The 72,089-nt window shown below is 42.7% G+C and overlaps 3 long non-coding RNA genes and 1 pseudogene across 3 annotated transcripts; 2 read left to right on the top strand and 2 right to left on the bottom strand.

Moving 5' to 3' along the window:
• Nucleotides 1-17,097: 17,097 nt before the first annotated feature.
• Nucleotides 17,098-26,718, top strand: LOC116216694. Its single transcript, XR_004159973.1, has 3 exons — nt 17,098-17,951; nt 22,702-22,773; nt 24,589-26,718. It is a non-coding gene; the product is annotated as an uncharacterized LOC116216694 (long non-coding RNA).
• On the bottom strand, nt 22,012-35,125 carry LOC109366332. Its single transcript, XR_004159974.1, has 4 exons — nt 34,933-35,125; nt 34,020-34,141; nt 33,208-33,350; nt 22,012-22,381 (listed from the first exon to the last, which is right to left on the bottom strand). It is a non-coding gene; the product is annotated as an uncharacterized LOC109366332 (long non-coding RNA).
• A 17,803-nt stretch (nt 35,126-52,928) lies between these two features.
• Nucleotides 52,929-54,785, bottom strand: LOC109366331. Its single transcript, XR_002112620.2, has 2 exons — nt 54,300-54,785; nt 52,929-53,610 (listed from the first exon to the last, which is right to left on the bottom strand). It is a non-coding gene; the product is annotated as an uncharacterized LOC109366331 (long non-coding RNA).
• Nucleotides 54,786-54,884: 99 nt separating this feature from the next.
• LOC100538506 lies at nt 54,885-56,500 on the top strand (annotated as a pseudogene).
• Nucleotides 56,501-72,089: the final 15,589 nt, after the last annotated feature.

Raw genomic sequence — 72,089 nt, forward strand, 5'->3', positions numbered from 1 at the left:
GTTGAGGATGCAGGGGCAGTCTGATCTGAGACAGATTGTATGGAGCAGTCCCAATTTCTGCTCCAGGCAGCTACAGCAGAGTTCAGATGGAGTTCTGGGTGCTGAACACTTCCTACAATTGTCACTATGTCCCAAATCAGAACATTTGTGGAAAAGACAAACTAATGGCTAATACAAAAAGGAAATTGCAGGCTGAAATGGATCAGCATTGGGATGCTTTAAGAAAAACCACAGAAGCTAACTACCTGTGCTGAGCAGAATAAAAATCCAGACTACAATCTAATTAGTGCCTTGAAATGGGATTCCTACATCAGCACAGGAATACACAGTAAGCCACATGGTTATTTGTGAACAACAGGAGGTCTGTCTGGAGCTTCGCATGCACTTATCATGTACACATTATGCAAAGGGAGGGAGCCAAGGGGGTTGGGGTCTCCCCTGCTTGCAGTAGCATTCTACTGCTGCCTGCACAGCCCCTGCTGCACAGTGTAGTTGTGGACATTCAGTCACACAGCTCACCCCATTTCTCCTTTCCCTCTTTCTTCCATCCACAGCCGAATATGGCCTCTATGAGGAGAATTAGGTTCTTCCAGTCTGATAGGGATGTTTCATGTTGAACAACAACATTATTTTGTTATGTGAATAAAATACAAGAAAGATTCACTGATAACCAAAATCTCCCTGTTACCGTCAGCGCACTTGAAAATGTCTGTGCTGCAATGGGAAGAAGTGCTTTATTTAGATTGAATCCACAGCCTAAAAGGAAACAGTAAGCTTTTCAAATTAGTGCTGTTCTTTAAAAGCTTCTCTTTGATAGTGTTAGAAAAAGACTTCTTCCATAAAAGGAAATTTTCTATATTAATTCTCCAGCTGGTAGTACTTCGCTGTCCTCATAAAGATGCTGCTTACATTGAGGAAAGAAAGATTAGAGCAACCCCCCCTACCCCCACACCCAGAGCTGCTTTTATTTTGTTTGAAGAGATGAAATTATTCTGGAGAAGTTGAGCTCCATGGCAGAGAGGGGCTGGAGGCACTTACTGCTGAGCACATTGCCAGCAAGACTCCATTGGAGACCAGCGGGTGCACATGGATGGCATGAGCAGCTGTTCAGCCACTCTAAGTGAAAATGCAGGCTGTGAGCTGGGGCAAATCACTCTTCCCAGCAACTATGGAAGAAAGTGGATGTGGAGGGGGTAGGGATATAAGATCTGGTTGGAGTGAGCAACGAGAAGAGCTGCTAATAAATTGACATATTCTCACAATTATTCTAGGCGCCTGACCAGATGTGCTAATTCCAAATAAAGCGGGCGAGATCACAGAACTGCAGAAAAAAGACATGAAAAGGCCTTGTTATTAGAAATTCCAGTGATTAAAGAACTTTGTCCTCTTGAGGTACTCTGCTGATCTGCTGCCCTTGCGGCCTGAACATCAACACTGTATTTCCTCTACTGTAATTTAATTTCCTTGCTCCTTGTTCACCTCTGGCAGGACATGCGTGAGGGGAGGAAATTAACCACCACTTTTTTTGTGATGAGCTTTTATGTATTTGCAGACTACACCCTCTGTCTCCTTCAGATTTTCCTACTCTGGACTATGCACTCCTAGTTCTTTCCAATTTTCTCATATTTCATATATTATGGGACATTTTGTCACTTTCCTTTTAGGCTTCCTCCATCCTTCTTTAAGATGATATCCACCACAGCACTATAGCTGAGAAGCTGGAATAAAGCTAGGTGAATAATTATATCATCGAAGTGAAGGAAAATAACTGTATTAACTATTCTATATTAAAGAACTCAAATATCTAAGCATCCTCATCTGATGATTGCTTTTATTTTCCACATTGGTATAGAACTTATTGCAGTTTGTGCAGTGTGCACCTCCTCCCACTGGTGCCTACATACTTTTTTTTCCATCCAGCAACAGATTGTTGCTAAGCCTATGTTTTCACAGAACAACATATTAGTTAAGACTATTTCTCCAATTTGTCACTATCCCTTGAAACTGTACTCATCTCACCAGCATGGTTATAACCCTTTCTAGGCTTTCATCACAACACAGTTATCAATATACAGCCTATTCTGTCACCCAGATTACTGCAGAAACTAAAGGACAGCAAAGTCAGGATAAACTTTTGCCAAGTCTTTAGTCCTTAGTTAGACAACAAACCAGTGGTTGACTACCATCTGACTTCCCCTTCCAATGTATTCTGGTGCCAAGAGTGGGACTTGCTCTCACTTAATTTTAGCCACATAAAAATTGACACATAGTCTATTCCAGTCAAGCAGGCTCTTCTTCCCTGCCAGTGCCGAGATACAAACACCAATCTTCAACTTTGGTCAGAACTTGCAAGCAAGAATAAATTGCCAAGAAAAAAAGTGAGTTTCTTTGAGTAGCTAAATTAAGCAGCACACATGAGGTGAATGTAATTCCCTCCTCTGAAGGTTTCAGTTTCTCCTTTCTGCAGAATTTCAATAATAGCATCCCCTCTCTCACTGTCTGTCAACTGGGGCTCTTTGCAAGATGGATAGTTTTTCACTACGTATTTATATGGTGGCTTTTTCATAAGAGGTCTCTGAATACCATTGCAATACAAAGAATGAAAAAAAAAAAGTTGAATCTGTTCTCTGCACCTACACAACAACTCAGATTTTATAACTTGTGAAGAGAATCAAGCTGATCATTTTTTTCTATAGACCAACCCATCTAGGCCTAGATAAAGACTTGGATTATAATTTCAAAGAATAGAGTGAACGTTTCTTACATTTCTATTTAACACAAAAGTTTTCTTCAGAGCACACAGAACTTCGAGGCTCTTCCATCAGGCCTTTAGGTCATAACAGAGCAATCCAAATGACAGTCACAAGGGTTGTTACACCAAGAGAAACATCTTCACTAAGGATGGTGAAGTGGAGCACCCTCTTCAGCCTCTGCTGAACTTCACTCCTGGTTTCATGTTGGCCTGCAAGCAATGGCAGATGGAGCAAGGTCATCAAATATATTCTCGAAGGCTTCAGCATAAAGAGATGTAAGGGATGTGAATCAGCTCTTAAGCAGCTGTAGTTTACAGTATGGCTTAAAAGCATGACCCCAGGTCAGCAGCAGCTTCCCATAACATGCTGGGCTGTGAGCTCTGAAGGTTGAGGAGCTGAATCATGAGCCTTCCTGTTACCCCTGTTTTGGGGACAAATCTCCCTCAAGAAAGATGGAGCAAACAGCTACCATGATCAATCTTAACCTGTTGTCATAGTGTGTCAACACCTCTGAGTCATCCAACGAGCTGCACTTGTGCTCTCCAAATCTGCACAGAGAATGATTTCATCCACATATTTGCCAAGCACAGGGCACTCTGCACCTTTCAGGAGTTACTCAGCTGCAGCAAAGGAAGCCTCTTCCAGGAGACCTGGCACACAGTTATGTTGGGAGGGCTGATGGTGGGTGACTCCGAGGTGGCTGAGACTGATACTTCTGCAACCCTGGTGAAAAGCAGCCTGGGTTCCGTACTGAATTAGAATTCCCCAGGAATTTATTACTGTGCTCACACTGCGCAGCCATGTGTAAGATGCCGTGTGGTATGAATGTCCCTGCTCAAGGCCTTCCTCTTTTTGAACAAGCAGTGTAACTTACACCTGCCAAATCTCAGGCAGTATGGCATCCAAGTATTAAACATCAATATGCTTAGCCTCTCTAGATGTATTTATTTCAGTAAATCACCACAAAAGCACAGATAACCAAGAGAGATCATCCAATGCGCTTCTGGTACTTGGTTCTCTCTCTCATTCTCCATCCCTGTCCTTGTCTATTGCCTCGTCACTTTCTGCACATGACATGAGACTGGAAGCATTCTCCCGAGTTACTGAGTCCCATTCTCCCCCAGACACTGTTCAGAAAGATCTACAATAGAGGTGTGTCTTCAAAAACATTGCAATACACAAAAATTGAATTCAGAAGACCCAAATAACAGATTTTCATGTAACAAATGGCCCCAGACTGTGTGGGACTCATCCAACAACATCTCCTTTGTTGCCAGCTGAGTGAGGAGCACTTACCAAAATCTGTCTAGGAAACTAGTGCCTTTAAAGGCTGTCACACCTTACCTGAGGTCCTGCAGCACATGATTACTCCAGCCAGAGGGATGAGTGCCCGGCTATTTGCCACTTTCAGTTCTCAGACCTTGTATGTTAAGAATAGTTTGTGCCAAGCCACTGCTTGGCTAAGACTTCCTCATATAGGATGATGGAGCAGGGGGAAAAGGGAGGAAAGGAGGAAGCTGAAGAGTAGCAAAGATTTACAAGGTCATCCTAGTTCCAGAATATGGCAAAAACTGTCTTGAATCTAGGAAGAAACTAGTGTGATGAGCAAATTTTCATTTTATCTAAATTATATCTGGATCCTTAGCTGGTCCTTTCTTTTTCTTCTTCTATTTTTAATATTTCTCATAGAAGCAGAAAACTGTCTACGACTACTACTATCATGCAGACTAGTCACGCAGACAGTGCCGGGAAGATTTGGTCATGATGAAGACCACATCTCTTTCAACATTTGAATGATTTAGCTGAACATCTGCAGAATGATGCCACAGAATGATGACAAATAGTAATTTCTGACTTCCTTTCTTCTCACTCAGGATAATATTAAATAGAGTAATATATTAACAAACTTAGCTTTTCTATGAAAGAAAGGGATGCTGTATGCCTCCCAAATAGATTTTGCATGACTTTTATGCATGGAGAGGTAATGCATCCCATATCTATCTCAGACCCAATACTTAGTGCAGGTCCCAATACAGACCTTCTGTGTATCATCTTACGCTTTTAGGCTTTTGTGACATGAAATAATGAAAGAAAACCAGTCAAAAACTGAATAGCTACCATCCTCTTTGCATAAAACCGGGTGGGAAAATGTAGATCTGTTCTCTCACATCGTATAACTTAGCTAAGATTACAAAGAAATGAAAAGCAATGTATCCAGTGACCAGAGCAAGTCTTTTCAGGATGGCACATTTTATTAGTAATCCCTCTTCCCATATAAACTGCCCTTCCTCTCCCTCACACGCTTTCTCTCTCCTCACACCTGTTATTTTCAAGGTTAGGATAATGGATTTTACATCCCCAAGGAACCAACAGAATGGGTACAGAGCATTTGTCTTGCCAGAAAAAACAAGCTCAACCCAGACATTGTTTACACAAACAGACCTCCCAAAACACTCGTAGTCTGCATTACGTTTTTTTAAATACAAACTCTCACAAACTCACCTACAGATTTATTGGATGAGATGAGTGATTTCATCTTATTGTAATGTATCAGCCTAACAGAACGTACCCCTTGTAGATCCTTTCTGAGAGTGTGCATCACTCTTCCACAAAAAATACCGATAACGATGTCAGTGATGGTCAGCAGGACAAGCATTTGCATTCTGTCCCAGTTTTAAGTAACAGAGGCCCATTTTCAAAATGAGTCAACTCATTTTATGCCAAGAACAGTTGGCAGCAAAGCTACAAAAGCATGTATGTTGCCACATTGTGTTCAGTCATTTTAGTTTTGCAATCATAGAGCCAAACAACAGGATGTGAGCTAATGCACCTTTCAGTAAAACTCAGGCTGGTTTTGGCTATTAATGAGCATCAGAGTTTATTGGCTATCAAACAACGCAGTGAACTTGAAACAGAGTTCAGATTATTTTAGTAAAAGAATATCCAATAACAGCAATCAGTCCCTCAATGAAAAGGTTCTAAATAATTCAGTAATGATGGTGTGGCTACAGGCATAAGGATGGGATTAGTAGCCTATGCACTTTCTTTAAAAAACCTTATACTTCCTTTATATCTGAGCATCAATGATCTAAGCTAAGGACAATAATAAAGTAGGGCCTAGCAATTCATCTCCCAAGGTTATACCTATACTGGGCTCTATGCTGCCTGTTTAGGAGGCAGAATGGCGTAGATACCCTTCAATAAGGACCTATCAGCTCTTCTTACAATAGGACTGGCTCCTAAACATTCTCCATCATGTCCCCCCACTACTAAGCCATACTGCTACTCAGAATAGTTGGCCAATATTGACAAAGAAATGCTTTGCTCTGAAATACAACAGGACTTCTTCCAGACAGGCATCACATTACTCTGCGTGTAGACATAAACCTTTACTCCTATTCTGTACTCTAGGGGCTGTTCACTTTTTAGTCTGGACGTTTTACCTGGCTGAAACCTTGTGTCTGAGTAGTTGGAGCTGAGGATGGTAAGCTTCAGTGGAAACAGTATTCACTTTCCTAAAGAAGCTGCAGCCAATGCTCTCCTTAAATCTCTACTGTTGTCCTTTAACAGGCTAAATAAAAATTTCCTGGATTTGACCTTGTTTTGCTTTTGTTGCTCTAGAAGAAAGAGTTTTGCTTCCCTATCTCAAAACTGTTTAAGTCACAGTCTTAACCTCTCCTTGACTTCACTTGTATCAATGGGTTTGCTTCAGTATAGCTAGAGTGGTCAGAAATTGCTATGATTCAGCTCTTGTTGTTCCCTGCTATAAACTGGATCCTCAAGGCTGTGCTGAACATACAGGGAAAGAGAGGACTTTCAAGCAGCTTTTGGATTTTTGGATGTTTATTTTTGGTTGGTTTGTTTTTTGTTCTATTTACATTTCCCCTCCATTCTCCCTAGAACGGTGCTGCAAGGAAACACGAAAACCAGTCACATTTAATCAGCGAAATACGAACAGTAGAACTATCTCTTGTACAGGTGTTCTTTACACTAGGGGACTCCAAATGCTGCTTCCGCAGCAGTCCAGGCTACCTGGCAGCAATAGCTTGACTGCAGAGCACTCTCAGTGCCACACATCATGGGGTGCAGGAATGCCCCTAAGCAGCCTGGTGTCAGATATGTTTCATGGATAATGAAAACAGCCTGATACATTTCCTTAGAGAATGAAGCAGCCATAAGCAGAAGCAGGCTCTCTCCTGCCCAAAATTCACTGAAATCATGCAAAGAACTCATCACTTTGAAATATAAAAGAAACTCTGTCCTTTTCAGCAGGACAAACTCAATTAGACAGAAAAAATAGAACAGCTGCTTTTTCAAAGAGACAGACGACCTTATGGTGTAATTTTCACACTCGGTCGATCAAAGCTTGTGGTGTGATTCATTGACCATGAGAATGAAACTAGACAAGAGTCATTGTTGAAAGGTCATTCCCTCCTATTGATACAAGAGACTTAAGTCAAATATTACAGGAGCCTCCTTCAAGAGATTCTGGCTGCACCTCCACCTGCATTAAAAATAAATAAATAAATAAAAGAGATAAAAGAGAAGATAAAAGAACAAATATTGTGCAGTGGCATGAAACATTATGGTCAAACTTTAAAGTTTTCCCCTGCCTCCATCGTCAGTGATGCAGTATTCCCACCCCCGAGCTTTTGCTAGAGAGACTTGACCTGGCCAATGAAGCCAATGAGAATTTGTGTTGATTACAACAGACAGGCCTGTTGTGAAGGAAGATGGAGAACAGCTGAACAGAGATGACAGCTACAGCTTATGAGAGCAGGTGTTGGGATTTAGCTTCAACTGTTACCATTAGCCTCATTTAAGCCAATATTCTCAAGCCTGGGGACCTATAAATACAATAAAGGAATGAAAGTCCCTCTGGATGAATGTGCAGATGCAAGCCAGAAAACTTACTCAGTGTATAATGATGCCTCTTTCTTCTTTGCTGCTTGCAACAAGGGGAGGATCAGAGCAGTTCCTTCCCCTACACCATTGACTTTGAGTCCAGATTGGGGTTTTCATCTCTCCTAGACAAAGCACAAGGAAATGGCATCTCCAGTGACAATTCCTAAAGGAGAAGGGGATCTCTCTTCAGACAGTATTTCATTCAGAAATGTGATGCATCATTGGTGGTGTTGGTAGTCCTTTTTTGAAATGAACACCCCACTGCAGTGCAGCAGCATGACAGCCTTAGCAGTGGTAGATAGCCACATGCCTGGCTACCTAACCAATGCTGAAAACTGTCCGCCCTCTGCAATGCTGAGTAACAGGTGGCTAACTCCAAGGAAGGCTGCTCAGCTCTTGCATTCACCTACAGGAAACAGATGGGCCAAAAGTTCCTAATCCTACCCTCTATTGTTGTTTGTTTGCATCCTTCTCTTGCCCATGTTGGGTCACTGCTCTCAATGAGCTATTGAGAAACCTCCCTCCGCTGTCTCCATCCTGTACCTTAATGAGTCTCTTTCATAAGTTCCAGCCAGGCTACAAACACTCCTATCTATAAACCATCAGTTGGCTTGGGGAGAAGTTTTAATTGAAACTTCTTCCCTGCACAAGACCCATCAGTTTGCGTATGCACATACACTTAATGGTTTTGTTTTTATCAAATTGTTTTGGTTTGGAAAAGTAAAACAGCAACACAATTGCCCCTCTAAACTCTCCTCAGCTTCTTTTATTTTCAGACTTTAAGAAAAGTTTTTTTTCATCTTTGGAAAAAAAAATGTCATTTCATTGAAAAATATATAGTTAAAAATAAAGATATTAAAGCTTAAAAGCAAAATTAAGTTCTTTTTTTTTTTCCAGTTTTTTGGGACTGTTTCCCAGCTTTTCTGGTTATCCAGACATCCCTTCCTTCCTTTAAACTATCTCTGTAAGCCCAAAGCACAATGCTTACAACCAGGAAGGAAGACAGACTGTTTCTCCAGCCAGAATACTCATATATTACTGTGTCTTGATTCATCTGGAATTACCCTTGTTTGACTCTTCTACAAGACTGTTGACTTTGACTGAACAGAGATTTACATAATTTACTCTTGGGAATCTTGAAGGCTGATAACACGTTGCCCTGAGAGTGTCATTTCCCTATTTCATTTCAACAGCAAAATAAATCAGAATACACTACTGCATATTACTGTGCATGATGATTTTTTATATTCATTTTTGAATCAGACGAAAAACACAAGACAGAATTTATACCTACAATCCTTACTTGGGTGTGGTAAAAACAAACAAACAAAGAAATGGCTCCTCACCTACTTTTCATATCTGCACTAGAGACAAAGGAAACATTAATCAAACTATTTAATGAAATCTTCCTATGTGGGGCCAGAAAAAATGCAAGCAAGCTTGCATGTGGCTGGAGGCAGCAGTGTATCTACCACAGGCTGCAGTGCTAGCGCAGTACATTACTTACTCTCCTTTCTGCTTCCGACAGATGTAGTGTTCTGTATTATACATGCTCCATATATCCCATAGAGATGCCAGTGGTGGGGATCCTATTCATGAGAGGATGATGATGCAGGAAGATGAAATGATTTCTTGCTTGGTGAAGGCAGGTGATAGAGTAACTATGGATCATCATTCATGACTTACGTGGGCTTGGGAAAAGAAGGTGAGCTTTCTGTTTCTAAAACCTTGTTAAAAGTCCTTTTGAAGTGACCTTGTTTAAGTAAATAACAGCACAGAGTGGGAAGCACTTCTGTAGGCACAGAAGCATGAGGACAGGAGCCCACCATTAGGCATCTGCATTTCTCAGTGCTTGGCCCACCCTCTATTTTTCCCAGCTGTAAGATGGAACAGAAGGGTGCAAGGGTGCCACAGTGCCTTGTGCAAGAACTAGGAACTGCTGCTTGATGAGGCTTTGTGGAAGTTAACATGCCTGAAGGTGCTAGTAATGTTTGGGCCAGTAAAATCCTTTCTACATCTCCCATCTCCCCGCTGTCTTTAATGTCTGTGTCATCATAATGCAAGACAGCCTGCAAACATTGCAGCTTTCCTGCTGTGAGCAACCTTGTCTGATAGCTGACATTTCACACTGTGGCTTCTGGTCTTTAGCTTGTGCCCTAAAGAAATTAACTGGTTGGAGTCTGACATACATTTTCATGAGGAAAGAGGTTACCAAACTCGTGAAGTGCTGCTTTGAACTGCTACTGTGTGAGCCCCGGCAATCAAAGCATAGTGCTTTTTTACACAGTGGTCATCATTAAGACCCACAGAACAGTCAAAACCTTGCCTTTTCCTACTCTTTACCATAAAAAGCTCAGTGGATTATTATAGTGCCAGTTCATCAGTTCATTTATATTCCAATGTACCCTGCTTTTGGTCTGACCTAAGATATGTAAAACGCTGTACTAGCAATTTCAATATTTTCTTAATTGATACATTCCCTTAGAGTCATTCTGCACCACTGGAGCAGATCAAAGAGGATTGGCTTTCACTCTCAATCCTGCAGCAAAGCCAGAAGCATCCTAATTCCAAGCAACACAGGAAGATTTCTTAAACACCATCATTTGCATTTTCCTGAGAGCTCAGCTATCAATACGCACTGTTCCCTTCACTCTCTCTTTTCCTCTTTCCCTCATGAACCATTTCATTGTCTGTTTACTTCATCTGATATTTTCCACTTCTAGTGTTCTCTTTTCTTTTCTTTTCTTTTCTTTTCTTTTCTTTTCTTTTCTTTCCTTTCCTTTTCCTTTTTCTTTTCTTTTCTTCTCCTTTTCCTTTTCACACTGTGCTATTGCTTCAGTCTCTCTCCTTTCCACATGCAAATCCCTTCTATTCCTATTTGTTGTCTTCGCCGCATGTCATTCTCTTCCAGCCTCTCCCTCCTTTCAGTCTACCTCTCAATTTTTTGCCCCATTGATCTTCATTATCCATTCCTGTTTTCCTTTACACTAGAGCACAGGAAAGGAAGAGCATTGTGATGACTGCAGCCTCTCTCACACCTGAAGGCCCTGGGAGAACAGGTGCCCCTCTGTGCTCAGCCTTGCAGACATATTGCTGCTCAGTCCCTGCCCAGAGCATTTGCAATCCTTTCCTCAGAGAAGGATCTCAAATAGGACTTACACCACTTGCCTCGCACCAACTGTTCTCTTGACATTCACCAGCTAAATGCACAAACTGCTGGAGGGGTGGAGAGGCTTGTTCAGAAACACAGCCTGAAGATATGGAACAAGGGATGGGAAATAATTGCTCACCCTCTAGTCTTGTGCATTAATGGTACGAAAATGAAGCAGCATTTGCAATTAGCCTCACAATATGTGCAACAGTCTGGAAGTTTAAGTAATAAAGCAGCCTATATTTCTCTCTCTGCGCAGCTCCTCTTAAGCTAGTCGTTTAACTGCAGGCAATCTTAAAATTAAATCCTTCTTAGGCTGATGAGAGACATTCAGAAGTTCTGCATTATCGTGTCCTTCCCTCAAGAGAGTGCACTTTATTCTGACCTCCTGCTACGCCAGAGATTTCAGTTTTTATAATTAATAATGCCCTGAAGCAATCTCATCTCTAGGACCCTAGCCCCTCCATATCAGCTCCAAAACCAACTTTTTACATGAGCAGATAGTGATAGGACAAGTGGGGATAGTTTTAAACTAAAGGGAGGGATAATTAGTTTAGATGTCTAGGAGAAATTTTTCACTGACAGAGTGGAAAACCTGCTCCTGACTTAGTGTCTGGCAACCCTGCCCACAGCAGGGTGTTGGAACTAGATGAACTTTGAGATCCCTTCCAATCTGAGAACCGTGATTGTATGAGTCTATGAAATACCTGCTCCTGGTGCAGGCAGCACCAGGACTGTGCCTGTGCCACACTCCAGGAATTTCGCTCCTCGCTTCTGGCTACTCCTTACAGGTGCTGGAGGTGGCCCAGATGCACTGTGGCCAATTAACATCGATTTCTTCAAATGCTGTAGAACTCTGCTAAAAATGGTGTCATTTCACACTGTAGTCAAAGCCTCTCAGAGAGCAGCCCTTGCATAGATGAATTCATGTAGAAAGAAGAGCAGTGATCAGCACTTCTAGTGTACTTTTGTTGATAATGAGCCATTTTAGTTTCTGGTGTAGTTCAGTTATAAGACTTACTCGAACCAATTGTGTTCAGCATTAACGCTGTGACTCTTGGTGGCCCCAGCAGTGTTTCAGCACAGTGGGGCTGCCTCTGAGTCCCCTTTTGGCTTTCCCTCCTGCTAACACGAGTTCAGAGGAAGCAGACCTGCAGGGCTGAAGTGTATTTGTGTATCTTCCCAACTGGCACATGAATGCTGGAGCCCATTCAGAACAGAAATGTCAGGCGCAGCAGGAATTAGTCTGGTGTGTGGATGGGTTAGTTCAGGCATGGAAATTAAACATGGGCACTGAAAAGCACCTCCTGGTAATGGGCTGGGGCTCATTACAGCCCACAGCCTGTTCCGGTGGCACAGCGCTGACCATCAGGCATGACACTCCTTTTGCTAACTTTTAACTCTTCTATACATGGTATTCTGATGGGTTCACCTTAGGTCTCTAAAGAGTATAAAAATAACATTCCCATGTAAGGTATTTGGAAAAGATGCAAAATAAGTGAATTCCTCATAACTTCTTTTTACTTCCTTCGCAGTGAGAAGAAACCACATTTGTATATTTGAATTCTGAAATGTAAGGAGGCAGTCTGGCCCCTGGTGTTTTGCTGCTATTTATTTTTAATAATGAAAGCAAATGAGAAATGTAAACTGTCTGCTAAGCATGCAAGCACCTTTTAAAGGTGCTCACTTCACTTGCAAGACAAAGAGCAGCAGCTTCTCCCCACTCTCAGCCAGAAGTGCAGTAAAATCTGGAGAAGGCTAAACATGAACAGTTGTGTCGTGCTCATCTGCACACACCATTTCCTTCCTTGAGAGAGAAAAAAGGCAATACTTGGGCTTTAGGGTTTATTATGGAGAAGGTGCTATTAAACAATCACTGTTTTCCCCAGACAAATAAAGAGAAAGAAACTAGAAGGTGTGCTGCCAATGAGAGAGAAAACTCATGGATATCAGTTCCAACCCCTTCTGACTGTGTTCCCAGTTTGGGCATTTCTGCCAAACTTCTTAAAATGCTGCATTACTTTACAAGGAAATGTGATGTAAGCTTTACTGAAAAAAAAAAGAAAAAGAAAAAAAAGAAAGTCAAAGATGTACTGTTTTTACAAAGACCCGCCTCTGCTTCCTCCTTGTTTCATAACATATCTCTGTACATCATTTCATAAAAAACCTGGTCTGACAAAACTCTTTTCTGTGGAAGTGAAGGATTATGTAAGGATATAAGACTTCCTGATTAGGGTTTCAAACACCTCTATACATCAAAATAAGTCCACCCTTATGCAAGCATTACATAGGCAAATGTTGACAAAACTCTTCAAGGAAAACATTAGAAGTATGAGTTGGCAGCAGTCATTTCATACACTATAGCACAGGCAGATAAAACTGTTCCTATCCTAGTATCTCCACTGAATGAGTAACTGCATACATCACTGGTAATCGTTTGGCACACATAAAAGGCAACACTGAGGTTACACCATCAGCCCATAAACACAGCAACAGGAACACAAGTCTCAAGCCAAAAATGTAAGGTCATTTACTACTCTGCCTCCTTTCCCTCTCATGTCAGTAGCGGCCCCAAAAAAGACTTCATGGAAAGCTACTATTTGATTTGGAAGCCTTCCCTTCTTCCCAGGTCTCTCACAGCATCAATACATGGCAGGGAAACCATGGCCAGCTTCCTACAGCTCTCTTGAGATATGTCCCCAGGTCCCTGCTCTGGGTGTCTGACCCTGCTCTCCACAGGAGCCTTCCTGAGCAGTGCTGTGTCAGCTCTTTGGATTTCTGTGGTGTCCCTTCCACATGTGATTCAGAACCACAGTCTACCCACATACATCATCTGTATAACCACGCAATCCTGTTTTTGTTATCCCTGCTGTTCCTCCCACCTTTCTTCCTCATGTCATTAGCTTATTGCATGGCAGCCACAAGTAGGCTATAAATTCTGCAGGACTTCTTACACTTCAGTATCTTCCTGCTTAATGGCCACTAGCAGAACACAAATAGTTGTTACAGAACAGACTTCAACAGCTGGGACAAATAAGATACATATGTGCAGTTTCAGCCCCTAAGGTCTGTTTGACCTAGAAACCCATATTCACTTCAAGCAATTACTCTTGCATTTTCCGCTTTAGGTCAGAGATGAAGATGAATCAAACTATAAGGAAATACAATTAAAAAACAAAACAAAACAAAACACCATGATAATTTCATGATCAGACCATCTGGTATGCTGACATTCTGTTTCCTGGTTAATTGATAGGTGATTAAAATCTAAGAATTGAAGAAAAAAATGTTTATTTCTCTACCAGTGGAACTCCTTTAAAGGAAAGCCACTCATATATTACTAATACCTTGTGACATATTTTTGCATAGACTGGAAGCTTTCCAGCATACTTCATATTTTCAGGCTTAAGTGAGATACATATGAACTACAAAAGGTGAGACCCCAAGAAAGCATGCAGTGCCCTTCAACTCTGGCTTTGCAACACTAAGAGTTGAATGCAGTCAGAGAAGAGTGATCCAAGGAAATGGAAGTGGGTATGTCTACATGGTGGGTGGGACTGAAGTCTCTGACCGAGCTCCAAACACCCACCTAACTGCCTGGGTTTGGGATAGGCATTGAGCTGTGCACACCCACATCAGTGTGAGATATCCTATTTGTTTCAGCCCGTTGCTGAACACAACACAATGCTGCTTCTCTGCATTAGCTGGACCCTGTTTCCCTGACATGGGCCATGTGGCCTTCCAATAGTACATAGGGCTCTATGAAAACAGTGACAGAGGATTTGGTCCAGACACATGTACCCAAACACATATCCCTATTGCTTATGCAGTACACAGGAAATTGCTTGCTCCACATTAAACAGTGCAACACTAAATAAGAAAAAATGACAATCAGAAGAAAATTAAGGTGTGATGAAGGACCGTCCTGACCCATCCTTGGGCTTTCTAGTCACTCAAAGATGCTTTCACATATAAAACGCCTTGGCAAAGATCTCCCTGAGGCCAGAGTTAGCGAACACAGTGCACTGTCTGAATGTCCAGCATGTCCTGGACATCTCAGGGTACCTGAGGTCCAACTCATGGCTCAGCCTCCTGATAGGAAAAGCGTTTCCACAAGAGAGCACAGCTGTGTATACAGTGATGTCACGACCAGAGAGACTTGAGGACTACGGTCATCCTAACTTTGAGTATGCAGTCTCACATCTCTTCCTTCCCAAAAAGGTACTCTGGACATCAGGCCATAGGTAAATTCTGCTGAAATCTTGAACATGTCAAATCATCCTGTGTTCAATGGTCAATAGGGTTAGAAATCTCATTAGCAAGAGAAATACTGGAATTTAGAATATGATTTGCTACATGCCTTAAAGGAACATATCATAGAATCATCAAGGTTGGAAATGACCTCCAAAATCATCTCATTCAACTGCCCACCTACTACCAGTATTTCCCCATAAAACCATGTCTCTTAGTATGATGTCTAAACGTTTCTTGAACACCTCCAGGGACAGTGACTCAACCACTTCCCTGGACAATGCATTCCAGTGCCTGACCACTCTTTTGACGAATAAATTAATTTAATACAGAATTGCTATGTGCTCAAGAACAGCATCAATGATCTGTTTTACCATCATATTTTAAAGACAAGTTTTTTGTTGTTCTTTTTTTCCCCCGTGTGCTTGTGCAGTATACAAGCATACTGGAGCTTGTAGCAATCTGCACATCTAATTGAACATGATCTGAAACAGGCTCTAGACATTAAGAAACAGAATTCCCTAGCAGCCCTTTGTCTAAATTTCAGCATGGGAATGAGCTATCAAAGCTAGTATGCCTTTGGCATATATTTCTTCTTCATTCAACATTTTCTTCTTTGCTCAGTGTACTTACCTAACTAGCTGCAAACCTCCCCAGAGTTGAAACTATGACAATGAGTCATTCTAACACACTCTCCAGCTCTTAACCTGGAAATCTGGCAGGCTTGTTGATGTGACAGCATCAAATCTGTTTCTGTTCCCTTCCTTTGACGTCCTTTAACCTGTTCTGCTATGGTCTAATTTTACTGTTTTACTCTCAGGAATTATTGCTCAGAAATGATGTGTGATAATGGGAATGACAAAGATCTCTAGCGGGAGAGAAAGCAAACTATGCAAATAGCAAAGCCCAAACACCTCCTGTGCTGAAGAGTGAGCTTTAATAAATGGCGACTGGTTCCAGGCCTGTGACATGTGGGCAGTCCCAGTTACAGGGTTGCTGGGGTTGTTGGAGACACTCACCCTGTAACTGCTGCCTAGCATGGCCTGGAGAGCAGTGCAGCAAAGTTGCTCATAGGCAGCTCAGGAGTACGTCCAGCTGTCCATACGCCAGCAGCAAAGCAGAAAGCTGGGGCTGCCACACTGTTAGCCACTTCAAACCTCCACATCCTGCTTCAGTGTCCCCAAGGGCCCAGTTCTGACATTAAAATCCATGGCAGAGGTTCTCCATTAGGAAATTCTCTGTACTTAGACTTGTACTACAGACAGAAGTCAGACTGCTGTAGACTTACATTCTGAACAGCACCAGCCACACTCAGTGCTGATGCTGGAGACCCGGTTGTGCTATGGTGGACTTGGTGTGCACAGGTCTGTAGGCAGCATGTCTGAAGGGCATCACCCACCCCTCTGTCCAGCTGTGGGACACTTCATTGCTTTCCATCCTGTTGTTTTTATGGGGCGAGGACATGCCATCTGCACACTCATTTGAACTCTAATTAGGCCAAAGATAAGAAGTCTGCAGCTTTCACCCTGAAGGCATCTACAGTCCTAGAAGGTCACAGAATCACAAATCAAGATCTTATGCTGGCTTTCAGCACAGGGTCAGCTTCACGCCTTTAGGCAATAAAAGCATTCAGTAGAAGGAAGCATGCTCTTACTGATGTTAAGCTTCCAAGAATTACAGTCACACATACACCTCATTTTTTGCTGATTAGACCCACAAAGACAACACTTAGTTAGGAGGAAGGAGAACTGTACATTGCCCTTGCAGCACCTGACCCAGTGCTGTGCACACCGTGCTGCCCTTCATGTCACAACACCATGCTTTTCCACCCAGCAGGGCTACTGCTGCCATTTCATATATTAAACCACATGCTTAACATTTATAGGTCATTTTGTCCTCATCTGCATTATAATTTTGATGTGCATCATGAATGCAAAATGAGTTTCACTTCTTCTCCCTATGCCTTTGGTTTATTGCATTTACATAAAACTGTCGAACATTTATGAGGATTTTTATAACTTTATTAAATGAATTTCTTCAGCCACCAAGGAGATGACATTTCCACAGTAGCTCTGTTATTTCCCAAACCCGATTTTCTGGTATCTTTGGCCTCACTGAAGTGGCACATTTTTCATTAAACTTAGCATTACATAAAGCCATTAAGGTGACAGTAGTGTGCCATTATAGCTGTTGTAGTAGTGCTGATAGTGACTTCACCCTTGGGTCATTTGAAGCAGTTATTAAGTAAAGTGTCGAGAGATATCAAATAACTTTGAAAACTTGAAATTGCTTTGCTGTAAGTACCTCTTCTGTGCAGAGCACGGAAAGTTATACAAGTAGCTCAATTCATATGGAAAACAAGAGCTATCAAACATTAAAACCAACACAGCCAAAAATGTTAAGACAGAATTTCTTTCCTTCTAGTATTCTTCATAAGCTGAATATTTTTTCACTCCTTGCAGCACATATCCATTCTGATTTTTGTCTGCTTTAGAGGCTAAACTTGCCTGAGGGGCCTGCAGATCCTACATGTCACAGCTGTTACCGCAGTCACAGTCATTCTGATCCCGCAGGGAAATGCTGGGTGCAGAAGCAACAAACAAGTGGGATGCAGTCTGCTAGCAACATAAGCCTGTGTATCTCCTTCCCTCTACAACAGATTCCTCCAACTGTCTCCTCTGCCCTCCTGCTCTAATCTGACAAGCGCTGAAGTGCTGTGGAGATGGATTCATGTACAGAAATATGCTGTGGTGGTGTGGGTGTCCTGGGAGATGGGTTTCTCCAGTGATGCTGGAGGTCTTGGGGGCAAATGTGACATCATCATTGTGGGGAAGAGCTGGGCTATTGTGAGCAACCAAAGAAGCAGGCACATACCAGTGCCTATCGTACAGGTAAGACAGTGCAGTGGACTTTAACTGTTTTTCTTTATAACCAAAATTTTATATCCTGAAAAAATTTCACTCAAAAAACTGGAGAACATTCAAAATTTGTGAAGATGAAGGTTGTCAACATAGTTGTCACTACAAACTTAAAATAGGTCTTTCAGATCCTAATACTCCTACCAAAAAGATGGTGATTTCATTCCACTCCTGCTGTCTGCAACGCTCAGTTTCTTCTCCTCCATCTACTGAAATTCTTGTCCTCAGGGCTGACAGGGTGCGAGTATGGTTTTCCCCAGACTATTTTATTACCAGTGCTTTGTAGATGAGAATTTGCACATTTAATACTGTTATTGTGCTCCTTAGATCTGTTGTAGTTTCCACGGAAATAAACAGGAGGCATTACTTTCAGAGCAACCTACTGTATATATCTATATAAGTTCTATCTATGCTATATATGTTACACACAATTATATACATGCATATCTATGGATAAAGGAGGCAAGACCACTGATTTTTGCCTTCCACAGCCTAGGCAGTGTTTAGGATAGTTACTGTGCTGCCTATCTATTCAAACGTATTATATGTCATTCATGTAAGCTGGCCTGCCATCAGCACTGCTTCCTTCAGCTGGCTCAAGTACCATAATTACTGCTAGTGTTTGTAGTTTTAAAACAAAAGCTTCATATTTTTTGATGACTTTCCTGAAGACTCAGTTCCAGGGTTCACAGGAAAAACTCTGCTTATTCTCTTTTTTATTCTTTTCTTATTTCCTTTCTTCTCTAGGGTAACCTTCAAGACCTTTGGCTACAAAAACCTGAGATATACAAAAGACCTCAAATAACAAAAAGTAATTAAAGTTCTTATTATCTTTACAAGATCTCATGGGTTTGAGTCACCCAATTCATCATTTGTCAATGTTTCCTATGAGCAAAAATAGAAGCGTGTTATTTTATTGGCAGTTCCTGTTTAGAGAACTTTGTTTACTAACTACCAATTACTTGATATTTCTTCTGCATCCTTCATTAATGAGAATAAAGGTCTCATTATTCTGTCTCTTTGGCTAGAATGGTTTAAATAATTTCCTTGGCCATTACATTTGCTGCTAACAATTTGTCTAGCATTGTATTTTTTTTTTCAATTCAAGCTTTTTAATTGGTATATCACTATTGATTCAGTCAGAAATGAATAGTTTTTAAAGTTGTTGATTAATATAAAAGCTTCTCTGTGACCATTTACTCCACCAAAGAACTTTTATCTTGCATATTTCCTGCCTTTACTAACTCTCAATGTGTATTTTAAGAGGCAATACATAGCTTTCTCCATGGGCAGTGCTGTGCATCTCCTGCGGTGCTGATATCTTTTCTAAAACTGTTCTTTCAAAGACCAGTCACAGACAACACCAAGTCTTACTCTGATTGACAGAGCGTAATCTGTTTCATATTGCTGAGATCAGTCCAACTAATTTATTGCTTCTTGTTTACAGTCTGAAAGAAACCAAGACTTTTTCATATCAGTCTTTCCAGCAGTTTCTAAAAGGTGCTATTTATTGCTCTTCAACTTCTGCTTACACAATACTCAGTCATCTCTGAAGCATTTTCAAATGGAGAATATTCCTGAAGGCAGTTGAGACTCAACAATGTATTTTCATTGCACGGAATGACATAAATCACAAATGGGGAGTGAAGACACCTTTAAGCTTTATAATTTCTTTAGATGGGTTTGCCTCACACCTGTTTAAATTGAACATCAGTGTTTTTCAGAGTGAATGCCAATTCCTCCCACAAGCCTTCATATGGATATTACAGGGAAAAGAGTAGCTTGAATGCACAATTAGAAAATTCCAGAAGGGAAAAAAAAAGTGAGCTAGCAGCATGCACAGACTGTGAGCAGTCATTGCATGAAATCAGCTCTAAATATTCTACAAACATGCAATCAGAGTAACTGAAGCAGTGTGTGAACAGCACAGGGGATTTCAGTGTGCCCTGGACATGACCTGCGGCTCCTGGTGCACCACACAAGGGACAGCAAGATATTTCAGGTCAAAGCCTCACTGACCTCCTTCTTTCAGAAACATACTGGCTCTCCTCTCAAATTAAAAGGTCTTTGCTCACAGCACCATAATTACCACTGGCTCGTTAGCGTACAGCAGAAGTGTTAGTTTGGATGGAGGCACATATCCTCTTCCAAGTCCTGCAGTGCTGATGAAAGAAGTTGCCTTTCCCAGGCTGGTCTGAAAGGTCACTGCTGCTCTCTTGCCCAATGTTCCCTCATTATTACCAGAGCAAGGACCCCTTGCCCAATTCGGTGAAGATGGCTGGGGTTAACAGGAACCAGAAGTTTAAACTTTGCATGTGAAAAATATTTGAAATAAGAAAGAGAAACAAGAACATGTAACTCTAAATACAATTTGCAGGCATAAACTTGTCCATGATTTTTGGTACTCCAATCATCATACAAGGTCACATAAAGCCACATAGACACTTGGGCCCCTCTGCTTGAAGGTTGAGGTCATCTAAGAGATTGCTATTGCGATTGAATCAGGTCAGATATATCAAATATTTATGTTATTTATGTTTAGACAACCCTCACATTGCTCAGATACACATGTACTTTCAGAGAACTCCCTGATTCAACAGTTCATCTCATTTGGGTTTCCTTGTTCTCAATGGCAATATGGAATGCAAGCAAAATTTGGCCTCCATGCTCTTTATTGATAAGAACAAGTGAGAAAAGGAAGAAACAAATGAAACTGGAGTTTGAAATTGTAGAGGCTGCTTGAAAGGCAAATTGAATCTTACAACCTCACCATGAGTTAGCAAAACATTACTGTAATGAAAATTCTCGTGTGCTGCCCAACATTGTCTCTTGAAATCAATACAGTTAATTCACATATTTTCCAGAGCAGATGTGCATTTGGATAAGTACATACTTGTTGTCTGCACAGTTCACGTAACAGCACAGAAACAAATCTAACACAGCTGCCATGCGCTGAACTCCCTGATGCAGGTAGAATCTCCTTGCCCAAAGAACAGCAAGATTAAGCTTACAGAATAAATCCCCCAAATCCAATAGTACTGCTTACACATATAAAGTGCCACCTTTAGGGAGTTCTGTTGAATCTTGGCTTTATTATTTACTTACAATGTACATATGATTCACTTTTGTAACTGAAACTAATTGAAGGGGGTCTAATTGTTTAAAATATTTTCTATCTTCAGAAGTCCTAGAAGGTGGGATGCTAAGACAATCCTTTCTCTACACATTTATCAGCATGTGGCTCTGCTCAAACTGCATTTGCATGCAATTTATTTGAAGTTTCTTAATCTCAATTGGTCCAGTGAAGCCAGCAAAGTCCTTTTGGATTTCCCTGCTGTAAACACTGTCCAAGTCTTATATCAGGACCCAAGATTCAATAAAAATAAGTTGCCAGTTATGTGAAAGTTTTACATGTGTAGCAAGAAAAGCAAAGGAACGAAGGTAACAGATTTAGAAATGAAGAAGCAAGAGATCTAAATAAATAGAAGCAATTGTAATTGTCTAAACATGCGGAGGATTTTTTTTTTTAATTTCATTGAATGAATGGGATCTAATGCATCCTTCAAACATTTCGTGGCATAAAGATGAATGCCCAGAGATGTTGTGGATGCCCCATCCCTGGAAGTGTTCAAGCCTAGGTTGGATGGAGCTTCCAGCAGCCTAGTCTAGCGTAAGCTGTCATTGCCCATAGCAGTGGAGTTGGAACTAGATGTTATTTAAGGTCTCTTTTTATAACACAAACTTAGTCCATGACTATGACAAATGTCTGAGTATGGGCCCTTTAGAACATCTTTATCAGTTTTCTTTCCGATACAATTATAGTGCTGAGATATCTAAATCTCAATTAGCGAATAGATCCACGACCTTTATGGATATCAGTTTTGAAATTTATAACGAAAGAATCCAAAGCATCTCTTAGCCATGCCTAGACAACTGACATGTTTATAAAATTCTGCTGTGTGTCCAACATTTCTGCTGCGATCATTTATTGTCTTTCAGCAAGGAGACGAACCGTGAGGAAGCCCATCAAGATGACAAGTCATTGTCAAATAATATTTATTTTTTAAAAGAAAAAAGGACTTCAGCATTGTAAGCTGTAACTGCCTTCTTGGAAATAGGACAAATGCTGAGATCCAAAGCAAAGCAAAACTGAGGGTTGGAGACCTGCTATCTTCAACCGTTTTTGAATTAAACTGCCTGGTGATTGCAAACATAACATCTACAACCACCATTCAGGGGAAAATCAGAGCAAATGAAGTCAGATCATATACAGCAATGCAGAACCCACATATGCTCAGACAGTTTCCTTCCATCTCCACTCTTCTCCAGTAACAACATTCGGGGCAATTTCTTAAGATTTCTGCCCACAGCATCAGCACAATTCCACGATGACGTCAGTGGCACTGAAAAGCCAGTGGGAAAAAGCAGTTAATTATCTTTTAAAAGGAAAATTAGTCTTCAGTAGAGCCATTTGATTTATCCAAAAAAGTTGAAAAAAGGAGAAAAATACATTCTCACATCACTAGGTTGGGGTTGCTAGTACAAGCTAAAATGGCTGAGGCCAGTAACATGACTTTCTTTGAAAGTAAACCAATCCTCAGAAAAGTATCTCTTGTGCATCTTTTCATTTGTGCTCACTTCAGAAATGAGCAAAATTCAGAGCTGAAGGAACTACTAGTATCTAATCCTATGTCCCTTTTTTTCCTTTATGTTTGTTTTCCAGCAGGGGAACCAAGCTGACCACAGGGCTGTCAGGATACAAGTTCCTTGCTCTAAATTCTGGGAAAGGAGTTAAGTGAGTGAGATGTCACTATCCTCTTCATATTCAACCACTGAGTGCTCTTGGGATCACCGGTGGTCTGGACCTGTTGGTTTTTTAGTTAGCTTGTTTGATATATTAGAAAATATACGAATGAGCAAGAATTTATTATAAAGACCATACCTCAGGCTTTCTGCTAAAATGTAAGTCGGCAGAAGACAAGAAGTTGTTTTATTGTCACTTGTTTAAGACAGTGTAAGAAGTAAACTGGATTATGGAAAAAAGAATCATGAAACTAACTTAAATGGGTACCTTTTCCATTGACTATTCTATTTATTTCATTGCCTTGTTTGTAAGTAGGTGAGCTCAAAGCAATATTTTTCCAGAAAGACCAGTCTGTCAGTACTGATCAGTGAACACCCTAGGAGGTTCATCTTTGGGCCACATGAGAAAATAAACAATATCGCTATGATAAAGCTTCCTTGTAGGTCAAGAACATATAAAAGTACACTGCCTATGAACTGCTATAGATTGGTAACAAAAGCAATCATAGTAATGACACATGCATTACTATCAAATGCTGAAGACAAAATGGAAGAGGTGGCAGGGTGTGTTTGTTGTGTTTCCCTGAGGGGATATAATGAAGATAACACAGGATAAAAGGTGTTTCTCAAACTGTAAGAGTCATACGTCTTTTAAGCAACATACTATCAAGTGCAACTATTGAAATATGTGAGGAACAAAGTGCAGTATCAAAACTGCCATTACTGTCCTTCTGCATCAGCCAACTCATAAATCTAACAGCAAGAAGGAAATTGCGATAAGCTGAGGTCAGTAAGAGCTCCACTGTTTGTTTAAAGATGCACCTACAGACTAGTAGGAGGAAATTACTAATGCTAGTTGGATCTATTCACTAATAAAAGACAGCAGTACTGAAAAGAAATGAGGGTTGCACAGAGGGCTGGGGAGTTTTATCACTTCTTGGCAAGGGTTGTATGTATATGTCATGTAATGTGGTGGTAGCAGCTCAGCTGCCCATTCTTCTATTAGATAAGGGCTATACTTTCCTCTCTAATGCAAAGCCAGAAGACTGCATCCTAAATTAATGCTCAGTTATTTCTACCTGCTTTATAATCATGGACAACAAATTCCCAGCAGTTGTACAATGCATGAGAACTTTCAAAAGCAATTTTTCTGTAGCACCGTTAGTTCTGTGGTACACATGGAGCAAAATATATATTAGACTTCTAACATGCAATTTATAATAGCAGACAAATAATAATCTTTGGCTTTCAAAGATTTGACAGCAAGCCATATAAGAATTAAAGGTTGAGTTATGAAAAAAAAAAAGTGTTTTGGAATCCCCTCTTTATTAGTTAAGCTATCATTATTACTTTTCAATTATAGTACAAATGTGCAGCATTCATAAAGCAGAACAATGCTGCAGAGTCTACTGATGGGATTAAATGCAATGTGCCTCTATTTAGGCCCAGTCCTTCAAGATGACAAGGTGATCCCAAGTCCCCCCAAGCTGTCTGACACAGCAAAATGGAGGGGATGAGAGATGTCAGAACAGCACAAATGATCAGATACTTCTGCCTTGAACAGGTATCTACCTGCTATCCCCAGTCAGCAGGTTAAAATGACAGTAGGAGCTGAGAGCATTCAGCAATTGACAGCATCTCTACATACAAAATATTCCACCCAGCGGTTTCCAATGTATGGGCCTCCAAAAATATTTCAATGTTCTTTTTAAGAGAACATTAATAATAAGAGAATCTATACAACCTTGTCATATAACATGTAGATTGGCTTTCAACAGCAACTTTTCTTGATTTTTTTTTTTGGCAGTGATCTGCAGATACCCAAGAGTCTGGGGACCATGGGCAGAGAAACAGCTGTCAAGAAGGTATCACCAGCTGCTCACTACAAAGAGATCCAGAGAGAATGAAGACTCTCAGATGTGGTGTAGCCATGCTGCTTTGCAGCTCCTGAATGCTTTGGTACTGCATATTTGAGAAAAGAGGGGGCTTTAAAGGCCACAAAGAAACATGTAGGAAGTTGCTAATAGCTGATCAAGCCCAGTTACAGCTCCTGTTGTACTCCAAGAGCTCTTCAAGGTGCCCAACACACACTCCTATGCAGGCCTTCCTTTTAGTAACAGCAACAATAATTAATAATAGTAAAAAATGATATTTCTGCTGCATTATTTGGAGAGAGAAAAGCTATAGACTTGACTTTTACAGGAATGAGAAAGAAGAACAGTTAGAAAAGAGAAATTCCTCATCAAAAATGCTGAGGAGGGCAGGAGGTGGGATGAGAAGTGAGAAGGAGCCCTCTGTCTCCGTAATACTGTCTTGTTGATCTTTCTTTCCTCCATCATGTGGTTTCTATTTTCTTGTATTAATCCATGCTTCCCCTCCCAACATTTTTTCATGTGCTTGCCAGTTTGAGGTCAACGAGTACTAAGAATGGACTGAAAAGAATTTCCAGGATGTTTTTTGAGACTATTAATATCTTTAGCAGCTATTCAAGCAAACACACTCCATGTTCATCGTACTTCAGTGTATAAGCTCATCGCTGGAGGAAGCAAATTCAGATTCTTCATGTTGCATGCTGTACAAACGATCAGATACACTGTGGAGCTTTGGAGATAAGATGGCGCTTCCTGTGGAGCACTCAAAAAGAAAGAGACAATACTGTGCTGATAAACAGTTTTCAAAGGCAAAGAAATTCCAGAAGCCACACTCAATGACGGATTTTTAAGAGTCGCCACTTTCAACTCTTCCTAATTTTAAGGCACCTGACCAAATGGCAGGCATCCCTGAAGTCCTAAGCTGTGAAGTATTCCTCAGCAACGCATAAGAAGGCTGAACTACTTCTTATTGAGACGTGCAGAAGCCAGTCCGGATGGGCGGACTGCCAATAGCTAAGGACAGAGGTGGCACTTACGGAAATACGTAATTAAGCTTTATCAGTTCTTCACAGTGAAAGCCGAGAACAATATTCATCATCCCAGCAATGTGGGGTGACTTTGCTGAAACTGGAAGGAGAAAGGTAGAATAAAATCCATGATGCTGTGAGTCTCTCAAAGGAAAAGAAATCCAATCAGTGAGGTTCACGACAATTAATCCCGAAATTACACCAAACCTTGCATAGGGCAGTCTGCCAACAGGATAATGATCTGTTCCTCAAACATGGCAGAATACCTGGGTTTCATATATCCCAATACGGCGCTCTAAGCAGTATGCTGGGCAAAATGGGAAGACACAGCTGGCCTTATTCCAAGTTGTATCCTATGTGAGGTACCTGGTAGGTATGATTGAGTATATTTTAAAAGAGAAGGAAAAAAAGGGAGAGAAAAAATCAGACTTGGAACATGAGAGAGGCCAGGAAGAAGATGATCTGGGAACCCCACTGAGGCCTGGGCATGAGGCAGCTTGAAGATGCCAGGTGTGGCTGCTTATACATGAACAGATGTCTTGCTTCCAAGGGGATTAAAATCTGACATTGAAGTGCCTAAAAACAGGGGCCAAAGTCTATTTTAGAGCTGATTATTAAAACCCAGTAGATTATATTTTTCAAGGAAGAGAGTAAAACTTGCATAGGAGGAAAGGAAGCACTATGCCAAATTTCAGAACATTGTACGTGGATATAAATCACATGTTAGAGGGAGAACACTGGGGTGTTAAGTGATGGAATTCAGACTCAGAATTTGTGCTCAATATAGTGTACTAACTTGGACTCCTGCAGACTGCAGCTTTTGAGCATCCAGAACTTTCCAGCATCTTAAGAAATGATGCAATGCATTTGTTGGGTGCTGTGGTTTTTTTCCCCTCCCAAAGGCTGTGTACTGCATTTTCCTTATTGAATTTATATTTTAAAGAGAAAATGCCAAAAGGCAAATGGCCACTTAGAAGATATATTCAATTTATTTCTTGCCTCCCTTCAAAATGGGACAGGTTAGCAGACTGAAAAAATATGGACTTTGGAAATTTATTTTTGAGATGCACCATTAGATCTGATTTTTATATAAGCATCAACACATCCTCTCTGAGTTTCAGAAGCTTTCAGCTCTCCTTCAAAATGTAGTCAAAGCCAAGGAGTGACCCAATGCTGTACCTGGCGTAGCAAGAGAACAAATTCATTGCAAGACAGGCAATGAAGTGTAGCTCCCACAGAGAGAACATTGCTCCAATATATTAAACATCTGGGGATACAGCTGAATTCTTCCTCCTGAGTAGGAATTACAGCCATTTCTTCTCATCAGTTTTCCTGTTGCTGTAGCTCTACAGCACCACAGGCCTCTATACATTACACCAACTTACACAAGCTAAGAGCCTGGCTCAAGCAAAAGAGAAACAACAGAGGAATTTTTCTGGCTGATGGCTGGCACAGTAGAAGATGGCAATGCCATGGATAAAATACACTGTGATGCCATGGAGAAGTTGATAACTAGCTTCTTTTTTTTTTTTTTAATTGACCATTACAGCTAAGTTTGCTGCCCATTTCCTCAGCAGTGCACATTTATTGAATACTATTAATTGCAAGAGTAATATCTCAGTTAAATGAGTATTGATTACATAAAACGAATAACCATTGTTCTGACCCTTTACTTAAGTGTCAGAACTTTATGTTCTTATTGACTTTTCAAGGAAGAGTGCATGCAGAGCAGATGGCTGCAGTGGTTGCAGTGGGGGAAATACAAAGCACACACACCCCAGCAGAATGGAAAGGGCTTTGGTACTGGGCTGTAGATTTGATTTGCTGGGCTTTCAACCAAACTCCTTTCCAGAGGGGTCCTGATCCCCTCTCCCACTTAATTCTACTTTATCTCACTCTGTGTCTAAGCAGTGACTGTTCCAAGGGGTTCTTGCTCCAGCTAGTCTGGTGCCATTGGAGATCTAACAGTATTTTTTCTAGTGCATGGAGATGTTTTCATTAACTGTGGTTAAATTCCAGCCAGTGCTGTCATACGATCCCTACCTTCACTGGTAATTGCAGGAGAGTTAATATTGCATTTTCACTTCCTGTCTTTAAAAAGGAGACAACTGTATTGTTTCAAATTGCTCTGTGCATAGCACATTCCCCTCATAGTTTTGCAAAACCCAGGACAGCTTGTGAGATATGCTAAAGGTCAACAGAAATATACCACCCATGGGATAAGCCTAGAACAGTGTCTCCATTGAAATGTTTGTGGTAAAGCTTTGGGCTTTGGTGTGTACGTGAGTGCAAGTGTTCAGAGGAAGACTGGCAATAGCTATCATGTTTTGGAAGGAGGAAAGTGACAAAGCAGAGCTGATGCTGTTGAGAATGAATCTGTAATAGTTACAGAGGAACAGATTTTACATTTTCTAAGTGAATTTCTTGAAGGTACACTATAATCTTTCCTGTATAGACGATGTCATCAAGATGCCTGACTTTAGAGTTGGAATGGTACTTCATTTCTGTCACCCATGATGGCCAATCACTTCCAAAGCTTGTATCATTCACTGAGCTGTTCTGATTTATAGATGCAGTTAACTTTATTTTAGGCAGGTGATTGCTCATTCTGTTTCAGTGGCTTCCCATTACGAGATTCTGAAAGACCGCAATGGCTTTTTATGCTAATTGGACTCTGCTTCCTCAGATTCTCACACAAACATTTAGCACAAAGCACAGGCTGCTCTTTCCTCAGCCATCTGGCAGAGAAGCTGAAACCAACAATTTTCCAAGTCAAAATCAGACATCTGAAAATAATGTTGATGTATTCTAACCCCTTTATATATACTGAGAAACTCAAGAGGCAAGTTGGAAAATGAAGAACAGGCTGTAGGAAGAACACACTGTTCATCTTGCCCTTCAGCATCCCCCAACAAACAGATTAAGGCCGCTAGATCAGGTTCACCCTCCCCTAGAAGAGTACTGCTGCCCGCAGCCCAGCATCTGCTACAGCAAAGGTCAGGCAAGGGAGCTGGGGTTTTTAATGGATTTATGCTGACAAGCAGAAATGAATCTGCAGAATATTTTTCATCTCAGACTAGTTTCTAAATTAAAGATCATCTTCACACCACGGGTCACTGGAACAGAAGAATGTGTAAATTCTATCTGAACATCTCTTCAGCAAAGAGATTTAAAAATTAAAATTAAAATTAGATATTTGGGTCCTAATTGCTAGCAAAACTACTCAGAGTAGCAAGTATCTTGTGGCAGAAAGAAGCCCAACCTACCGCACAATTTGTTTGCCTATCCCATAGTTCCTGTACATGGCCACCCAAGAGGCTCACGGAGGAACAATTAGAGACAGTAACTCCTGCATTTCCAGCTTCCATTTGCTGCACTCCGTAAACATGTCAAATCAGTGCCACTGCATGCTAGCAAATGTAAGCAGCCAACCAAAGAAACCTGAAGGGTTAAATTCCCATTGAAGATGGTGGGGGTTTCAGTGTGCAGGGGACCTACTGGTACCTCTCCATTGTCATTGTACTCCTTCTTCACTAACAATAAGACAGTTATTGAAAGGAAACAACACTCCCTTTGTCAACACGACTTTGCTCTTAGAATGGTTTTCATAGCTTAAAAAATGCTGGGCAAAATTGATCTCAGAGGAGGATATCATCCCTGTCCAGCCGGCAAGGATAGATTACCATCAGCTCTCAAAAGCAGCAGTGTATCTTTTCCAGCCCTGTGAGCCAAGCAGATGGATGCCTGGATGGACGGTGTGGGGGTAGCCATAGTAACCATCATCCCGTGAAGCTCCCACTCACATTTCTCTATCACAGCTGGGGAGAGAAGCCAAGAGCCTGCTGGGGTGCAGATATCCGGTCAGACCTTCAGCTCTCAGCTCCAGCTGGGATTTCCATTTCTTTTCTGCAATTTTCTATCTCACCTTGCTCACCTACACTTTACAGATCACAAATACGACCCAGTACCTGGGGATGACACCTCATGTAAGCAGCTTCCCAGCCTGACAGCCCACATCATAGGGGATATGTACTGGCCACTTTCTCCCCTAACCAGCAGCAGGAAGCACACACCTCCTCCAAGCAAGACAAACACCCCTGGTTCAACTCTGTCTCATCTGAATACAACTAGGCTGCTGCACCTGGGCTAGTCCAGTTCACAGCCTGCACAGCCCAGCACCCAGCATTCATCAAGAGGCACAGGGCGACATGCAACTTTGTTCTGTACCCATTCTCATGGGGCTGCTCTGTTATTAACTGAGGGTGTTATCCATTCACATCTTGCAATTTAGGCTTTATCATTGTTTCTACCAGGAACAAAAGTCTAATCTCAGTAAAATTTAGTGATATCTGAGGCAGCTCTTCTTATCTCTCTCAAATCACCATGAAAACATTTTATCAGATACCTTTCGAAAAGCAAGTATGACAGCAGACATTACGGTGGGCTACCAAAGCATGCATCCATCTGAGAACAGGAGAGGCTGGAAGGGGCCCTCCTCACTGTTCTTTTATGTAGGCTGTACTTTATTGAATATGAGAATATTATGTGAGATATTGTTGAAAGCCTTGCTAAAGGCAAGAAGAATATACTGCTCTCTCTCCTCATTCACTGAGCCATCAGTTCACTGAAGGAGGCTACCAGGTTGGTCAGGTATAAATCCATGCTCACTGCTCCCAGTCACTCTCTTATCCTCTTTATATTTGGAAATCATTCCCAGAATGATTTGCTCCATCGCCTTCCTAGGGATCAAGGCGACTGGCAGGTAGTTCTCCAAATCCTCTCTTTTGTCCTTCCTGAAGACAGACCTGGCACCTGCATTATTCCTGTCCTCGACAACCTCCCTCATTTGCCATGATTGAGAATGGCTTCACAATGACACTGGCAGTTCCATCAGTACTCATGGGTGTATGCCATTGGGTCCCTTGGTCCCTTGTGTGCGTCTAGATGGTTTAAATGTTCCCTATCTGATCCTTTAAACTGGCAATAAGTATTGCTTGCTCCAGGCTTTCCCTCTGGTCTCTGGAACCTGGAATTCTTGAAGGTGAGTCTTACCCACAAATATCAAGAAGGTAAGTCTTACGCACCCAGATACCAGTGTGGAAACCTGTGTGTGACTCCCAGCTTCATACTGCAAACATGCCTGAATTGACAAGTGGTTTTTTTGTTGTTGTTGTTCAGAGACCCCCTGAAAACTCTTACTTAAATTATAATAATATAAAGTAATTGCCAGTGATTGCTGTTGACCTGGCCAACCTTCAGGAGCTTAATCTGCACAGCAGTCACCTGGAGGCAGTCAGTATTGCTCTGTGCAAGTCCACCTTCCAAGCAGCTCTTTCATTCTTTTGTCTTAGCCAAAACAAAATTAAAGCATTTCCCATTTAGTTTTCCTAACTGTGAGAACTTGTTAATTTAAAGCTCGAAGATAATGAGTAGATTAGTTTTAAACAGCATGTTTTGAATAGCCTAATCCAACTGTTAAAATACCATTGACTTTATTAGCATGTGCTGCAAGAGCTGCCATCAATTACCAAATGCCTTCCAGTTGTCATTTCCTTTCTTCTTGCCTTTGTGAAAATCCAGAATCGGCTAGAATATGCTAGTTTTACAAATGGGAAGAGAGCAGGTACAGGGGTTTGAAATCCACACACCTCCCTCTCATAGAGTGGCAGACATCCCTCCCTCCCATCAATGCGTACACCCCAGTGACTGCTGTCCACAGAGAAACAGAATTAGGCAAACAACTGGAGGCTTAGATTTATTCCTGTATGTACCTCACTAGGCACGTATCTGAAGTTAAGCCCATTCACACATTAGAGAAATGGTGCTTTTTTTGCTTTACTCTTTGCTTCTTCCTCTCCCTGCTTCACCTGGGTCTGGCTAAATTACATGCACAGGAGTATTAAGCAAAAAGCACTGCAGAAAAACTTACAAAGAAATGAATAATTCTGTATTCATAGCAGGGTTTGAATAATGTGCCTAGAACCACATGCTGGGAGAGGAGGAGAAAACCAAATATTGAACAGCTGCTCATTAGAAAAGCACGAGCCACCCTGAGCCTGGAAGGCACAGGCGTTGTGGGGGCGAAGCTCTGCGTGTCCGCGTAATTAAAGGCTCTATCAGAGTGTCCCAGGGGGCTGCAGTGAAGCTGCCCAGGCTTTGCAAACCTGGCATTCTTTTAATGAAACTGCAAGCAATTTTCTGGGGTCAAAAAGCAGGAATCCAGCACCCCAGGCCACAAATTGTGCTATGTTTTCTTCCACAGCTGCATTCTGGGGGGCGTCAGGAGATCAAATGAATGAAGTTCGGCTGCTGCAGCTGAAGGGAAGCTGGCAGCAGCCTGTGCTTGATGTCCTCTTGCTCAGATATGGGCCTGGGGCAAGGAGTTCTATGACAGCTCTAACCTGGCTTCCTATGGCATCTGGCAGCCAAAAGAGCACTTTGAAAGTCCCAGACACCAATTTGGCACCCCTAGGATGTCGGTGAGGCCAGTGGTGGGTTTCCACATGCCTCACCTGCACAAATACAAGGTTCTGCCAGGATGTTTTCATGCAAGCGAAACAATACAGCAGCGCTCCTTTGGCAGCAATTTAAAGATGAAAAATCATCTTTGAACAAATATTCAATAAGAAAAATTTCATGTCTGGTGGGTATCTGCCACAGACGTCAACAATTTACAGTAAAGGTTCATTAAAAAAATGGATATTTATTATATTGAGTAAATACATTACCATTCCTGCCTTAAAACACCAATGACCAGACAGGCAAGTAGTGATTTGACTGTTGGTTTTTTTTGGAATCCAGGTGCATAGATGACATGACTGATCTCCAGGAGTTTTGGAGAAGGGCTAGCAATGAGTGATGGACTGTAATCACCCTGAAAGCTTTCCACACAGAAACACCAGAAAAGAAGGCATTTTGTAATCTACTAAGATACAAGAATACCATAAATGTGGACCAGAATTGACTTTCTGAGGCTGTAGTTATCCCAAAACAATTTTGACTCAGATGAACGAAAAATTAGCTTTAAAAGATAATGAAGTCAAAATGCAAAATGATCCACTGGAAAACTGCTAAGAACTCTTTAAAAATTGACTTGCTGCTGCCATTTTCTTTAGTGTTTAGTTTTACTTGATTGAACTCAACACTTCTTAAGCTACACAAAAAACAACACCTTCCTGCCTCCATCCTACCCTGATTTTGGTGGATTCAGCTTCAGTTTTTAGCATATGGCCCAAGCTGAGGCAGGTGCAAAGTCATCTTTCTACAGGTTTACCTGAAGAAAAGAGCATGCCTTGGAAAACTCCCACTTTCCAAAACATGAGATATTTTTCTGCTTGCTCAGATCTCTTCAAGGAGGTACACTAGTGTCCCAAGCCATGGGGCAGCAGCACAGAAGGCAACATGTGCAGGTAATGTACCACTGATGGCATGCCAGCCTGGCTATGATGCAAACACACTTCGAGTAGGCAGGCACAGTACATCTGTGCTGGCTTTACTACCTATAGAGCACACACAGAGAGTACTCACCTCACCCACGGATACTGCCAGAGACAGCTCCCGCCTTACTCAGGTTGGTTGTCTCTTCTAAGCCAAAGCCTTCTTCTTCTGAGTAAACCTTACAGCTCAGGTACCTTCATTCCAAGGCCATTCCAAGGCCATGGAACTTCATGCTGAAATTAGAGGTTTTTTTGTCTTCCTTTTCCCTCTCTTTTCCTTCGTTGTTGTGAATTATGAACCTGCAGGGCTGTTCTGCACCAATGGATTTCCTTTGTGACTAACTTGAATTTAAGGGAATAAATACTTAAAGTCTACCTATAAATAAGAATAAGTAGGAGTGTGTTTATATATACAAAGCAATATAATTGTATGTGTATATACATAGCCTGTAATGACAGGTATGTAGATAGAGTGGAACAACTTGAAACTAGAGGATAATTTATCTTTTAAAAAAACTATTAAACTCATATATTTCATTAATGCATTGAGCATCTGGAAGAGCAGCCAGAACAGCAGCTCACCTGAACACCAAGGTTAGAACCACAGACTTCCTGCTGGCTCCAATAGCTGTGCAGAACATACTCGCAAAGAAGGGAATGTTGGTGCCATGGCCCAGAGAAGCAGATGGCCACCAGGCTGCCTGTGAGGCTTTATAGACACCTTCTTGGCTCTGGGCACCCTGGTCTAGTAGTTGGCGACCCTGCCCGTGGCAGGGGGGTTAAAACTAAATGATTATTATGGTCCTTTTCAACCCAAGCCATTCTATGATTCTGTGATTGTAGATACCTTGTAAACACCTGGGGCCACCAGGAATTTCTCTTCTGCAGCAATACACAGTTTACCTTAGCCATGCAACACACAGGTGAGATCCAGCCCCAGCAGAACAGACTGTGAAGCAGCTCAGCTGCAGGAGTCACCCAGCTTTTCTGCTTACAGCAGGAGGGAGTCAGAAGCAGCAGTGAGCCTTCAGCATGCCACAAGGAAAAGAGAAAAAAGAAAATTATCTCAGTCCAAGTCCTGAATGCATTACTTATGAACACATATACATCCATGGGAACTACAGACACTTTGGAGTGTTTTCTCATGTTTGTTTTTTTTTTTCTTCTCAAGAAAAAGTCTATGTTATGGTATCAGAAATACATAAATAAATAAATAAAATTATTTCCCTCCTGTTTATGAGCACCCTTTAAGCATTGGAAGGCTGTAATGAGGTCTCCTTGGAGATCTTTAGAGAAGCAGAAGCAGTAGTTCTTATCTGCAGTTATTAATTGTGCATGCTCAAAGCACAGAAAATCCACTAGGCTCCTGTCCTGGGAAGAGATTGGGGATGGGTCCAGCTGGGATCTGGGGTGCTCTGCTCTCAGCTCACACACATATGCCCAGAGAGGTTGTGGATGCCTGTTCCTAGAAATGTTCAAGGCCAGACTGGATGGGGCCCTGGGCAGCCTGCTCTAGTATTATAATGGGGAGGCTGGTGGCTCTGCATGTGGCAGGGGGGTTGGAGCTTCATGATCCTTGAGGGTCCCTTCCAACCCTGGCCATTCTGTGATTCTGTGATTCTGTTGTATGCTGTCTGTGAGCACAGGGAAGGTTTTACATGGCTGTCCCTGTCTCTCCACTGTGACACTTTGCCTGCACACCCCTTGGGCAATCCCCCAGATTGGGAAGGACGCTGTGGTCACTTATGTCGTCATCCTTGTGTTCCCTTGGAGGAGAGATTTTCTGTGACTCACAGCCATACTTGACTGGTTGTACCTCATCAAAAACAACAGCTGTCTTCAACTTCCCCTTCTCTCCCTATGCAAAAAAAAAAAGGAAAACAAATCAAAAACACCATTTTCAATGCAACTGCAAATTCCCATGTAGCCTATTTGTGTCACCTCAGGTGAGAAAACAAATTTGGGCTATCTGCCCAGTCCCAGGCTTGCAGTGTTTGCTAACGCAAAGCCTGCCCTTATTGCGTGCCCCAGAATAATTCCTTCTGACTTCAAACAGGTCCCAGGCTGGGCACAATGACTCCTGTGGGCTTGACACTAGGCTTTAAATCGCTGTACAAAGTCACTCAATAAGCTGTCGGCAGTCAGAAATGAGTCATTAGTATGCTGCCAACACAGTATTCAGTGACAAAACCCAGCTGCCACTGTAGTCAAGAATGCCATTTCTTCATCACTACTGTAAGTCTTATTAGCATAGAAATCAAGTGTATGTATGTAATTGAATTTCTTTGTCGCATCCTAGTACGAGATTTTACATCAATCCTGATTGTTACTAAATTTGAACTAACAGCCCATATTTGCACTTAAGCAACATCTGAAAGAGGACTACACAAAGAAAGACTTCCCTAAGTCAACACGTCCCAGCCAACAGCAGCTGTGTAAAGGCAGAGGCAAGCAATATTTGATTTTCCCCCCAAAGCACCCTTTCCTCTGGAAGTGTGGCCTGATGACAGCATGGTTCTGGCAGTAGCTGCCCTCCTTGGGAAGGGCAGAGCTGCGGATCAGGCTGCATTGAGCAGGGGCCGTTCCCAGCAGGGCAGTCTGTGTGTGTGTGTGTCTGTCAGGATGCTGCCATGTGGATTGCTGTTGACAAGGTAGTGGGATAATACTGGGAACAGTTCATTTTAGGTCACTGATTAAACCAAGCTCATGGAATAAAAAGAAGCGATAAATCCAAAAGGGGAAAACCAAAAGTGCATAGGAGCATAATTTCAGGATTAACATCACTGAGATAGGGACCACTGCTCAGCAGCAAAGCGAGCCTCGGAAATACAAACTCAGGGGTTATCTCTGCAGGGTTGGGATATGCTGGGTGAGGGCTAACTAACCCAGCCTGTACCAGCAGGCCAGGTATTGCAGTGCTGATTTCTTTAGGGAAATATTAATCCAGATTAATCACATAGCTATATTTTTCTATATTTTTCAACCCTTGCTGTGGTCAAAGTCACAGCTATCTGACAAGGTGAAAAAAGATGGTGATTGAGGAAATGAAATATCCCCTCCCTGTAGAGATGACCATTGTGGGCCCTTCTTGGGTTGTGTTGCTAACAATTACGATGTAAACTGATGTCCCTTCAGATCTGCTACTGCAATACACTTTACCAATTTCACTGGCTAAAATCAAGTAATCTGTGTCTACAATGCCAGCAGCTGTTACCCATCAAGTTAAGAAACAAAGTCTTCTGACCCTCATGGTGGCCCCAGGCAGCCCAATGACAGAGAGGAACAGGAGCTGTGCTGCAGCCGATTTGCTCTGTAAAATTTTACAGTTCAGTTATTGCAAGATCCTGGCATGAACTAATTTCCCCCAAGATGAGCAAATAATTTGAAGAAGCATAAATGTTACAGCACTGAGGACTTTTGAAAAGCAGAATTTTGCACTTAGATTACTACCTTCTATTATTAACAGTGTCTGAAACTCATCTGAGGCAATAGGGACAAAATGACTACAAATATTAGATGCATATTTTTCCCAACACATCATGATGTTGTTCTTATGAAACCAGTACCATAAATACTGGTGAAAGAAGGAAGAGTTCACTTCAGGGTTCAGAAGTTCCCATTCAGTGCTTTTCTTCTCAAGCTATAAGTTCCAAGATCAGGAGTTTTCCAAATCAGTCAGGAGGAAGGGCTGAGCTCCCTCCTCCAGTACCATGATGCAGCAGTATAACATAAAGCAAGAAACACCCAGGAGCAGCTAATTCATATCATAAGCCACAGCCCCCAGCCTTGCTCCCTCTGTGCAACCGTGGGATGAGGGCAAGCTGGATTTTTCCTTCTGGGAATCACTGGGAATGGAGGGAGTGGGACAACCACCCAATTGCACCATCTCTGTCAAATTGTGCAACCTCTATAAAATTTGTTTTTGTTCCAAGTCTGATTATTTCATTTTTCACTTCTCCTAGGCTGCTCTTATGCTGCCTGTTTAGTGCAGGCTCTGTCCTTTTCAGTTTTGCACTAGATCTCATGTGTATAAGGCAGTAAGCTAAGAAAACTTCTGGATTTTAGAGAAAGGACACTGACTTGATGGTGACTGCAGGGCACTATCAGCCACTACCCCCATTGCCTGGTGCCTTCCCCTGCCATCCTGGCTCAGCATCACCAGCAGCTACCAGCAAAGCAAGGTGACTCACACAGTGCTTTCCAGAGGCAAGAACTAGCTTCAGCTAGCATATGCCTGCAGCTTCTCTGCAACAAGCCCCAACCAAGCACCAAAGTGTAATCCTAAATCTGATCTCAAATAACTTGGTGTTTCTGGCAGTAAGTGACATAAACTGGGGTACTTCTGATGTCATTGTTGCCTTTGTTAGATCCCGCTGCAGATGCTAGCTATCCTCAATAACATGTGAGTTTCTTTGCTCCAACAAAACATTTAACATTAGCTGATATCATTGCAGTCTGTCTCTATGGGGACTTTTCTCTTTTTTGGCTAGTTTATTAATTCAGTAAATATTTAGAAATCCTAAATGCTAAAGCATTGAATAACACTCCCTTTTGTTCAAAACTGTTTACAGAAATAGGCACAATTATATCAGGATTTCTAGTTAAAACTCACTAGAATTCCTAAGTAATAAAAAGGAGGAAAGCAGCAGGAAATTCTACAGCAAAGTTCAGCAGTGTCTCAAAGACCTTGTAAATGGAAGTCTAACAGAAGACCTGTTGCAAGTGCAGGAGTTGGAAAATACAGAATTGAAAACGAATGCTTGAGACCAAATATCAAAAACTAACATTTAAAAGGATGGGGAGAGGTTGCCCCTAGCACATGGCACAAAAAGTCAGGTGATGCATGCAGTGCATCTGCAGGGGCACATCTCTTAGGTTAACACTATGGAAAGCACCTGTGCAGGGTGCAATCATGCTGAGCTCCCACCACTGTGCTTAGTGACTTCCTGATGTGCCCCATGCTCATGCACCCTCCTGTCTTTCCTCTGCCTTCGAGGGACCAATGCCCCTTGTCCAAAAAGTCCCTGCTTGGAGGAGTCAGCAAACCCTGACAGCAGCCACCTAATGGGGAAGAAGTCCCACATCTACAGAAACTCAGCATGCAGAACCATACAGCCCTGCTGCAGGTGGCTACCATGATGGGTGGTTTACAGGCAGTTCATCTGGGTCTGTAGGAGCTGCAGCCACGTCCAGCTGCCCAGCGAACAGTCCTGGAGCAGCTGCACTTGCACCAACTACAGCTGGCACCTCCTTTCCCTCCTTATTAAAGAAATCTGTTGCTATTTAGAGAACATCTGGAGTGAGCAGAAACAAAAGGGGCAGAGGAGGATGCTGAACAGCCTTCTTTGTCAGGATCTTGGTAGGAAGGTTTGCCCAGCACAGACATAATGCCATGGGACAGCACAAATTCATGACAGTTTAGACACCAGACTAGTTGCTATGCTCCTGAGCTGAAAGGCAGCCCCAGTAACTCAACAGGCTGGCCGGCAATTCCACCTTCGGGTGTCCAGGCTGAGGTCAGTGACTGTACACCCTGAAATTACCTTGACTATGGGACAAACACTTTCCAGCATATTTAATTGCAACCCTTTTTAGGCAGGACAAGCCCTGGGGACTCAGTTCCACTTTAAAAGGAAGTTAATCAGCATGGTTTACAAAGCGCACACATGGCTTCTTTGAGCTAGCTTATCAAGATGGGTCTTTATGGGAATGTAATTTACCTTCTCATAATGCAGGTCAAAGAACGAGGCTCTCAATGGAGAGACTTCCTCTCTGATGACAGACTGGGGAGGCAGCAGTATTGCCAGCTTTGATAAGGATGCAAAGCAAATAGTGAGGAATTCACATTACAGCACATGAAGCACCCCTTTCACCTGGCACCACAGCCAGCCAAAACAGAACAAAGAGTCAGCTTCAAAGGGATGAAACACAGTGCTTCCATGCCATGTAACACCACCGCTCCCCCAACTCAAATATTTCCAGGTAACCCACACTACGAATCCACTGCAGTTCTCTGTAGGGATAATAATTATCCTCTTCTGCCAAGGTATGTGTGGCAACCTATAGGATCTGATGCTATATGGATGCATTTATGGGTGCTGAAGTTAATCCTATGTGCTACTAAGGAATCTGCTCTTCTTTCATGGTGCAAAAATTTCATTCTCAAAACAGAAAAGGAGCACTCCTGGCTTGCAACACTCCCTCCTCCTTCTGACCCTTAATTCCTATCTAGTTTCAAATCTTTGCATTCCTTCTGTGTTGAAAAATATCTTATAGAAGGATTCAGGCTCTTCCACCCCATCTCATTTACAAGGGCTGGGGAGAGAAGAGAGGAGGCACTCTGGGATGCCCTGAATGTCAGCAGCTCCTCTAGCATGTGAAAATAAAGCACAGCGGAAACTGGCATATGATATCAGACTCCTGGCCCCACACCCTATGTCTGAAAATAGCAGCAGGTATCCTGTGATCAGCAATGTAGTGTGCACCTTGCTACTCCATCTCAATGTACATCACTGTGTATGCATCAAAATAACAAGGAGAGTTGAAATTAATTAGGACATTGTCTGTACCTGAATCTGCTGATTCAAAGCTGCATTAAGCAGCTGTAGTATTCTAGCCCCGCAGATGTCTATTTTAATCATCTGCCTTAAAATATCAGCTGTTTTTATGCCTTATTCTGAAGTTAGCATGCCTCTCAAAGACAGAGCTGTTTTCTCCAAATGCTGTCATCCAATCAAAACTGAAAACACTCAGGAAAGAGGAAAAATAAGAACATTTGTTCAGACTCATTCCCACACATCATGACTGACGCACCTTGTGAGAGCACAGCTGCAGAACCTGGGCCTGCTGTCTAGATGAGATCAGTGGTACACTTGTTCTGAAACAAGACCTGAAATGTGGATGGTTAAGCTATGAATCTCATAAACAGCAGATTGCAGTTGGCAGAGACCCCCTTTCTCCAAGTCTTCCTCATTCTCTTCTGTCTTGCTGGCTGAGAAACATGTCTCTGTACAGCACAGAAGTTGCTTCTTTCTATGGTAAAATATTCTGTCATGAACAAGGTCAAGCGCCTTTCCTAAAAAAAACCCAAACAGAAATGTTCTCATCGATAATATTTCACCTCTCTTAAAGACTCACTTCTCTCCCTGTGCCACACTGCCTCCAATGTGGGCCATCCAATGTGTGTTGCACTCATGTAGTACATAAGCCATCCGTAATCACATATGTAATATGTTATTACATATTTGTTTTACATATTTTATACATTATTGTGTGTACACAATAATGTACGTGAAGTTTGTGCAGACATGGAGCCCAACATCATCTGCAATCTTGGTAACTGTGATTGTTATGGTCATTAGAGACATATTACAGAGTTAGTGTTTAATAGGAGCTTCCATGGGTTCTTGCAGCCAAGACAACTGAGTTCACCTCTCCATGCACAACTCTTCACAACCACAAAGGAATACTGGAGTGAAGCATGTCATCTCATGCCCCCATTATCTCAACCGGAGCATGTTTCTCATCCACAGCCCCTGTCTGTTACTCATCATTACAAAGCCAAGGCCTTTAGCTGGTCTCCTTCTCCTGTCTGTGATAAGACGGCAACATCCAACAGAGAAAATGGGAGAAAAATATCTTTAACCCTTAACTTGTCCTTGGACCTTCCCCACAGCCTAGCTAAGCTAATCAAACTGAAAAATTTAAGCACTCTGCACTTGTGTAGAGCTTTTGTGCTTTGAACTAATGGGAAAACAGTGGAGTAGTAAAATTTGTGTTTTGTTTCACTGGATGACTACACATGGCCCCTACTCTCAAGGAACCTCACACATCTGGCTCAGACATGGAGCAACACGCTCTCTTTCCCTCAGGTGACTCATGTAACAGCTCCTCAAGGAAAGATTATTTCTACTACTTTTTCTACAGAAAAACAACCTCATAGGCATTGTTACAATCAGCTCTGTGGAGAGGAGCTGGTGAGGATGAAAACACTGCCTGGGAGGAGAGAGGAATGGCTGGGATGGGTGAGGTGTAGTGGCCATGGACAGGTGGGTGACTGCTTGTGACTTGACAAGAAGCTCCCCTTTGGCCTCTGCCACAAGCCGGTTTCATGCTCGCCCTGGCCAGAGCTGATGCCTATCTTTCATGTTGCAAAAGCAGGCGAGTTGGTTCCAGCCCTCATGCCACAATCTGCCCAGGGGAGGCCACCAGCCCCAGTGACTGGAGCTGCAACCACAAGCTGAGGCCTGGCGAATCCTCTGCTTAACTCACAGTAATCTTCTTTATTGTGCTGACTGCTGTCAGGTCGGGCTTGAGGCTGTTCATCTGGCCAGCGAGGCTTTCCAGAGGGCTCCCAGCCCTTCAGAAGACACTTGGTGTTAGATGGGCGGGAGGAGGCGTGCCCTCTGCAGACAGCAGCCTCTCCTCACAGCAAAACAGCTGAAGTGAGTTATGGTTCATCGTGCAGCGGAATGCAGAATTGTCAGGCTCTTGGCATGTGAGTGACTGCCTGTATCTCAGAGACAACTCACTAACTCATTCTGAGTGCTTTTGTGCTAATAAAACTCTGCTTTTGCTCAAGAACAGGTCACAGATGCAGGTTCAGAAATCTTTGTTTTAACTTTTGTTTTGAATTTTCAAAGCTTGCTTTGTCAGTAAAAATGCACGTTCTCCTGGCAGTGGCATGGAAAACACTGCAGATGATTATTTCACTGTTACAACGCATCCCGTAAGGTGGTCCTATCTGAATACAGTAGACAGCTGACGGGCGGGGAGGGGAAACTGATATAGCCTCCCCATGAGGTCTTGCTGCCTGCCTGGGAAATAAAGGACACCAAAATATAACTGCGTGGGAAGGACTTCTAAGAAGAATTTGTCCCAAACCATTTCTGGAAACAGATGATAACATTATTTACTCAAATACAGGAAGCTTGAGATTGCAGTGAATGACGAAAGGCAAACACCAAGACTGAGGGGGAGAAATATGTTCTTTACTCCCATCCCCCTGAAAAAGATAGAAAGGAAAAACCCACCACAAAAGCCCTGGTTGTGAAGCCATGCACTCACAAGCCAACCTGCCCTTCTGTGTCTATGTGCATCTTAAAGTCACCAGTCCGCTTTGAATCCTAGTGCCGAGAGCTATTTCAAAAGCAATACACATGCTACTTCGTAAGCTGTTGGGATCCTTCCCACAAAGCAAACACTGCTGCATAACATACCTTTCTGGCCTTTCATTAGTTAAATGGGGGTTACCCTGAAACCCAAGAGCAACAAAACCCCATCCAATGAGAAAGGCTAGAAGCCACAGGGTGTGCTTCTCAGCCAGCCCATTTATTTGTGTATTCGTGTTAGTATTTATGTAAATTTCCAGAAATCTAGATTGAACTCTGGGAGCTGGAGCCCTCCAATACAGGATCCAGCTGTTTGAAATCACAAGGAACATACATTTTCACTAGCAGTGTAAATCCAAAATAAAAAAAGGCAAGCAGCCTAGCTAGCTGAAGGAGAGAGCAAGGGGCGTTAGCTCTCATTGAATGGCATCCTATCTCCTTGTGTAATAAATATTTCAGAACTACAGCAATGCAAAGTGCCCCCAGCCTCTGCTTACAGCCCCCTAGCCACTGCCTGTGCAGAACTGAGTCAACCAAGAGCAGCATAGGTTCATTGTGTTTTGTTATAGTGACAGCCTGACGGATTGGGATTCAGCACTCTTTCTTTATCTCAGCAGCAGAAGTCTGCTGGGGACGTGTACCTCCTTCCCACTGGTCTGAGCTTCCCTAAGGCTAAGACCACTTTCAGGCCCCTCTCAAACCTGCAGACCTGTCACTCTGGACTTGGCCTTGAGTAACACTGGCTGTATACCTTGTCAGTGGAAATGTACCTTTAACCATCTCCAAAAAAATCTGCCAGGTTAACTTTGTTCCAGAAAGCTTCAGCCAGCACTGAGCCATAGCGTCAGCCTATGTGTTGTAAAAATTAACAGCGGTGTAGCATATGTTTGAGATGAACACACCAGTGCTACTGGGCACAACAGTGCAGAGCAGCTGTGGTACTGATGACCCCGAGGTCCCAGCTGCCAGTCATCGTCTTTAGGATAGGTTAAAACTGTCCCTTAGGGACATCTTATGGATATAGGATCTCCACAGAAGATGTGAACATGCCTGCTGCAGAGATCAGCCCTCCCAGCTAGTACTTTGTCAAAGGGAGAAAAGTTAACCTTCTGAATCTTTCTTTAAGTCCCAAATAAATCAACAATGTTTTTCAATTTATAATCTATGAACATCACAATTTTTATTCTAATAAAAATTTTGATAATCTGCTTTGCACTAAGATGTTAAATTGGGTTCATAATGCAAAAACCTCATTGCAAATGGGGGGAAAAAAGAAACAAAAAAACCCCACCATCTTACAGTGCCAGTAGATTCCTGCTCTTCGAACCTAAATGAGCTGTACAGTAAGTGCAAATACATGGTCCACATTTTCCACGAGGATTTTTACACAAGCACAAAATGCTCTGATGGAAAGGAATAAGCAAGGGTGAAGCTGGCAATTCAAAGGTTAATTACTGCCATTAAAAAACCCCACTTCAGGCACATTGGCTTTAAATCTAGTTGGAAGTGGCCCTCTAAGAGGTGGAAGAGCAGCCATAAATAGAAACTCTCCAGCCGATGATATAATAAGTGTGATATGATATGAGGTTCATGCTACAATCCCACTGCTGAAGCACCTCACAAAACAAGAGAAGGGGCAAATCAGTTCAGTGAACTTGAGAGCCCCAGGCCCAGCAAGATCAATCATGTCTGGGGCACTTTCTGCCCTGGACCAGCCCAGCCTGGGCACTGCCCAGTCAGTGGGGCTGTTCTGCACACAAGTGAGCCCTGTCCCTCCTTAGCCCCCTGGCAATTATAATGATTCAGATCATCCCTGAGCAGACTATGCACACATATATTTTACTAGGCCTTTTCCCAGTGAAACCACCTCAATGACACCTCCCTTAAATAATCCTGCGACAGCTGTCGTTGCAGAGAATCACTAAGGAATAAACTGCAACCTTCATTAAATCTGAGATAAATAGAAAATATTTGAAGTAAAACGCATCACCAGCTTGGATATTAATTAAAATCCTTAGCTTTTGAAGGAAGATAGAGCTCAAAATTCTGCAGCACCCTAAATTCATGCAGATGTTACTCAGCCTCTTCTCTCACAGCTCTCTGCTATTGCTTATTCCTCAGCTAAACAACAGTGCCCTTAGCAGAAGTCATGTGAAAGGGGCTGATGTTAGACAGAGAATGTCGTTGATGATATGGTTCCAGGGAAGAGTGAGATTTCTTTCATATTCTTTCATGGCTGCGGCTGATAATTGCTTCCTGTCTTACACCTACACAAAATCCATGAATATAATTACAGTGGTGCAGAGCAGGGTTCAATCAGAAGGCAGTATTGATTTGTGTATAAATCAAAAGCCATCTTCCTCCGGTTGTATTTACATGAAAAAAAATAATAGGGCTTTTTTGAGAAAGCTGCATAATCAAGGAGGAGTTGCGTGTTTCAGAAAAGCTCTTTCATAGAGTGTTTGGCCAGAAGGGAACGGTATGATCCATCTACATTTATCTACATATTCAGGCCGCAGGATTCATCATTTTCATTAAGCTTGGATCTACAATGGAGTGATTTTGAGAGGTAAAAAAAAAAAATCCACTCGTTTGAGAATATTTTAATTGAACTGTTTCATTTTTATGCACAGGAATCATTACTCTGCTGTCCTATGCTACGACCATCAACTGACCATTTCTCCAGTAATGAAGGGAGCTTATAAGCAGGAGGGGCACTACATTTTTACACAGCCTAATAGTGATAGGACAAGGTGGAATGGCTTTAAACTAAAAGATGGAAAATTTAATTTAGATGTTAGGAAGAAAATCTTTACTCAGAGGGTGGTGAGGCTCTGATAGAGGCTGCCCAAAGAAGCTGTGGGCGTCCCATTCTTGGAGGCATTCAAGACCTGGTTGGATGGGTTCCTGGGTGGGTGGCAGCCCTGCCCATGGCCAGGGGTTGGACTTGGATGGTCTTTAAGGTCCCTTCCTTAAACCTAAGCCTAAACCGTTCTATGATCCTATGAGCCTGCTGCCCATACCTGAAGCAGCTGTAAAATAGCGGGGAGCAAGTAGTTTGGGATGCACAGTCAGTCAGCACAGACCATCACTCATTAGCAGAGACAGGATACCAACTATGACTACGCAGGTATCCCTACTAGGGTAGGGAGGAGCCACTGCAACTGCCTCCTCTGGTAGGTACTTATCAAGACTGGAAGAGGTGACATTAATTTTCTAGCAAAGACAACATTTTGATGAGGGGCTTAATCCTTAGGGCTATGAGGAAACAAGAAAGCCAGGATTTGGTATTGTGCAGCAACATACAAAGTGCAGCAGTGTCACAGAAAGGCATATACCCCTTGCACATACTGGAGTCCAGCCAGGATTAGCCCCTGTTCAATGCTCCATGACCAGAGAAAGACAGCAGACTTTCTGCTCCTGGAGACAGCTGAGGAGGAAACAAAGCTATTTGCAGCTAGATCTGCCCTGCTGAAACTCCCTTCTCCACATCAGTCTTTGTTAAAGGTCTGTTCTGTGCACTGCTCATGTGTAAACAGCATCTCCAGTGTAAATGCTAACCTTGCCCTGGAGAAAGAGCACCACACTCCTCCCTCCCTGTCATCCAGGCTTTGCAGCCACAGCTTGCTTGCCTAGGTAATCCTCCACAGTTTGTCTGAGGGGAGCTTTAGGAGAGGAAGCCTGAATGGAGACTGTTCTACAGCTTCATCCTGATTTGAATTCCCAGTGCTGGGCTGAGAAAGCACAAAACCACAGGGCTCATCCCTGCCCTGGAGCTGTGGTGGGCTGTAAGAGAATGAGACAACATGTGCTGCTGTGGAAGCATTTACACAACTCAGGTTTTGTGAGGGAAATGGAAGAGGGTATGCAAGCAAAAAAATCACTCTAACCCTGCTATAATGAAGTCCATAAACCTTTCTTTTTCACTCTCTGAAATAATGACAGCAGCGCAGAATAAGACCATGTTGGTACGTCTGCTAAACATCCATCACTGAGCACTCAGCTGAAATTAGCTGTTCTGGGAGCAGTCATAGTGTTCTGACTTTGCCTGGGGCTACTGGCAATTAAAGTTCATTTTTGTCAGCTGAGGAGGAATCAATCAGAACTGATGACTGCATTAATGTTATTTATCATCCCCTGAAGATTTGTTTCTGGCAAGTTACCTAAATAATTAATATTAAAAGTGATTTCGTGAGGCTTTCTCAGATGTTGTAATAAATGTATACTAACAATCTGTTTATGAGGCCACACTGCAGAAGGATTAAAATCTGATCAATTATGACATGCCTTCAGCCTTGAATGGTGACCTGTTTGAAAAAAATCCAATCTACATAGAATATAATTACATGTATTAAGTTATACCACAAGCTGTTCTGCCGCTGGCTGACTAGTGTTTGTCAGATTAAAACTCTGCTAGGAAATAGCCAGCTAATTAATCAAACTGGCTAATTTCCAACAGCCTTCATTTGATCAGTTGTCTCTCTGATCCATTTTTTATAGTCATCTGAACAAGAAAAATTACTGCAATGGAAAGAAAAAAGCAGTGCCTTAAGAAATCGCAGAGAGAGCGCATATTTTTTTAGTACATCTAATATAAGTCAGTTGTTGTCAAAAGATGGGGTAATAATGCCTCTCTTTTCCTCTTGAAATTGCAGTACTGACCATGCAAGTGAGATGCCTGAGTTTGACTCCCTCCCCCAAGCTCATAATGGATGTAAGGGGTCCTAATTGCAGCCCCAGAGGCTATGCTATAGTTGGAGAGAGGCACTGGGGAAAACACTTCCCCCCATCCCTTCTTGCAAAGCAAGGCTGCTGTGCTGACTGGACTTGAAAGGTGATCAGACATGACATAAACCAAACAAGAAAAGGTCTTGATTGTGGAAAGTGAAAATTTCTGTATACAGAACCAAAGGGAAGACAGTGACCTTGTGAAGACAGACACAGATACCCAAGTCCTATTATGAATATGCCATTATTCTTCTACTGAACCCAAAAGGATTTAGCCATGGAGCTTACAAAGGTGTTTCAGAAAATCACTCAGCAGCAGATGTGCATATTGATTTATGTACCGACCTGTGTAATTGGACACTGACTGTTCTCAGCATGAGAGCCTAAGTTGCAAGAAGGTAATGTTGCCTTCTGCCTACAGAATTAGTTAATTTCCATCTGCTGATAAGCATACAATTCCAGTCATCTTCTCAAAAGGGAGTTTAAAAACCAGCCTGATAATTTAAAGACAAAATGTTTATGAATATTCACTCAGGGTAGCAGCTGAATTCACTTTTGCTGTTATTGTGTCTTCTTCATTTCCTCTTCCCCAAACATTTGTTGAATTTGCTTTCTGGCAGGGTTGTTCATTAGGCATTCATGTTCTAAGAAACTGTGAGTATTTACAAAAAGCAAATTTCACATGTTACCACAAATGTCTGCACTATGAAACGCTCACCTTGCCAGTCAGGAGTCAACTGTATATCACGTGTGCTCACTGTGGCCCAATTTGAAGAAATTCTGGTAATTTCTCCTTTATTTACTCAGAGTATAGGGTGTGTAAGATGTGAGAGATTTCCAAAGATTAACTGGGTTAGAAATGATCCACATAGCATTTGTTTTTGTTCAAATGCTGACTGAATTACCCATGTATGCTAGATATTAAATTCAGTAATTTCAGAAATTCAGTTTCTTTACTAAGAATGCCCTGAGATAAGGGCAGTATGCATTTCTCAAATGCATCCATTTGTTCACAGAAGGGATTCTGTGTTCTGCTTATAAACTCCCTTTGATAACCTCCTCCAGGATAGTTAAAATACGTTTCTTTCCTAATGAGAAAGTCTGGGAACAGGGAAACTGGGGGGGGGGGGAAAAGTTATTCTAATCTCATTTCCTATTTTTTTCTTCTTTCATATATTTTTTCCTTAAAAGATTTTATAGTGAAAGTTTTTACATGATGACTGCTGCCTGAGAATCAAGACATGGGAATAGTGTTCTTTTTACCCTCATGGCTATTTCTGCATATGAGGCTGATGTATGCTGTTCCATGAGCATTACAACCATTAACAGTGCCATAGGAAATTTGGCAGGTGCTGAGGACATTACCTATAAGTGAGACGAGTGAATGAGATGCATAATCTACTAATACTTCAGTCCAACCTTAAACAAACAAAAATATCGGCCTAGTTTTGACTTCCAATGCTTGCTGCATTTGTGTATTTTTTTAAGTGTGGAGCACTCAGCAGTTCCTACTGAAAATCTTTAGGGAGGTGCCAAGAAAGAAAGGTAAACAGAGGCTTAGCCTTACTCTCGTGTTTAAATCCTGGCTGCAGGAAGCATGGCCTCCTGCCTTCCAGCAGCGCAGCCCATTGCTCACAGCTGGGCTGTGCTCTCTGGAGGAGAAGCGTCACAGGGTGTGTGGTGTCTGCTCTTGGCACATGGCTGCCTTAGGAGGAGTGCGGCCTCCATTGAGGTTGGGTCTGATAGGGCAGGGCTCGCCCACACAGAGGCTGAACAGATCCCTGCTCTTGTGGGCTGAGGCCTATGTGGCCAAAACATCTCTTCCTTTCCCATGGCCATGGGGACCTGAGTCCCAAGAGCACAAGTCCCACAAGGAGAGAGGCTCAACACAGAGATGGGGACAGGGCAGCAAGCCAGCCCTCGGGCTCTTGGCACAGTGATGCAAAGGGCAGGAAGCTCAGTGAACCCAGAAAAGGAGAGATGGGGCTCAGAAAGCTCTTTGTCTGTGAAAGGGGAAAGCCAGAGGTGCTGTGGGAGTATGGGGAACTACAGGAGGGAACGTGGGAGAAGATACAGATGGGTTTTGTGCCTTCTATTATTATCTTGCTGCAGGGATGCTCTGCTGTTTAACCACTAGTGCCACATAATCTTCATTTTATATGTGCTTAAATTGTAAACTCTGACCTCCAAATGTTGCCTAGAGGCAGCTCTCCCTGTTTCCCTTGTATCAAAACAAAGGAAACAAACTAAACCATACAATTAAGCTCCTCCGGCCTGTTGTTTGAGTGGAAAAACTCAAGGAGGTGCATGGGCCAGGCAGGCAGGTGCTGCAGGCTGGGCTTCCCTGGGTACTGTGGGCAGGGTAGTGCCCAGCACCCTGCCTCCAGCATGAGTGGCTCACATTCTGCCCTGCTGCCCCACTAGGGGCTGAGCCCCCAGGGCAGGCAGGTTTCAGCATCCAGACATGCGGGAAGGAGCACAAAGAGGCCTTTTATCCCACTGCAATTGCAACATTAGATTGCAGTTTTATTCCCAAACATGAGTCGAGCTCTCGGCCATAGGCAGGCTTTTTAATCAGCCCTGGCAGAGATGAAAAGGCTAAGAAAGAGAGGCAGTGTCTGTGCAAGAAGGACTCATTTACATTAAATAATCATCCTGAAGGAGAGAAACAGCAAGGGAGTGATTTTTTAATTACAAAAAATAATTGCAATCTGGAGGAGCATATAGTGTCTTAGTTTTGTTCCCTGCAAGTTACTTATGTGCAGGAAAACCCAAACAGCAGGTCTGAGAGGTAAGAAATATCTGATAGATGCTATTTTCAAAACAGAATTTCATATGGGAAGGAAGACGAGGAAATAGTTCTGCGCTGCCGCAAGGCTGCTTATTTCAAGTCTCCTCTGCTCAGTGGGATATAAAATCAGTACCACAAAAATAAATGCTAAAAATACAAGAGCCGACACACAAACACATTCTGTAATAGGTCAGGAATGACTGCGGGTGAGCATTGTGTTCATGTGTGTGTGAGATGGGGACACTGCGCTGTCACACAGGCATGCCTGTCTGCTGCCGGCCTGGTGTGCAAGTCGGCACTGCTTATCCTGCTGTGTTGCTGCTCATGGATTAAAAGACAGAAAGGATTTGTCTCTTCTGTATTCCCATGAACATTACTTCCAACCTGAAGTGAAGAACAACAGTACCAAGTCCCCAGATTAAGAACCTATTTTTAAGTTGTAATGAACTTGTGATAGGCTGTGCAGTGGATGTTGTGTTTCTGGAGGTGGTGGCAGTGCTGAGCTCCTGGTACACAGTACAGGGCACAGTTACCAGCAACGTGAACACTGTGCTGCCACTCCTGAGGAATGTGGGGGAATCCCCCACATTTGTGCCACAGAATCAAGGCGATGGCATGGCAGCATTACGTGCAGGCAGACCTGTCTGGGAGGTGACCCAAAGATGGGCCACCACCCTGCGCCCTGTCAGCAATACCAAGTGACGGCATACTTCATCAATGCACATAAAGCTGTCGATTTCTTCCCTGGTAAAAAATATACAATGCTTGTTCCTCCCATGAGCTAAAACCAGCTGCAGGCTTACAGCTGGCTGTCTCCTCCAGGTGGTGATTAAAATGGTTGCTAACACCTCACAGAATGTGTAGATACCGCGTAGCTTTTGTATTGCTTATAATAGCAGAAAATACACAGGCATAGCGATACAAATATATTGCTTTGCAGAGTAAAATAAATTGCCTTAACTCTTTCATAAGCCCATTCTACATGTTTGCTTCTCTCTTGAATTCACAGTAAACCTTATTTTCAGACCCTGCAAGCTACTGTGTTGAGAGACTTATGGGCTTACAATAGCAGATATACAAACCAGGCAGTGTTCATCTGTAAAAATGTTGCTGAAACGTGACCACCAGGAGCACTAATTTACATTTACAGCTATAGAAATAGGATTTGGTGCCATGGATGCATCAAATACCCAGGGCAGAAGTTAGTGTGCAGAACACTTTAGGCTACGGCATCTGGCCAAGGATGGATGTATGCCTATGGGCTCAGAGAACACTGAGTCTGCCTGCATCTACTCAACATTTTACAGCCTGCCAAGGACTTCTACTATAGGAGCAAATAGGAAACCAGAGCAGGGGAGGAAAAGAAATAGGGTGTATCTGAGAGAACAAGGGGAACGGACATGTGGGGACACTAAAAAATGACTAATTCTGTTCAGCTTAGAAGAATAAAGCCTCCTTCATATGTCTTTTCTGACCCAGCTTCTAGAGACTAACCTCTGTACTCAGGAAAAACATGTTCAGAATGTTTCAGATGAACTGGATTTAAAACAATTATGCTTTCTAATAGTTTAAGACTTATTGTTTATGGGTTAGAAAGATAATTCCCTAGATGCTTTATACAGATAACCCTCTCTGACCTCCATGGAAGTTAATATGGTAAATATAAGTGAAGATACGCACCACTGATTCAATTGGTTGCAGTTCCTGCAATTTGTAATATACCCATAGATTAATAGAAACAAAGCCCATTGTAGCCATGGCTTCCAACAAACTACTTCTTGCCCTTGTTCCCTTCCCGTAAGGAAAAAAGGAAAGAAAAATCTACCTTTTCCTAAAGAGAGCACAAGAGAGGTTCCCAAGCACAGAGAGCAGTGCAGCTGGGAGTTCCTCTTGCAAATTTTCTGCTTCCAAGGACTGAATCTGCACTCATATTCAGACATTCACAGATGATTTCTAAGGTCAGCTCTTAAGACTAAAGCTTTTCAGCTGTTTCAGATTCTAATATAGATCTACATTTCCTGTGTGGCTTGGCTCACAACTTTTTTATGGTAATGCATTTTATTGCAAGACTTCTGACATTCTCAAAGGATCTGATATGAAAAACTGAGGAAATTCTTATCTGTAAGGTGTGAGATAAAATATGCGCAAGGCTCCCAGCAGAAAATGTTCATGAAAGAGTTAGTAGGCCCTGCATGTCTGTATTTCTAAGCATGGAGGAGTCTAAGCTTGCTCTGTTTTCTGATCCTTCTGCTTGCATTTGTATCCTCCCTTGTGGATATCTGCTGCTTGCCTTGTCCGCATCCCACCAGCCCCCTCAGGTGTAGTCCTGCTTTCTCCTCCTTGGCAGGCACTCTGAGCATTGGCACTTATCGCCCCCCTGTAACATTGTACCAGTGATGCTGCTTCCTTTCAGGAAAGGTATCCCACAGTGCCATCACCAAGACACGCAGCGTACACAGGACAGGAAGGACCATGTGTAACCAGAGCTAGGACAGGCTTGAATGCACGGTGCAAACACAGGATAGGGTACAGCCTTCATCTAGATCTGAAGGGGCAAGAGAAATTGGGTTTACCAGCACAGAGGAAACAACCCACTATTTCCCAATGGATAGAGATGTAAAAGTTTATTGGTTGTGATTTCCTGATTACAAAAATGTTGGCATAAATTCAGACATGGTCATAGCTTCAAGCAAAACACTTAACTATTCCTCAGACTGCATGCAGATGTAGTTCTGTTCTTAAATATTGGACTAAAATAGTGGAACACTGATATCTCCAGAAGATGCATCACACATAATCAGTGATATTTTCAAGAAATTAGGAGAAAGCTTAAAAATGATAGATCCAAGCAAATTCTAGCCACATTTTAAGGGAAGATGAAGAGATCAAGACAGGAGACAAGCTATGAAATATTCAGAATACTTGAAGAATTGGAGCAGGAAAGCTGTCTCATCTCCAAACGATATGAAATCATAAAGGCCTAGATTATGCTGCAGTGAGTCCTACCCTGGAAGCAGATCCACAGAAATGAATAAAATGAAAGGAACAGAATTACTTAAAGGCTTCATTATTATTCACCAGAAGGATGCCAAAATCTGGTCTCAAGTCAGTTCTGTTTCTTACTCTTATTCATCTTATGATATTATTTGCAAAGCTAAGCTTAGTCGTGCTGGCCAGTTTTTAATTAAAACCCTAGTATTGTGCTAATTTGACTGGTCATGACGTAAATGGCACAAAAATCTGAAATAAGAGAAAAAATGAACTGTGGCTAGCTAACTTATCTTCTGAATAAAACCTGGGCTTTATTAAATTTATTTAATTTTATAAATAGTTTTTAATTAATTTTTAATACATTTAAATATATTAAATTTTAGACTCCTCTGAAGGCCAAGCACGGGAGAGTACAGGCAAGAGTCAGTGGGTCATAGATGCATGTAAGGACAAACTACTAATAGCTTCATTAAAACTCCATTTTGTAGCTGCTTACAGACTTGTTCACAAGTAAACACATTGAATGATGGTAAGCAGCAGCAGATCTTTCCTAGAAACAAGAGATGTGGGTTATTTTAGTAGGTTATTGTTGAGGCTAATGCATGATGTACGAGGAAGTGAGCGTGAGATAACAAGTTCAAAATAGACCATGACGGTTCTGCCACACTGGCTCCATGGTATCCGATGAGTAATGTCCATCCTTATCAATGTGCCGTGTGATTCATGCCCAGCGCTGTGCAGTCCTTTCTCTTAGCAGAGTGCCACTACCACTGCATCCGAGACAGAGATTTTGTGCAAAATTGAAGTTCTTTTACTATGGAGAAATGTCAGCTCTTCCACACTGCCAAGGTGGCCAAGTACATCATTTGAATTACTGCAAAGGAAGAGATCGGAGGCGAGAGGCACATGGAGAAGGGAGTACACAGCTGGAAAGGTGAAAGCCACATCCAACAGGGCCTCATTGTCCTCTTCCCAGTGAGATGCTTGCATGGCCAGACATTAAACCCAGCTGGTCTAGTGTGGAATATTTCTCCACAAAAAGATAGAGTGATGCTGAAACACTGCATGCTCATAGCCCATATATCACACCATGTGTGGAAAGAAAATTATTCAAGGCATGAAAAAGTCACAGCACATTCTAACTTGGAAGACACCACCCATGTTTTCAGTGCCATGGTAGACATGTCGTTAGTGTCTTCAATAGCAACACAAATGCTTCTGTTACATAAAAATAATATATCAGGAAGGTTATTTATTTTCTTATTCACTTAGCAGTGAATTACTCTGGCAAAGCATCAAAACCAAATACTTTTTTTCTCATAAAATACTTTTTTTCTTCATCTGATCCTAGTCTCTGCTTCTCCTGTGTGCTCGCATTCCCCTATACTCATAATGCAAAACATGATGTAGAAACTAAGGAAAATCTGATTATGTATCCAAGAAGAAACTCCCTTTCGCAGCCCAGCTGGGAGTAAGTTGGAGGGAAGCAGCACAGTCCAGATTACAAGTGTGGCATTTATACCCAGAAATTATTTTTCTTACTTAAAAGAAGTTTCTAGGTACCTTAGTTTCAGCTGGGATGGAATAGTTTTCTTCAGAGTGTCTGGTCCTAGGAGAAAAACAACGTTGATAACACACTAACGTTTATAGCTCCTGCTAACCAGTGTTGTGCAGAGCCAAGGCCATACACAACGAGGGGCTCAAGGAGTTGTGAAGGAACAGCATTAGGACAGATGACTTAAACTGGCCAAAGGGACATTCTATGTCACATGACATCATGAGGAAGGAGTTTTGAAGGGGTGACCCCCCTCCAGCCTTGTTGTCCTTCTTTGAACCCACTCCAGGGCCTCAATGTCTTTCTTGTAGTGAGAAGACCTTTTCTACCAGACGGGTTACTAGATCATAGGAGATCAGGTTGGTCAAGCAGGACCTACCCTTCGTGAACCCATGCTGGCTAGGCCTGATCTCCTGGTTGTCCCGCACACGCCACGTGATCTCCCTCAAGACAATCTGCTCCATAACCTTCCCTGGCACTGAGGTCAGGCTAACAGGCCTATAGTTCCCCAGATCCTCCCTACAACCCTTCTTGTAGATGGGAGACACGCTGGCAAGTCTCCAGTCTTCTGGGACCTCACGAGTCAACAAGGAGTGCTGATTGATAACGGCAAGCAGCTCAGCTATCACCTCTGCCAGTTCCTTCAGCACTCTTGGGTGAATCTCATCCGACCCCATGGACAAAGTGGTCCCACCACCATCATGCGACGTCAGGCGTTTGTGGTGGGCATCAGCATGACCAAGTTTGCAAAGCCCAGTGAGAACAGTGTTGATTATCCTGACCTAAAGAGGCTGGCCAGAAGGCTTTAGCTGATGCTGGGATTCTGTATTCAGCAGCAGAGCAGGCCTGTGTGGGTTATGTTTATGGTGACTCAACCTGTGGACAGTGGGCCATCTATCATGGTTTGGGTTTAACTGGCATTCCTATCATTAATGTTAACAACTGTGCCACTGGATCTACTGCTTCGTTCATGTCCAGACAGCTGGTAAAGGGAGGTTTGGCAGACTGTGTTCTGGCACTTGGCTTTGAGAGAATGGCAAAAGGATCCCTTGCTTCAGGTTTTTCAGACAGAACAAATCCAATGGACAAACATTTAGAAATCATGATAAATAAATATGGCTTAACAAGTGCTCCAGTAACACCACAGATGTTTGCAAATGCTGGCAAAGAACATATGGAGAAATACAGGACAAATCCAGAGTACCTTGCAAAAATTGCATGGAAGAATCACAGCCATTCAACCAACAACCCATATTTCCAGTTCCAAAAGGAATACACATTAGATGAAGTCCTGCAGTCCTGCAAAATTTTTTATTTCTTGACTGTCTTACAGTGTTGTCCAACATCAAATGGCGCTGCAGCTGCAATTTTGGCTTGTGAGGACTTTGTGAAAGTGTGGAAAAGAGCACATTTGAAGAGAACAGTTGTATGAAGATGGTTGGTTATGATATGACTAAAAAAGCTGCAGAAAAATGTTTTAAAAAAGCAGGCCTAAAACCTACTCAGGTCAATGTGATTGAACTCCATGACTGTTCCTCGGTTAATGAGTTCATTATCTACAAAGGTCTTGGACTCTGCCCAGAAGGAAAAGCATGACCTGATTGACAGAGGAGACAACACTCACAGAGGAAAATGGGTCATTAATCCTAGCGGTGGCTTGATTTCCAAAGGACATCCCCTTGGTGCTACAGGCCTGGCACAGTGCGCCAAACTCTGCTGGCAGCTGCATGGGCTGGCCAGGAGGCAGCAGGTAGATGGCATGCAGCAGGTGCTGCAGCACAACCTGGGCCTCAGCAGGGCTGTGGTGGTGACACTGTACGCCATGGACTTCCCCAGAGCTGCCAGTGATGGCCAAGTTACAGCTGTGCCTCTCAGTGCAGCTGTTGATGGATTTAAGTCACACTTGGTCTTCAAAGAGGTAGAAAAGAAGCTCCAAGAGGAAAGAGAGCAATTTGTCAAGAAAATTGGTGGGGTCTTTGCTTTCAGAATAAAATATGGTCCTGGTGGGAAGGAGGCAACTTGCATAGTAAATGTGAAGAATGGTAAAGGCTCAGTAGCAGTTAATGCAGATAAGAAAGCAGACTGTACAATTACAGTGGCTGACACTGATTTGTTAGCTCTGATGACTAGCAATATGAATCCTTAGACAGCCTTCTTTCAAGGCAAATTGAAGATTTCTGGGAACATGGGTATGGTGTATAATCAATAAATGTACAGATGTTATAATTATGAAGTACACCAGAGAGTTTGGCTAAACAGGCTATTATACCAAAAGAGAATAGATAGAGTACTTACCCATGTCCTGAGCTTGCTGTAAAACTCCAAAGGAGGAATCTCCAGAGAGATCCTTCCCCACTGGTAGTCAGCTCTTAAATGGGTCTAGGAGAGGTGGAGGCAAGCTCCACCCTTTCCAGCAGCACAGGTGAATTGCCTTCACCTATGCTTTCACGGCTGCCTCATTGCTTGCCTCAGGTGATCAATCAGAGGTTCAGGCCGTGATTCAGCAGTTTCTATACAGCATGGCAATGAAACTTCAGAACTTACAACTTCAGCCAGGAAAAGCTAAACTTTGAGCTTGATGAAGTAACAGTCTGTACTTCGTATACTTTACAACAAATTAGAATGATGTTGGATGTTGATAATATGATATGAACTGGGCTTATTTGTACCTCTCTCATCTAAATTCAGTGATTAGAGACCTTAACTTGCTTAATAAATTCCATCAGTTTGTAAATGGCAAAGATGTTTCGGCTAAGCTTGAGGGCAGTAACTCTTGCAAATGGTTTATGGTTTGTATTGTGAAAACAATTTTTTCTTTTAATCTAAGAAAAATTTTATAAAACTCAGACTTGATGGAGGCTGCGTATTGTTGTTCAGGTTAGTTGGTAAGAGAGTGATGAAGGTTGCAAATAGTTTGTTCTATCACTTAAATTTGCATTTTTTAAAGTTTGTAATAGGAGATCGTGCAAATGCTTTCAGATTTCTGTTCTAACAAATCCGCTGCTGCTTAGATTGAAATGGTCTTATAAAGGGGGATCTCTAACAATGTTTTTAAAATAGCCTTCAGGAATTTGCTATAAAATACTTTTCTTATTACTACTTTGGAGTTAAAGCTGTCCACAGGTAGGCAGCAACTAGAATGTTGCTTTGAGATTCACAGAATTTAATAATACTTAACCTTGAACAAAGGTAAGGTTTGTCAGGAGAGTAGAGAGGGAATATAACCAGTGTTTACCTGTTTTCTCCTGAGAAAATCTGGTGTGTTGGTCATTACAAATTTCTTATCTGTAAAAGCTTTAACTTCTATTTTGGGAACATGTATTCTGGTTGGAAGTTTAATAGAAAATGAAATATAACTATTATCCTTTTCCTTTTCTCTATCTTAATAAACAGTTTTATCTTAACTCAGATGTTGTACTTCATTGTTTTGTTTTTTTTTCAATTTGCTCCCTCATCCCACTGGGAAGGGGAGGAGAGAGTGAATGACTGTGTGGTGCTGAGACATCTGCTGGGTTAAACCACAACATTAGGTAAAAGAAATGTCAGGATATATTGACAGTCTTTCAGACTAGATGCTCTCCTTCATGAGTTGTTTCCTCAGAAGCTAAGGGGCCGAGGTACACAATTGTATCATTACACCCACTTTTATGAAAGGTACAAAAGAACGTTTCTTACAAAGTTAATAGCAGGAGGATGAAATAATCTCCTTTTTTTTCCTTTTTTTTCTTTTTTTTTAACAAGAGAATAGTTTCGTTGTTCTGCCTATACACTTTATTTGTTGAATTGACATCTGTAATAGTGAAATAGAAGAGGAAGGGGAAGCGGATGAGAGAAATAAATGAATTAAAACATTCAGGAGAAGCTTTCAAAAAACACTGTCTGATTATGAGTAAACTTGACATGATCTAAGCAAAAGCAAAACTCATCAAACACTGAAGGAGAATGCCCGCTCTAATCTGGTTGCAAATCTTAACCTCTTTCATTCATCACCTTTCCCACAGTGTAATTACAGTCTGCCTGTAGGGCCATTCCTCAAAGACCCAATCCTCCTTTGTGTACACTGACAAAATTCTACTTCTCTCAACAAAGGAAGGGGCTGTTGTCACCAAACCAACATGGACAGGCCAAAAATTTGGATATCTCAGCAGGGGTGGGCAGTCTTATTTCTATCTTCCACCTGGATTCCAGGGAGGTGTGAGCCACTGCCTCCTGCTTTGGCCAGAGAGGACCAGCACATGTTCAGTACAAGCATCCCAAGACATCGCTGCAGCTAGCATAGTCCTGCCACCTCCTCAGTGGGATAATCCACATGGACTGGGATGTCCAGGGGGCCAGTATAAGTATGACTCTGTGGTTCTGCTGCTGCTGCTGGGCACAGACCCTTGTGACAAAAATGAGGGAAGGGTAGAACTGCAATGGAAAAAAATACCCTACATGTTTCAGAGTGCTTCTGATGAAGGGTACAGTCCTGCTTTCCACACTCATGCCAAAGATCTTGCTGAACCAGCAGGACTGAGGAACTTGTCTAGCTAGCTAGGAGAATTTGGTGCTGTGCAAGGAAGCCCCCAAGTTTTTCTGGTATTGCTCAGCAATGTTTCTGCTTGTTAAATATTGTCTGGGTGTAACATGAGGGTTAAGTTAATTAGCACATACATTTCTGTGTGGACCAGCTGTCTGCTCTGTCCGTTGTCAGAAATGAAAAATCCTCTGGGAATCTCTGTAAGAAAACACACTTTGTCTTCTAGGAACAGAATGGTTTTCTTTTAATATCCCCTTCAACTCTAACTCATTTAGCTTATAAAACTTGACAGCAGATTCTGGCCACTGATGTATTGTTTTCTTATGTTAAGACTTTTTTTCTCTCCTTCCTCCTCTGATACCTTATACTCCCTGTTTAAATGTGAGACACAGCTGTCTCTGCCAGCAGGAGCTCACATTATAAAATCACAAAGATTTACACAACAGGTGTTCTACCAACCCACTGCACTAACATTTTCTCCATGCAAGGAAATAATATACTGGGCTGGGATAAAAAATAAATCAAATTAAAAGAAGAAGAAAACATTTGTTGGCTGGAGATTAGGCTTGGTGCAACTTCAGTTTAAGAGCTGACGCTTTCTCTTTCTGTTACAGGAAATCTAAATGGCTTGTTTGGAAGCATATGGGTGAAATTAGTCAAGCAGTCTACACATGAAGAAGTGACAACCTTGGGACAAGACTTAGTAGAAAGAGGATAACTGGGAAAATCTTCTTTTAAATTACATGCTTATCAGTTGTCATGGTCCACTTTATCAAATCATTCAGACACTTTCAAAACAACAGGCGGCCACAAATTAATGTGTTTCAAACTCTTGTAATATTTAGGACTCTAAGACCTCTCTAGTGTATGATGTGACAGAGATTCTTAAGCGTACTGACTTTTGCATCTGATAATTCCTTCCGAAGACTCCCTGACAGACCCACAGACTACATCTTAGAGCCGCTGCTCCAGCCCAATAAGCCCCATTGCTGATCAGAGTTCTTTGGATCCCCCAGAAGCCAAAAATACATACTAACAGTTTTCAATATATGTTGTGTATATATAGCATGTATATATAAAGAGGCAGTCTATGTAGAATTCTTTTATATCTAGACATGCGATACATAATATTATAGGACAAATGCCCCTGTTGCCCAGCAGTTGCAGAAAGAGGAACACTCTGAGTGATTTATTCAGTGCAGGGAATAAACATTCACAGTTGCATACAGTATGTATAAAAGAGACACACTGACACTTAGTACTCAAGATTTCGACTGTATGAGATTAACTCTCACTCAAGAGACCAGGGTTATGAGCTCAGGAAATGCTTGAGCACTTATCTGCATGCTTTATGCTGGCAATGTGTGGGAAGGTAGAAAATAGGGACAACAAGAAAAACAGCCATTTCACAGGAGAAATTTGGTGGGCATAAAACAGCACCAGAGCTATGGAAGAAGGATGCTGGGCTTCTCACTTGAAGCTGAATCTGAAGGTTCGGAAATCTTTACAAGCAAAATTTCCCTCCTGGGCACATCTCCCTATCTCCTGCCTCCCGCATGGCCAACACCAACTGCTAACTCAGAGCAGCCCACAGAGGAATTCCCTTGCTCCATTCATAGAAGGTCAGCCTTCCCTGGGAGCTGTGTAGTTTTAAAACAGATGGGATGTTTCACCCTGCCTTCTCTGAAGAGATTTATGACAAGAGATTTCAAGCAAAGGAAGACAAAAGCTAAAAAGGAAAGCTGGAAGTAATCATCATTCACCTGCACACAAGATGGTTGATCCAAAAGGGATCATAAAGGAAAAATAACACAGTACTGATTATGACTATGCACACAAGCATACCTAGTGCTATTAACATACTTAAAATGCAAAGTCTTCACACTGTCTCCAAATAAGAGGATTTACTATCAAACCATGTAAAGAAAAGCATGCCAACATGCTATCACAAAGGAAAAAATCAAAATGTAGAAGAATGTTGGAAATACAGTCCTTATGGGTATCCAGGAGAGAGCTAGAGCCTTGTGAAGAGAACAGCCACAATACAGCCTGGAAGAGCACTGTACAACTTCAAAATTATCTTATATTCCTTCCCCAGTTATTGCTGATGCATTCAATAATGCCGCCTTTCAGTAGGCACAGGAGGCCAAAGCTCCAGAGTTACTATGCATTTGAGCAAAGATATCCATGAGCTCCTGAGGGAGGAAAAAGAGAAGAGTTTCCAGCAAAACATTGCCTGTGAGGATTCAAAACCCTGCTGCAACATGTGCTTCACATTCAGGCTTTTCCTGAGAATTCTGGATAACCATTTTGAAGATACTGAAGATACGTGAGAAAGTTTTGAAGTCTTAAACTGAATGGAGGGATTATATTCATTAATACTATGCCACAGAGCTCTAAATCCCTGAGGATGAATGATACCTTCACACGAATGTGACAATTACTGTTGTGATTTGGAGGGATGCTGTTAATCGCAGTGAAGTCATCAGCATTGAAAGCATCCGACACAGGACATTATATTATCAAGACAACCATTGTCTTTCTGCAGTAACTGGAGATGGCTATGGATTACTCGCAGAGGAAACAATATGTCCTTCAAATGTGTGAAATGCTGAGAATTCATGCTGCTGGTTATTTTAAAAATAAGGAAGTGTCAATCACTGTGAGCGGGCAGCAGCGAAATCCGCTCTGCTGCTGGAACTGTGCTGGCCTTGCCCTCTGCTCTCACAGGAGATCACAGATGGGCATTTCATCCCGTGTTTCCTTCCTTCCACGCAGCTTCCTCTCCCTTCTGAAGCAGAGCAGTGTCCCTGCGCAGGACCTGAGAGGATCTGCAGGAGATGCTGCAGAAGAGACTTCTGCTTGGAACTGGGGCAGTGTGAAGACTGCACAGGCTTTCTGAAGCAGCCCCAGCAGCAGTGAGAGAACAGTGTCACATGTTGCTGCCTCTGCCATAGCTGCAAGCTCCTCAGCGTCCCCTGCAAAAAGCTCAGCATGTCTAGGTGAGCATGGAGATGTATGAAAGCTTCATTGGGAGCACTCGCAGAATTGGTTGTTTTCCCTGAAATCTTGCCATAAAGTGGGTCTCCTAAGTGGGAGGATGCAACCTCAGGATGGTAACAGCATTACCTTGGGTTGTGTATAGCCTCTCAGGCCCTTTAGTCTTACACTCTGTACCACAGAGATGGGCTTGTTGGACATCACCAGCACACTCATGGCTCTTTGAAGCTAAGAGGTTCACTGAAACCCGCAGCCATGCCACTTCTTCAGTTCTGTTCTAGGGCACTCTGCAAGGGGCAGAGCTACGTGACACTTGATTTGCCATGTGTGCAAGCCTTTGCAATACTTGTAGGAGAAGCACAGTTTCTTACATACCAGGTATACAGTACCCACTGTACTCACAGTTTTAAATAAACAAAGATTTTAGTGACCAAGGATGGCAAATGGTGATGGCAACTCAGCTGCTACCTCTGAGAGTTACTTGCTGACCTGAAGGTCTTTTTCTTGGGGAATGTCACCACTCTGCGATGCTCCTCCATGACTCACTCTGCAAACCAACCTCATTGCCACAGCCAGGAGGAAATGATTCATAGCACTGGCTTTTCACCCTTGCCACCCCAGCAAAATGAGGTCTGTGTGTAAGCACTCGCAGAACTGGAGCCATGGGAATTAAAACTAGATAAACCATCCACTGACAACAGCGTCACGCAAACACTTCCCTGCCTGTGCTGATGGTGGAGATGTTTGCAGTGAGCTGGGCATGCTCACAGAAGAATGGATTTGGGGCAAAACAGAGCAATTGGGCAAGAAGGTGAGTCAGAACAGGGGAGAAGATCCATTGCTCTCTGCTTTGCAAAATGCTATGAAGTCTGTAACTCTTCTCAGAAGCGTAGATACAGTGAGGGCTAATAACAGTCCTTCATGCCACAGCCAGTTTGTGGGATTCACAGCCCAGCAGTCATTAGAGAATAACACTGCCTTCCTTGTTATTACTTGCAACATCCTCAAGGCGTAGGATGCCCAGCCCTGGTCAGCCATCCTGCTGCTGCCATGCCATTCAGACACAAGATGAGGGACTCTGCCCCAGAGTGCTGCCTGCCACTCTCCTGGCTTTGGTGGGGAAAGAGTATGTCTCCCTTGTATTCCCAGGGAAGCACTACCACTTCCAGCCAGACCTCCCACCAGCGTTTCCTAGTTTAAACATCCACAAACTGATTTATGTGGAAATACGAAAGAAACCAACATGAGACAAGATTTCCATTCCTTTTTCACGTCCTGTTGGGCTCGACCTCTGCCACAACAGAGAGACATTCCCAGGGCTTGCAGCAAGATGAGCACAGCTATGATCAGAGATAGCTAATTAAACTGGCAGAGCCATTCCCAGGAGCTGGCAAGCGTGACTTTCTCAGTTTTAAGTCCATAATATGATGAGCTGCCGTAGGGAAATACAATAGCGGCAAAACCTTCAGAATCCTTTAATGAGAGTGGCACTAATGGCAGCTGCCAGCTACATGCTACTCCTTGCTTCCAGACACAAGGGACCTCCTTGTCCAGTCACCGCAATTGGGCCCCAAGGTCATAGCCCATGTGGAGCACCACTCAACACAGGTACTGTTTATGAGCAGTGATGGGGAGAAACACAAACTTCTCACACCCTTCAGGACTGCCGGGTTTCATAAACTCACAGAATGGTTAATGTGGAAAGGGACCTCTGGGTCCACTTGGTCCAACCCTCTGCTCAAGCAGGGACACCCAGGCCCAGGGTGCCTAGGACGTGTCCATATTTTAAATGTCCAAACGAGATTTAAAATGAGTCCAAGCTCCATTAGATCAGAGAAATATTTTAGCTAAGTCATTTTTCTGAAATCTTTATAGCTAGGAATTATCTTTGGACTAAAACATTAGGACCTGGCCAGCTCCAAGCATAACAGGCTGCTGCAGTGCTACCAAAATTATCTGGGCTCCTTGGCTTACGAACATCTTTGGGTGTCTTCTTCCCTCCTGGGTGGAAGCTGGGGCACTGGGAAGCTCTCATGGTGTTCCCATGCTGTGGGAATATTCTGAGCAGGCACTGGCACGTCAGGATGCATACAGGTTTCACTGACAGGAGCAGGCTGAAGCTGTCATTGCAGACTGCACATTCCCATTGTTGCATGCCCTCTCCCAGGATGCTCTCTGGTGCTGCCATGTTTGCTTTTCTCGTGTTTTTTTTATCACAGGCAAACAACTCACAAAACTCTGTTAACAGCAATTTAGACATTGTTGAGAAGAGGCTAATGCCTGTTCTTACTGCAGGGGAATAAGCAGTGAGAAAGACAACAGAATGCAATCACTAATGAGCAACACCAATTTTGCTGCCGCTGACCAATTCTGACTTTACAGAAGAAAAGGGGATTATGTTGGAATGGCTGCTACAGGCTGGAGCCCAGTCCAGCTGTCTCTTTATGGGGCCCATGCACACAACTGGGGACCATTTGTCAAATGAGCTCTTTCTTCAAAATTTTTACAAGCATTAGGCAGTGGGCTCTGACCATTCTCCTGGGAGCCTGTAGGACTCTATTGTCAGAAATCACTGTATTAAAGGATGACTGTTTAAATACCTGATGTTTTTTCTTTTTGGCGCCTAATTCTCCTTCTCATGCAATCAAGAGGCTAAAATAAATTGCAATGAATGCAATTGATTAATATATATTTTAATTTTTATGCTAGTAACTGAATGGGCAGAAAGGATCCCAAACTTCTGAAAGGACAAAACCCTCACTGAGGCCAATGCAATTTTGTTACAGACCTCTGTGGTGCCATAGCTTCACCTCCAGAGCTTTATTCTTTATTTCATTAACAGCCCTGTTGGCTTGCTTTGGCTGTTCTTTCTAAACATTTGGGCAGGTTACATTAACAGGGAGCCCCAGGAGTGGCAGGGACAGGACCAGGTGTCCCATAGGCTCCAGATTACTACACAGAGCTGCTGCTTTTGATGTCTCAATGCTTCTTCAGCCATTTCACCAATGCGTTGCTTCTGCTGAAGGACTGGGAATCTCCATGTTCTTCCAGGCAGACTCAGAGTGAAGGGCAAACATTAATATGTAGTGTGTCCTTCCCCCCCGCCACTGTGCGATCAGGAGATGGTATTGCCAAGGAAGAACCCAGCTAATGAGAGCAGTGGCTGTGAGTTGTGTGGCCTCCCTGGCTGTGAGCTTCCCATCAGCCTGCCTCGTGAATGCCAGCAGCACACTCCTACTCCACAGTGAAGTCTTTGCAGGTCACTAGGAGGCAACAGAGGAAGAATCTGAGCAATTTACCCATTCCCCCACCAAGGCCATGGTTTCTGTGTAGGCTCCTGGCCTCCGATACCTACCATGTAGCCCTCCCTTCCCAGCTACCATGGCTTTCCCTGGGGTGCATATGTCACTATTTCTATGCAAGTCTCCATGCACACGGACATGAGAGCTTCAGCCTCAGGGCCAGCTGCAAGCTGAACTGATCCCAGAGCTCTGCGATCTTCCAACAGGAAAAATTCAGCAACAAACATTCCTCACATCCTAATGAAAATGTAGGACATTGACGCTTCTCAGAGGGGCAGTTATTAACATCTCTGCCTGCTCAGTGCACTCATTTTTCCTCAGCCCTGTTGCTTTATTTGCACACACCTCTGAGGGTGTGAAAGCCACCGCATGCTTCTTGGAGCAAGGCACCAGCACGCGTATTACACTGAGTGAGTTCTTGGTACTCCGGCACGCATTGCTCCATGAACTGGGAATTCTTTAGATTATAAAAGCATTTTTCTTTTCAGAACCAGCCCTTGACACCATGAGCCAGCCTCTTCCAGGCAGGGACTGGGGTGCTGCTGGGTCTAACAGCAGCTGCATATAGTCAAGGTTAAAAAAGGCCACCAGGCACAAGATCGGAAGAACCATTAGGAATATCACATAAATAAGCAGTGCTTTTAGACCCATCCTTGCTTTTAGTGCACCTAAACTCACTCCTGCTTGCAACACTGAGACAGCAATGATAGGTGCAGAGGCAAAGTTGGGTTTGATTTTCTCTCAGAAGGCTGCCTGGCCACAGAGGCTCAGAAACACCAGATTAACAGGCAGATCTCACAGACAATGGCTGTGTACCTGTGACTGACCAAGAGCTGCGGCACTCATACAGAACACAACCCCATCAGTAAGGCATGCAGCAGCTTCCCAGCTGTGTGTTAAACACAGAGATGAGAAAGAAGAGGGCTGGAGAAAAATTACGCAGAACTCCAGCAAAACTCCATTACTTGTCCAGAATTCAGCTTGATTTAAGATTTTGACTTCATTTGAGTGAGTACTTGAGAAAAATCCTGAAGCGAATGCTCTGAAAATAAACCATAACATCTTCAGAAGATTCAGTACATTAAAACATTAGGAAACTAAAGCTGACAAAATGATCTTTGTAGCCTTGCCAGCTTTGTGGATATGTAATCTTTCCTTTTATGCAAGCTTCACATTTTGTTAGTCATGTCATTGCCCAGAATAACAATTAAAGACTGCACTGAGGATACCTGCGTAAGCACTTACCATTGTGCACTGAGGCTCAGTAGAAGAGATTGCTGCTGAACTTCAGCTAATGGGAAGATGATCAAATTGTTTAGAATTTTGTTTTGGAAAGAAAATACCTTTTTTTGTAGGTGGCTGGAACAAGGAGAATTAAGGAAAACCTGGAAGAGAAAAACTATTTCCTGTTAAGATAATTTAGCTTTACAGAATCACAGAATCATAGGAGTTGGAGGGGACCTCTAGAGACTGTCTAGTCCAAACCCCTGCAAAAGCAGGTTCCCTGCAGTAGGCTGCAAAGGAAAGAGTCCAGGCTGATTTGAGTATCTTCAGTGAAAGAGTCTCCACAACATCCCTGGGCAGTCTATTCCAGTGCTCTGTCACCCTTACTATAAAGAAGTTCTTCCTCATATTAGTATGGAATTTCCATTTTCGAGTTTGTGCCCCTTGCTGCTTGTCCTGTTGCAGGACACCGTTGAAAAGAGCCTGGCCTTATCTGCTTGACTCCTGCCCACTGGATGCTTGTAAGCATTGATAAGATTCCCCCTCAGCGTTCTCTTCATCAAGACTGAACAGTGCCTAGTCTCTCAGCCTGTATTCATAAAGGAGATGCTCCAGGCCCCTCATCAGTTCAGTCCTCCACTGAAATATCTCCAGAAGTTCCCTGTCCTTGAACTGGGGAGCCCAGAACTGAACACAGTACCTTAGATGTGGCCTCAATAAGGCAGAGTAACAGTGGAAAACCACCTCCCTCATTCTGCTGGACAGGTTCCTTTTAATGCCCTCAGGATACCATTGGCCTTCTTAGCCACAAGAGCGCACTGCTGGCTCATGGCCAACCCGTTGTCTACCAGGACACTCAGCTCTTTCTCTGCAGAACTTCTCCCTAGCAGATCAGCCCCTAACCTGTATTAATGTGTGTAGTTATTCTTCCACAGGGGTAGGGTTCTGCACTTACCCATGTTGAACCTCATAAGGTTCCTCTCTGCCAAACTCTCCAGACTGTCCAGGTCTCACCAGCACCAGCCTTCTGCTGTGTCAGCCACTCCTCTGTTTTGTATCATCAGCATTTAACCTTGGTGCTGCCTGCTGCTCAAAACGCACCTTTTCCTACTGTTCATGACTGGTCCACATGTCCAGGGAAAGGCTACTACTGTCTTCTGTCAAACATGCATCTCTGGCTTTCACTCAGTTTCCCCAGCCCCATGAATACTGGTGGCAAGCACAAATACTCCAGACCTGCATCCAGGCTGGCAAGGACTCTGTCTGAAGGGTAGGGGAATGCTGTCTTTGAGATGTGACTGAAACATTTACTGAAGTGTTTGGCTCGGAGTACCTTCCTCAGCTCCAGCTTGGGGCAAATTGGCCAAGTTGTTTCTGAAATTATAAACTCAGCAAACCTGCAAGAATGAAGATAATTTGGAAACACCTGCTCAGCTTTCTGGAGGAGCCCTTGTTCCTCTGGCCATGCTAGCACTCATCCAGTGTGTGTGACAAGAGCACAGCAAACAAGGCTTTTTCTCTTCCACCTGCACCAGTGCCTTTGCAGCAGTAGTATGGAGGAAGGCTTCTATCATCGGCTCCCACCCTCAGTGACTGAAGCCTCCTGACCAGCTGGCTCAGAACTAGGGGAAAGCAGGGGGCCAGTCCCTCCTTCATCACAGTTTCACAACACCAGATGGCTGTGAACCAGGATGAGCTGCTTAAGCTCTCAGGAAAACAGAGGAACAATCTCCAAATTGTTGAAAGTTGATTGCAGTGGCTTCACTGGGGCAGCAGCTCCTGCTCCTCTCATCTGCACCTCTCAGCTGCCTGTAGGGTAATTCCTAAAACCGGGAGCTGGCCCACAGATTAGCTGCAGAAATGGTCATAATTTCATCCCAGACACATCCGTGCATTCACCCATTCTCTTCTGCTTTGTGGCTTTTTCCTAGCACTAAGAATGGGACAAGAAATTACTTATTGTCACGACTGTCATCACTGACAATGTCTTAGTGTCCTCTCAGCCATCAGATGCTCTTTGTGATCAAGCATTCCACTTGCACTCACAACATTGCAACCACTGCTCTGGGCTCTCCTGTATAAAAGATGGAAAGAGATGCTTGCTCAAAGCTTGGGAAGCAAGCAGAGACTGTCCCTCCCTGCCCCCTTGGCTCCGGAAGGACAGTGGGACTTATTTGGAGATCCTGTAGTCTTTTCCCAGGCTCACTGCGTGCCCCGGTGAGGAATGCAGACCACGCTTCACCAGGGAGTGAGGCTGTCAGCATGACTTCCCTGCTACTGAAGTCCCAATCATCACTTCCACACCGATCACCGTGCAGCCTCTGCCTTGTGACAGGAACTGTGACTCTGCTTAGGAGCCAAGCACTCGGAATGGGAACCAGGGAGACATGGCTTAGTGGAACAGGAAATATTAGCTACACATGATAAAATGAAAAAAGCAGCCAGTACACAACCAATCCACTTTGAGACATCACTCCTTGCTTGGCAAAGAGTAGTAGCAGCCCCAAAAGAAGCCAATAAAGAAATAGCTCTTCCAGTTCAAGGCTGATTTTTTAAAGAAGGGAGTAAATTTTAACCTGCTCATCTTACTTTGTATACACAGATAAAGCCCCTAGCAAGGTCATCTGCATGTTGCAGCAACTGCCAGCAGAAGAGGGTAAGAAGTGAGCTTTTGGTCCCATGGAGGACTCATGAGGCAGTTGTACAAGCACAGTGTGTGCCCTGCAGTGGAGAGCTAGAAGTGTGTGTTACTACAGCCTTCCACATCAATCAAGTTTTGCTTTGTTTTGTGGTTCGGTTTTTTTTTTTTTCTTTCTGGTGGAAAATTGTTCGTTGGGATATGCATTTCGGACTCAAAGAATCTCCCTCACAACTCCCAGTTTTGGTAAGGAACAGTCAAGTGATAGTAGAATGGTAATAAAATAAGCAGAAACAAAGAAAATTAGTCTCCTCTCTTGTTTTTTGTGTGTTTTAGCTAAGGCAGTTCTAGTGCTAGAAAAGGTGCTCTAATGCTGGATTTGTACCTGTACCATCCCTCCAAGTTGTCACAGGCTGATAACCTCTCTTTGCCCTTGAATCTGTGGTAAACAGAAGAGCTGAATAGCTCAGGCTATTGGATAATATGGGTAATCACTTCACTTCTCTGAGGGTATTTGCTCAGCAACTGGAGCTGGCAATGATCAGCAGTGGCAGCCACCCAAGATGATTCCAAACCCCTCCTGGAAGACAACCATGCAGCCTTGCTGTGGCCTCCCACAGGCACCAATAGATCCCACACAGTGGGCCGAGCCCTCCCACCATCCCCATGATGGTGGGAGGGCCCAATGACCAAGCATCACCACTCTTCCTGGTAGTTCTGAGCACCTGGCCTGCTCTTGCATGACCTTGGGCCCCAGTCCCACCTCTCCCCCTCCAGAAAGTGGAGATATAGTGGCTGAGGGCCACTGTGGGGAGGAGCTATCATGAGCATGGACAGCTATGGCCTGCAGGCCCAGGTGCCCAGAGCATGCCACAGCATGCAGGAGAGCTGTTCTCTCCAAGGGTCCCAGTGTGGCACCACAGCCATGCACAAGCTGTGCTAGTTCTTTGAGAGAGCCCTGGCTTGCTCAGTGCTGTGTTTTCAGCTTTGCAGAAGGCAGTAGTGCAAAAGATGCACCAAAGGACAAAAAAAATGGTAAAAAATGACAGTTAATGAAATAATCACCTCCTAAACAGTATATGACACAATACTTTAGTCTCTTGCAAGTTATAATCAAAACCATATGTACAGTCATAAATATCAGAAATATTTACAAAACACTGACAAGATCTTAAAAACAAAAGCAGTGATTTCCTCATCTTGCTGGAAGCATTACAAAACGTGTGGTAAATTGTCTCATTTAGAATATTCTACTAACCACAGAGTACAGTGTGTCTCATTGTAATAGTTAGTCACCCTATATGTATTTACTGGGGCACTTCATCTACTACAGCTGATTACAAACTACTGCAAGACAACGATGATGAAGCAGGGTCAATAAAAAATTTATTTATGTGAAATCTGACGTTGTCACATCATCGTTTTGCACAACAGATAAACCAAAATCACCACTCAACCAACCATTTTCACTAGCTCCAATGCAGCTAGTGGCTGGCATTGGCTATCTATCAGGATGACTTTGAAGGACAATACAATTGGCCAGTTTGTAGTGCTTGTGATTAGTCTGTGCTGGGGTGAAAAACATCCCTGGTATTTTTTTCCAAAACCCTAAACAAAAGACCTATGACTTTTCCTACAAAGTCTCTTTAGGACAGATTTTAAGTGCTGCAATCAAACCAGGTGGTTCATGCAGAACATGGGCTTTGAGTCTGTCACAGCCAGTAAGATGATTTCATTCCCAGCCCTTTGCCCTGGAAGTGATGCCTCTTTCTCTGGAAATTCAGCATGCAGCATTAGGCTGAGACCTCACCAGTAGCTGAATCCCACTGTGAGGTCCCAGGCACCTCCCAGGTCCTCTGGGTGTCAGAACTGTTTAGGAGTGTCCAGCTCTTAACTTCAACACCAAGAGCAGAAGGCAATGCTGTCAGCAGCAGGTAGCAGCTGTGCGGTGTTTCCAGAGTCTGTATCTTACAAGGTAAAAATCTCTCAATAGAAAGACTGAAAAAAAAACCCAAAAACTTAACAAGAACACCAGAGCCTCCACAGTACTGTTAGTAGCTTTGTAACTTAGAAATAAAGGCTCCAGTTAGCAGTCTTTGCAAAAGTTGTTCTAAAAATAAATAAATTAGGTAGGTGAGGAAAGTAATTTAGGCATTTGCTAGAAAAGGGCTGAGATGTTGCTGCTCAGAAATAGGCAACCAGGCAAGTGAAGCTTTGTGGTTAGTAATGATTTGGGTTCAATTAAAAAGAAAATTGTTTAATTTTAGCACTGCTGTGAATGCAATGGATCTGGAAAAAACTGCAAGAAATAATTCCAGTGTAGATTTAGTTTGAGAGGAATAAAAGCAGTTCAAATGTGTCTTCTGTAATATTTTATTCTGTTTTGAAAACATGGGCATTATTCCATCTTCTTACTGCTCTCTCTCAGTGCATTAGGAAAGATGAAAGGCCAGAATGTTAGTGTAACACTAATCACTGCATGCCACTATTGGCACAGATTATGGGCAGAGATCTTGCTTCTGAGGTTGCATTCATTTGTTTTCTAGACAGAAGAGGAAAATGAGCCACTATTCCTACTATCAGCCAAAATCAGCCTTAGCCTGGAAGAAAATCCTATTGATTTCAATCAATTTTGAATCAGACCTACAGATTTTGTTTGCTGATCCTTGAAACTTATAAATCAATGCAGATTTCATCTTATCTTGCTTTGGATCAGAAAAAAAAGACTTGAGAAAACCTTTTCAAAACAATATTCTCCAGTAGGAAAATAATGGCCCCTTTTCTAGGTCTACTGCACACGTACAACGGAAGTGTGGGCAACCTTACTTCACATCCTTTTAGTCACAACTTAAAATGGAGAAACGCATCTTCTATACCCTTTTGTAAAGGCATAATCATTGATGCAGGAACAGGAACTGTGTCAAATAATGAAAATCTTGTTCCACTGTATCTATATCCTTTTAGAGATGCTTATTTATTGTTGTTAAAAGCTCACAAGAGACATCTTTAAAAGCTATAGCGGGCCCTTGAGTAGGCAGTAAAGCCAGAGATACTTAACTGCAAGCTTCTCAAAGCTGCTGACAATCAGTGTTTGTGAGAGTTTTATTCTTTAATA

The sequence above is a fragment of the Meleagris gallopavo genome, chromosome 1 (genome assembly GCF_000146605.3).
Source record: "Meleagris gallopavo isolate NT-WF06-2002-E0010 breed Aviagen turkey brand Nicholas breeding stock chromosome 1, Turkey_5.1, whole genome shotgun sequence".
Classification (NCBI taxonomy): Eukaryota; Metazoa; Chordata; class Aves; order Galliformes; family Phasianidae; genus Meleagris; species Meleagris gallopavo.